Below are 65,719 nucleotides of genomic sequence, written 5' to 3' on the forward strand. Positions count from 1 at the left end.
TTTTAGACTCTCCATGGCATCACGGTTGCTAACGGCAACACCCTCAAGCCCCCACTTGATTCTCCACTCCCAGCTGGCATAACCAACCTTGGTTATGCCCTTCGATTCCTATGGTTCGGTTCTACCCCCTTACTTCTTGCTTTTGGCTTCACACATTTCCTTTGGTCATTCTCCTCCAGACCAGGAGGATAGCTTTGCACTTTCTATCATTCCTTAGCAAGTATTCTTAGGGATGAACCTACCCGATAGCCTAGGGAGTGGTTCCTCAATCCAGGTATGCTCACCCTATAATCCCACACACCAAGATTACGTTGTTGCTTATGGGCCTTTACATGCCTATTGCTAGCCTTGCCAAAATTCCATTTTTGGCTTTGTCCAATTCGAGTAGACAGTCTTCTTCTGTCTCCGCCACCTTGGGCATTTGGATAGCACCTTCTATCCATCATTTGCTAGGGACTTAGTCCCTTGGGCCTTATCTATTGCCCTCGCGGCATCAAACACCACCTCCTAGTGTTCTAGAGTGTTCGGGTGTCCCAATGATGGCTTCCTTGACAATGAGTATTTCCTTTCATGACATTGACTTACTATATCGCAACATAAGCAACTTATCCCCCGTAAGGGTATATTCAACTTCCTTATGCCATTAAGAAGGCTTGGGTAGCTACTTTCTACCCGTTTAACCAATTATTTTGCACCTCTTGCTTAGTTGCCTCATAGTTGTCAAGTCCTACAACTCATTGCTGGTGCTTCCACACCTCCATCATTATCTGGGTCACCACACTCCAATTGCATGCTCTGCAACTTAGGCTATGCCATTCCCATTTCCATTGGGATTCCTTTGGCAGGGGGTTCTCATGAACTCACCAACATAGCCTCAAGGTATCACACCTTGGCACATTTGGTGTCTCCACACCATCAGCTCCACGAGCCTACCTCTATGACACTTCTTCTTTGTGTCTAAGTCTTTGCCAAGACCAATACCACTCTTTCTCATGCCAACCATCCGTTAGCACTGCACCATAGAGGTCACACACAACTTTGTTTCAAAGTTGTTTTCTTTTGGGAACACCCTTCCCACGACTTTAGCATGGCACATTTTGCCATCGATGAGATACCCTTTGTTCTCATCCTTGGATCCTATGATCCCCCCCATCCTTTGTGGGGTACCACACACCTCAGTCCAAATGCTTCCATCAATCCTTTAGGATTATTCCTTGACTCTATTGGAGTCATCCAGCTTTTTGGACTTTGTCATCTGACGACCCATGAGGTCCTACCTTTGAGGTGCCAGCTCACTTGAATACAACTTCTTGTATTCAGGTCCTACTCACAAGGACCATCTTTGCAAGTGTTACTCCGACACTTGATTTGTTCTCTTGGGGCAACCTTTTGCCTCTTAGGACCACTTGTCCATGTGATGAGAATACCAACTCATCCTCTAAGTACATCCCCAACTCTTTGGGTTGTTCTAGCATTTATCAAGGGTAACCTCAGCTACCATTTCGAGGACTTGTGTCCTCTCCTATATTTGACCTCCCATGGTCATCAATTCCGGTCTCAAAGTTATGAGCACCGGCCTCAACTATATGAGGGTAATCTTGTGACTCCTTTATTATTTTGGAGTTTACATCTTTCCTGTGATCCCAATTATAGTTGTTTACCACAACTACGTTAGCCCGTTTGCTGCATCAAATGCTCATCTGGATCACATCCTCAGCTCTCTGAGGAAACCTTATACTGTTCCCAAGATCCCAAAGTCGTTCCCTTACTGGCCCCTTTTCTATCCACCACATCGCGCCCAAGTTCATGCATGAACTCGAGTGGAGAGCCATGTCCTCTCGACATGCTACTCCTCAAGGATAGGCCCCCTCCTAGGACCTTCCAATGCCAACATTAATGGTGATATACTTGAGCACCAATAAAAGTCGGACTAAGGAACAGCTCCGATACCAAGTTGTAAGTGACTAACTTTTCCATTCTACTTTAGTCACTTAACCACACCTCCGACCACTTGGAGGAGTCTCATTCACAACCTCCATAAGTCCCATTCAGGACTTGGGGCTTGCTAGCCCCGAGAATGGCATCCATGCCACTCAACCTTTGCACTTGGTCCAAGTGCTCCACGTGTCCAATCCCATGACCGACACCCAAAGGTACCACTGACATCTCGGCCCGTTACACTAAGGCCATGCCCATTCACCTTTGCTGCACTAGTGGTCCAATACCACTTGCATCACCATCCCGTCTCTCCAAGACTGGGCCATCTGTCCACGAGGAGTCATCCTAGATCCACTCCTTAGCAGCCTTAGGATGCCCATAGACCTGGGGAGTCGCCTTCCCCAAAGTCCCTTTGTCAGTTCCTACCAAGTCCCTTTCTGCCCCTGGCCGTGTTTGACAACACTGCCACTGGATCGAGGCCCACAGGCCCGACCACTAAGTCCCACGGTCCTCTGGGACTTCCTCACCACACGGCTGTGTCCTTGGTCACTACCCCAGAGGACTGCTCCTCTTCCTTTCCACAGTCTGGGCCTTTGGGACGACATTTCGGAACACCGTGGCCTTACGCGAGCCACCTGGGTACTCTCCCCACTTATCGCCTTTAGGTGCTCTAGCCATGGGCTTAGAGCGAGGTTCCGTTGAGCCACGCCTGGTATCCAAGTAAGTAGTGCCACCCACACTTGGACTGGGAGCATCGGCCAGTCGATCTCCCGGGGGAACTAGAGCCGGCTCTTGAACACTTCACCAAGCTACCCCGCTTGTCGGTCCGTATTCACTCTAGTCTTGGACTTCCCAATGGTCAGTTCATCACCCAACACTGGGTCTGGCCTTCCTGGGCCAAACTGGCCTTTCCTGGCCAAACTGGCTCTACTGCAGTCCTCCCCCACTCAGACTCGGGCTCGGGCTTGGTCTTAGCCTTGGCCACGGTCTTAGCCTTGGCCTCGGTCTTGGTCCCGGTCCCGGTCCCGGTCTCGGTCTCGGTCTTGGTCTCGGTCTCAGTCTCGGTCCTGGTCTCGGTCTCGGTCTCGGTCTCGGTCCCGGTCTCGGTCCCGGTCTCGATCTCGGTCTCGGTCCCGGTCTCGATCTCGGTCCCGGTCTTGGTCTCGACCTCGGACTCCATCTCGGGTCCATCTCGGACTCCATCTCGGGTCCATCTTGGACTCCACTTCGGGTCCATCTCGGACACTTCCACGTGTCATGCGTTGGTCCTTTTTGGGTCCCTTTTTGGAGCCTTGCTTATTGTTCACTTCGTGCTCGCTCCTTGAGCACTTTGTTGGGAGTTCCACTCCCGCTCTTGACCTCTCAAGTCGGAGCTTTTAGTCCAAACGTGCTATGCTTGTTTGGCTTTCGCTTCGGCCACTACCACGTGGCACCCTTCTGGCTCCACTTTGGGGCCTAGGGATTTTGTGTCTCACATAATCAATCGGAATCGAACCCGTGCCATTTGCTCCGATACCAACTATAGCGCACCTTATCTCTCTCCCTTTAAGCCAACTGGAAAAGGGGCAATTGCTTGATGAGAGAGCCCTTAGTGGCTATTTTATCCCCATTTATTCCCCAAGGTTCCAAGGATCCATGGTAGCAGTATATCCAAATCTCATCCCATAATCACATGCACTACACCGCCTATGGTACCAGCTCCTACTTGGTCCTACTTGGTTTCAGCGACTCACTGCACGAGCAACAGAGCGTTAGCCATCCATCCACGGATTCCCAAATCTCTCCCAATCCCCCTCCCCGGGTTAGACTAGACTTAAGGATCAGCTACACTCCTCGCAGGTACAAGCAGCCAAGCACACCAAACCTCTAGGTTCTTAACACCCTTTGGTACCATAAGACTTGATTATGGGACCCTCTAAATCCTAAGTCTTGGGTGCAACACTTGCTTCGGGACGCCAGGGCAAAACACCATGGCCTAACGGCCCAGTATAGGTACCTCTAACCCCCCCCCCCCCTTCCATCCCGAAGGAAGGCCCAAGCCCCTAGGAAGGGCGAGGACCAATGAGCTGCATAGTACTCAAGTGGGGCACCACTCCACATGAGCTAGGAGCACCACAGTCGGTTTCCCTTTTGGGAGTGGGAACTGCTCTTGAGCACTTCCTGGGGTGGCCCCTCCGGCACCACCCAAGTCCCTGCTCACTCCCACCCAAGGCCCCTCGGCCCCAGTCTCAACCTCAAGTCAGTTTGGAAGCACCATTGGAGAGTTCCTTCAAGACTAGTTCCTGGACCTCACTATCCCTACTATACTTTTGGAACCCCCTACAGCCCCCCCCCCGGGACACGCACGCTTTGGGCTTTCACCCCTTGACCTATACTAGTACTCGGACTCGGTCTCGGACTCGATCTCGGACCCGACTTCAGATTCGGTCTCGGACTCGATTTCGGACTCGGTCTAGGACTCGATTTCGGACTCGATCTCGGACCCGACTTCGGATTCGGTCTTGGACTCGATTTCGAACTCGATCTCGGACCCGATCTTGGACTCAACTTCGGACTCGACCTCGGACTCGGTCTTGGACCCGATTTGGATCTCGGACTCTGTCTCGAACTCGGTCTCAAACTCGGTCTCTGATTCGGCCTCGAACTCGATCCCGGACTCTATCTCGAACTCGGTCTCAGAGTCGGTCTTAGACTCGATCTTCGACTTGGTGCCATCCGATGAACTCTTTGTCATTTTGGTCATACTTTCGGGGATCCTTTAGCCTACGACACCTTGGCGAGTTGGTTCTGTACATTTTGGTGAAGATGTAATTGGCATTGCATCCTAAATGGTGGTAAGGTGGTACAATTGTACCATTCAAATCCTGGAAATAGTTGAAAGTGTGTTTTAATCCACATGGCATTAGGGTAAGGATAAAAAATCCACTAGGATATTCCTTTGCAATTTAAGGAGACAAAGCACAAATAAAGATTTGCAATCTGATTTTAGGAGATTTGGCTAGGACTAAGAGATATAAAGAGGATGGTAAAGGTTAACCTAGGCTGAAACATTTAAAAGGGTTTAACAGTGTTTAATAGCGTTCTTACAGAAGTTAGAATGGAGTGTGTTTTCTAGAGAGGTGAGATTTCTTGTGAGGAATCCACTCTTTGTCGAGGAGAACAAACTAGATAACTTAAGGGCAAGAAGAGAAAATTCTTTGCCTACCAGCCATGAGAGCAAGTGGGAAGAAGAAGACAAGTGGCAAGATTTCCAATCTTCACCACCTTCTAGTCCACCACAGCAAGTGCAAGAACCAATTCCAGTGATGGCAACAACCAAGATGAAGTACACTACTTTCAATAGGAAAGGAGATCCTGAATGCACATGTGACGGCATTTCAAGATACACCCACAGCAAATGATGAAGTGGCAGCAGCGGACCAGTGCAAGCTTTTTCCAACAACACTCTAGGGAGTAGCGACTGAGTGGATGGCACAAGTGCCAGCAGGAACGGATTGGGCAGCACTGCACACATCATTCCTAATCAGGAAAATCCCACAAGCCAGAAAGCTACTAAAAATTATGTGTGCAATGCTGCCCAATCTGTTTTTGCCAGGACTTGTGTCATCCATTAAGCTGCTACTCCCTGGAAAAAGATTGCAGCAGTCTACTTCTGCTGCTTCATCATTTGCCATGGATGTATTATCAAATGCCATCACATGTTGGAAGTAGTGTACTTCATCTTGGTTGTCACCATTGTTGGAATTGGTACATCTTCCCACACTGGAACAAAGATGGCCTTCAACTTGGAAAAAGTTGAGTAGGATGTGTAACACTCACTTTTCTCCCACTCTTCATGCTCACTTTTTGATTCATGGGCTGTGCACCAAAAGATCTGGAGCAGACAAAGAACCACTGCTGCCATGCCTCCTCACTCTAATGGTAATTGTTGCAAGTTCATCCTTCTATGCACTAACATCATTAGTAACATTAATATGACTCTCTATCACACCACTCATTTACTCACTTAATCTTTGCTTCTTCATCCCCACTAATTAATCACGCTTAGTCAACTCGATACCTCGCTTTATTTTAACCGCCTTTTTATAAAAAACTGTCACGTGCCCGGGAGTGGACTACCAATCTGGAGGAAGTGGTACGTTTTGCCATCCCGCAATCTTGCATACTTTGTCCACGAGCTCTGGCCCTGCAGCTTCTATCGTGCAATTGGAGTAGCAGCTCTCGGGACGAAAGACTTGGTGTGGATTTCTGGCCTCCCACTGCGCTCCACCTAGAAAGACATCCCCGCTTGAGCAGACGCAGCCACACTCAGCTTCGTTTTTGTCGAGAGCCTGCAAAGAAACTGTTGTAAACGCTGTGAATTCCTTGCGGTAAATGCTTGCCTTCTCTGTGTAGTACTCAAATACTTTTTTCTTTGATCCTGCTTGGTATACATTGCCCTGCGAGCATATCTACAGACAGAGAGACACGTCAAAGGAAAGGATGAAAAAGAAGCAAGCTTGGAAGTACCTGAGACTCAACGCTAGCGCACACAGCGTAGATACCCCAGTTCCTCGTGTAATTGTTGTAAAGGTGGACTTTGGCGAACCTTACCCGGGGATGCCTCTGCCTTGTGCCGTCAAAGAAGCAATGGTGGATCGTGATTCGCATGTTTCGATCTTCTATGTGCTTTGCGTCGGCGCTGATGAGCATCGTCTTGTCGTGGTGGTGGAAGTGGCACCTGGAACGAGAGACAAGTAAGAGAACTCTTCAGTCAAACTGTGTACCTGGAGACCGTGATGTCGGTGCTCTGCCTTGTGATGTCAATCAGCCCATCGTCGTAGTCGGAGAGCGAGCATCGATCGATCCACACCTTCTCGGTGTTTGGCTTGATCTGGATTCCATCCACATCGTGGCCGCGGCCCCCCTGGAACTCCAAGTTACAGATGATGATGTGCTCGCATTTCTTGAGCTGGATGCCGTGCCCGGTGATCTTGATCCTCTGGCCTCGGCCATCGAGAGTCTTGCGCGACGCTACGCGGATCGCCGACGACACCGAAATATTTCCAGACAGATCAAACACGATCCAGAGAGGCTGTTCTTGGCGGCAGCCATAGCGGAGGCTCCCAGGCCCATCGTCTTGGAGAGAAATAAAGACCTTAGCTCATAATCGCTGCCTAGAACACAGGATCCTCACCGGCAAGGGTCGTGACATGGTAGACCGCTCCTTCCAGGCCGCCGATGGATGCGCTCCCAAATCCCTGCGCGGCCCTAGCGAGCGCTCGCAGCCTGGAATCCACATTCGCGTAGGGACCAGGCGCCGATGGAGCTGGATCGGGCGTGCCGTGATGGATTTCGATTCCCGGGCAGCAGCATTTGCGCAGCCGATTCATCATCTGGGAAGAACACCCAAAGGGTAAAGCAAAGGGGGTTTAAAAGGCACGACAAGGCCAGATACCTAGATTGAGATGGCGAGATCGACAGAGGTGGCGGAATGGTGGGCGGACAAAGAGTGATCGATGTCAGGGAAGTTTGCGATGCGTTCTATACAACGTGTGCTCGAGGCACTCGAGTTCGTCCGGCTGTCCCATTTGAACGGGACTTCCGGCGTGGGCAAGACCGGGTTTCTGTGGTACTTCATTATCCGGACTGGAATTGAACGGCCGCAGTCGGGAGTTTTGTGGCAGGGCTCTTCGGCTGGTGCCAAAGATGGAGTATCCTCTCCACAAGATCGAATCACTGGAAGTTACCTTCCATCTGATCGATCAAAAGATCTCTCCTGACGGAGCCATTGGCAAGCGAGCTCTAGTTGCTGCCTTGGCGGACGAGGACAACACCAAAGCCCAATACCAAGCTCAAGAATGTGTCTGTCATCCTACTCTGCTGGTAAAGGGAACGTCTCGTACGCGACGCCCGGCAGCCGTTTCATGCGTGGCAAATCTTTACTTCTTCCGGACTCTTATCCCGACTTCAAGTTCCAGCCATATCGTTCGTCTCTGAAGGTTTCTCAGAAAGCTGTCAAAGGTGAGCGATTTCATATGAGCAATTGACACTTTCTCTCTTTACCAGGGATTGTGCAGTGTAAGGTCTGCCAGTATTACCCACGACATGGATATTGTTTCTCTAGATCCGAACTTCGAAGCTTGCCCAGAGGATACTGTTGAGCAACCGGAGAAGTCACTCGACCATGCTGATTTTGAAGAGTGGGGCAAACATTTCTAGACATGTGTTCATTCCTGTTCTTGGCAATTCCAGTTCAATATGTAGGGGCGGGATGGGACAGTAACAAAGCACCCACGGTGATGAGGACTTCGTGAAGAAGTTGCAAGGCCTTTGTGTATGAGATGGCGGCAGAGGTATCTCAATGCCACGAACTATGCAAATTGATAAACACACCCAATCACTCGCAAAAGTGATCAATTTCTCTATTGGAGGTTTGGAGGCTACTTCACAGTAAAATTTTGTAGCAATTGGCATGGATATAAACTAAGAAGTTCAAATTTGCTTTCTGTTCTTCAATTTGTTTAGGTACCTTCCCTTTAGTACACCTGCATTGCATACTAAAAGTAATGAGTTTCTTCTGGAAAAGTTCTTCATATTTCTTCCTTCTTCTGCCAATTGAACTTGCCCTCGTAGCAATCATATATATCCTAGCACGTTGTCCAGTTCAACATCTTCTATGGCCATGATAAGCATGACATGTCCATCCTTACACATCCTCTATAACTTTTTCACCACTTCGAAGAGAGTGACTTTGTATTCTCTTGATATCCAGCATGTCCCAAGACTGGCAACACACACATTACCACTTTTTGAGCTGGCCTTCACTACCACCTCTGAACTGGCCTTCACTTGCACATTATCACTTTTGAACTGGCCTTCACTTGCACAAAGAACCTGATTACCCTGTCACCTACATGCTTGAAGAAATTGATATCTGGCCCAAACAAGTTAAAGCCTTCAGTAACTAGAAACACTGAGAAATCTCCACTTCCGCCTTTAACTCCCCTCTCAACTGCATCAAGATGCTTGGACATGTCCTCAATGGTACAAGCAATGCGAACATAATGACTAAGATGAGTAGACAGCAATTAATATCATGGAGCTTAGGGCAAAGTTAATCACTGCTTGTTGCTGTCTTGGAGTTACTACTACATCAAGTTTGTATCCCTCCTCTGAATGCTCAATTGCATGAAACAAAGTTGTGAGGTCCTTTTGGTAGTGATTGAAAAGACACTATCACACTATAGACTCCCAGATAATCATCATGGTGTAATTTTAACATTCATCCTTCTTCATAAAATCAAGGCCTTTGAAATAAATTGTCCCCTCATCAATGTCAAAGCAGCAATTTCCAAAGGCCATACTCCATCACTTTCATATTGTCAATTGCCAAGTGAACTAGCCTATCAATTTTTTAAAAACTGGCCAGCTTTGATACCATATTCATGCAAAGGAAGAAATGAATAAACTAAGCTATGTAATCTATGAATGACTCACTTGATCTCAACTTTGTCCGAAGCTCTACAAGTGGTGGTGGAGGACTAAGTAATTTGGCAAAACTCTAAAAAATGAGCCATTAAGTCAGGGCTTTCAGTTTGTAAAAGTTAATTGTTCAGAATTATTTGCAGTGGCATGCTATAAAATTGAAACCTGCCTTTGAAATAATCATAAAGCTTTTTAAACTCATCATGGAAATTTGCCTCATATATTCTGCAAAGGCAAAACCTCAAAATCAATAACAAGAACACAACAGCCACCAATTTATTTAGGGCTTTGAAATCCAACAAACTTTGCAAAAATTGTGACTCCACCAAGATCTACATCATATGTCATTCTTATTCCTAATACGATGATTGCAAAATCTTGCACTTCTAAAAGTTTATGGCTGTATTGAAGTCTTTAGAGACCAAAAAGGATTAATGATTGTAATATATATGCTTTTTTTGGTGGTCTATAATGAGGCCTGCTATCATAGTAAAATTTGATGAATCCCATCTCTAAAAGGGTTATCATCATATCCAAAATAATCCTACTTGGGAATCAAACCTCAATTCATGTATAGAAATGACATGTTGTCATCTCCAACCCTTGATCCTCCCATTGATTTTTCCTCATTCATTGATAGTGAGGAGGAGGAGGAGAGAGGAGGATGTTCTTGAGTTATGCTCTTACTCTGCTTGGATGAGCTTCTGTACCACATCCAAAAGTATATGATCAATTAAACTTTGACATGACTGAAAAAGGATGTGATGAATCTGATAGAAGTTTGCGTGCTTGAGCCCCTCAAGTTCCACAATCTTTTCGAGTCTCAAAACTTCATTCATATAAAGAAGCCATCATCAATTTGCCATGGATGAAGAGATGAAATCTCAAAAGGGAGTTGGAATCTCTAAAGTTGTTTTTAAAACTTGAAGGAAGAAGAAATATAGATAGAAAATGGGTATATAAAGTTTATAGTATTGATGGGAGTGTGAAGAGATATAAAGCACGATTGGTGGCTCAAGGGTTCACACAGATTCTTAGTCTGAGCCATTTTCACCCATGGTTAAGATGGCTAGCATTTGCACACTTCTTGCTTGCTTTTGCAGATGAATTTGACTTGTAAGTCCATTATATAGACATGAAATGGCTTTTATGAATAAAAACTTCAAGGAGATTTCCATGAGAGAACTAGTTCACAACTCTGGGAAAAGTTTGGTATAGAAATTAAAGAAGTTGTTAACAATCATCTAGACAATTGTATGAATGCATTGATAAGTCTTTGATAGAAAAAGGATTTACTAAGCTTGCTTCAAATGGTAAAACTCATTGGAGTTTCTGAAAAAGACCAAGGACTTATCTTGGTCAAGTGACAAAACCTTTGGGAATGGAAGTTAAGAAGGATGTATATACTGGTTTTATAGTTATAACTCAACATAGCTATATTCAAAAGTTGTTGCATTAATTTGGTTTATAGGATTGAAAGCCAATGCTAACTCCCATGATAGTTCTTTGCTGCAACTAATGGAACTATACTACAATTATCAAAGTGTGGTTGGCAATTTATTATATGCTGCAACATGCTTTCGTCCTAATATCTCATTTGTAGTTGGAATTTAATTCGGTACATCTTTGCACCAACTCACATCCATTTACAAGCTGCAAAGAGAGTTTCATGGGAACACAAAACAAAATACATCGAGATCCAATGTCACTTCATTCGTGGACAGATTGAAAAGCGGGAAGTGATCATGCACTATGTTCCCACCAAGCCGTAGACAGTCGACATTTTCACTAAGGCCCTTGGTAAAAGTCAGTTTATCTTTCTTCAAAAGAAGCTTGGAGTAAGCAGACTCCTGCTGGGAGCTGAATGAAGGAATTTGGGACTCAGAGCTTTTTAGCTTGTATATATAAGGTGGGATCTTCTAAAACAACATATGATTTTTCCTATTCCTTTTCCCTGAGGATGGTGTCAAAGCTCTCGTGGAGTCACGCAAAGCACAGGCAGACAGACAAGTTGAGCAAGTGATGGAGAGAACCCAGCGCTACTTTACTTGGGGTGCTGGGTAACTTCTGTTAGTTTCAAAACGCCATGATTATGATAAACTAAAGCAACAACAGAATTCCAGCTTGCAATTTGTAGTGAGCCCAAGAAGATTGCTTTGCTACCATGGCAATGAGCAGTTATACTACAGATATGCATGCTACTCATCGAATGCCGCATTTCTTATCAGGCGATCCAAACACCCTCCAGAAGCACAGTGTCTCGTCCACGGCCGCAGTTAGTTTCCTCCGGGCTCTACATGCAAAACAGGAAAAGCCACAAAAAACTGGAGAAGAAGAAAACAATGTGTGTATTGTTTGGTGATAAACGTATGCCAAATGGATCACTCGAGCAGTGTGGCCCCGGAGCTTGGCAATCCTGATCATGGACGGATACACACACAGCTGGTTGAGCTGTAGCCATGGCTGCTGAGAATCTTCTTTTGATGCCGGCTCCACTCACACCTGCGTGAACATGTCAAGAGCAGCGAAGGAAAGATCGAGAGGAGCAAAGACAGTGGAGAAGAAGAGAAGATCACCTCGATGCTATTGAGACACTTCCTGGTTTTGGGATCTAACAGTTTCCTTTGAGCTTACAAGTACTTCCTCAATAACAATTGCTTAGTTTTGATATTATTCCAACTTAATTTTCAATATAAACAATCAAAACAAGGTAGGACACAAATTTGGATGCATGCACAGATCAAGGAGAAACATATGCAAGGAAATAAAGAGTCTCTTTACCAGACTGCAACATAGGAAACGTGTAAGATTATTGAAACCGAACAAAGCACAGGCTTACCCACCAGGAGCGCAACAAGGGCAAGCCAAAGGTTTCATCTCGGTCTTTTCCCAGATGCTCAAGAATCCCGACGAAGACCTCAGCAGCGACGACCTTCCAGACCGCCGATGGATGCGCTCACATGTCCAGCCCAAACGACGTGCACGAGAACCAGTTTGAGCAAAGCTAGACCCTAGATTGAGATGGCGAGCACGGCGATGACGATGCCGCCGCGGTGCGCCATTGTGACGGGCGTCGCTCGCCGGCGTGGCATCGGGAGGAGCATCGTCGACTGCTTCCTCAACGAGGTGGGGAATCGCTCGATGGGTAACACTCAGGTTAATCACATAACAACAGGGCTACTGCGTTGTTGGGAGTGACATCCAAGCGCTGGAAGAACAAGGGAGCTGCGTCACCAACAGCAGGTTTCACTTTGTTCGGGCCGATGTGAGCGACGCAGCGCAAGCCAAATCGATTGTCCAGGCCAGCTTGGAGCGATTTGGACACCACATTCACGCCCTCGTCAACAACGCAGGCAAGAGAGCGAGAGCGAGACTCTGATTATGACTGTCATGGGATTTTGTTTGCCTGATCACACACAGCCTTGACTCGTGGAGAGGAAGGACAAGATGCCATTCAAGCTTTCGACGCCATGCTCCGTGTCAACCTGAACGGCCCCTTCTATCTCTCGCACTACGCCATCCCACACATGCCCCGCGGCTGCTCCAGCATCATTCATGTGTCGAGCACCCGAGCCCTCCAGAGCGAGGCTGACACCGTCGGCTACACCGCCTCCAAGGCTGGCCTCTGTGGATTGACGCACTCGCAGGCAAGCTCTCTCGGCCACTTTCTTCTCATTCACAAGCGATGTGTCTGTCTTCACAGGCTATAACTTATGCGGGACACGCCCGGGTGAATGCCATCCTCCCCGGGTGGATCAACACCAGCGACGAGCACGAGCACGAGGTGGCGATCCGCGAGGTGGACAAGCAGTGGCATCCCGTGGGCCGCGTCGGCGAACCCGTGGATGTGGCGCAGCTTTGCCTGTTTTTGTGTGACGAGAGCAAGTCGGGCTTCATCACGGGCCAGCAGTTTGTGGTGGACGGGGGCACCACCGTCAAGATGGTCTACCCGAGCTGAGAATGTTCACACCACTTTGTTTACTTTTCCATCTCAAGGGGATGCACTGGTCGACGACGTGATTATTCTCTCACACTCACTTTCATAACATGATATCGGAGCGCACAGATCTGAAGGAGGTAATCTCCCAGAAAAGTCTGTACAGTCCGTGAGTGCTTGGCTTACTCTACTCCAACATGGCAGGGAGCTGCAACAAGATGGGGAATTTGGGACGGTTTCAGCAGGGAGCTTCCCAGATGTTGTTCCAAGGTATGATCTGGAACGTAGAGGACGTGGACATGAGGCTGTCTTTCCACAACAGATTCCTTCAAGCCTTCTTCAGCCTGGAGCGCTGAGTGGCATTTCATCGTCAATGGAAGTATATATCAGGTAATCGTTACAAAGAAGCGCGCCTTGGTACTCGGGCAGGCACTGGACTTCCTGCGAGTTTACCACGGCAAAGGGGAACAAGTCGAGTTCTGCATACTAGTACCTCACTTCAATCTCGATACCGTCAATCTGGCTGAAAAGGGAAAGCGAAGTTCATGCAAGGACAAAACAAATAGAATCAAGAAGCTGAACATCAAGGTGAAGGTAGTCTCGTTGGACATTGGGTGACGTTTGCTGCCCGGTTTTAGGGTTTGCAGGGACAGGCATCATTGCCAACGATATCAGTTTGCATTACAAACACGGATCTAACATCTAATCTTTGGGGACGTCGATACACTACCACGGACATCTCAGATAGTGGAAAAGCAATGTCATCGAGTTCCATGGCTCATTCCATCACCATCTTCGCTCACGTGGCCTTGTTGGTTCAGAAGCAAGTCCACACCTGTAGCTACCATGGAGGCAATACTCGAACTGTTCAAAGCTCAAACAGTTTCGTGTGTTGACATAGTGACTTTAACTTTTGCATAAATTTCATAAACATCTTTCTGCGGAGGTTGCCCAGTGTGATGTTCTTGAGCTCAAGTGGAAGTTTGTGCCTGCCTTTGTCGCAGAAGTGGACTTGGCTAGCACGCTGTCGTGCGGTCTCACGCACAGGAAATAGCATTTGGGAGACGTCTCCCAGTTGCGAATCCCTGGCATAGTCGTCTTGACATGCAGAGACGGCCAGGCCTTGTCCACCACTTGAACAAACTCGGACCACACGCAAGGCTCACGTCCCGTCTTACAGATGTTCTGCAGAGAAATATCCCCGTGGTGCTTGCAGCACCTCAGACACTTGGTTGCTTATATCGTAGACTTGCGAGTGTGTTATCGGCCTGGAGGCCTTTCCAACGGCGATTACCTGAAAGAGCATCGTAGAGCATGTCCCTCTCAGTCTGAAACCACCTCTCCCAAGCCCAGTCCTGTTCTACTCTCTCCAATGCCTCCTGCTGGTGGCAGTCGCCAACATCCGGCTGGATCAACACCACCGACAAGCACGAGCACGAGCACAAGGTGGTGATCACGCATCCCGTGGGCCGCGTGTATGACGGGCTTCATCACGGGCATGACTGTCAACCCGAGCTGAGAATATTCACATGCTCGTCTCACTTTGTTTTCTTTTCTGTCTCTAGACTGTCCAAGGGATACACCCGTCGACGACCACGACGTGAATATTCTCTTCCCACTGCGCTTTCCTCTTTCCTGGCCTGGGCTTTCATCCTCTATACTATAGGAGCAAGGACTGTCTCTAGCTAACTTGGGCTCTCCTCACCCAATAGCTTCCAGTCACTCGAACCCAAGAGAGATCAGGAGGCAAGTGGCAGTGGCATGTGGAGATCGTGCATGGGGCTCCCAAGTCTGGGTGAGAGCTAGCTAGTTACATTGCTCATGAAATCTCTCCTCATTCCAGATTCTTTGTGTGCTAGGATGGCTTGCTCCCTCGTACCAAGCAACCGGCCGCAATTGGAGGAGCTGAGGAGAAGGCTAGGGAAGAAGAAGAGGGTTGGTTCCTTCCTCCTCAACTTGCGGAGAGGAGAGGGATCCAGCAGCCGACATGGAGCTCGAGGTGAGCGGCAGTACTAGCAGCGCGAGGAAGAGGCGCAGCACACGGTTGAGGAAGGCGGCAGACGAGCAAGGCGAGGAGCAAGGAGGAGGAGGAGCGCTGAGCGTACGAATGCCCGTCTATCTCAATGTCTACGATCTCTCGCCCATCAATGGCTACATGTACTGGGTCGGCCTCGGGATGTTCCACTCGGGCATTGAAGGTAAGCAAGGGATTGATTGGGTTGAGGAGCACCGATAGATTCGTGTGTCATCCCCCGCAGTTCACGGAGTGGAGTACTCGTTCGGTGCCCACGACTTCTCCAGCAGCGGCGTGTTTGAGGTGATCCCGCGCAGCTGCCCGGGCTACACGTTTCGAAAGGCCATGGTGCTGGGCAGCACCGAGCTGAGCGCTGGCGACGTCCGCGAGCTGATCGAGAGGATGTCCATCGCCTACACGGGCGACTCGTACCATCTCATCCTGCGCAACTGCAACCACTTCACCAACGAGGTGAGCCTGCGCTTGACGGGCTGCGCCATCCCGGGATGGGTCAATCGCCTCGCAAACATTGGCATGTGCTCCTTCGGCTCCTGCATCATGTGCTACAGGCTCCGCGTCCACCACCAAAACTTCTCCTCCCCGCCGCCCATGCTAGCTCTCAAGGATTGCTGATCCAGAGAAAGCCCACTTGGCCAAGTGTATAAGATCCATCCACGCTTGTCTCTTTGATCTGGATCACCGCCTGCCTTCACAGACAAAGGAGAGACAACACTCCAAAGAGCGCCTTCCTTGCGGGATGGCCGACGACAAGCTCTACAAACTACTGTTGTTTAGCCAGGCCGGAGTCGTCACATTATGTGGGTGATCCACGACAGTGTCTGCTTGGAGCAGGGCGAGGGAGGCAGGCACTCCACCTCGCCCTCGCCATCGCTGGAGCCACGGTACGACTTACAGCCGGCGGGGACCATGAGGCTGGCGACTGGAAGCGAGAAGTCGCTGCAAAACTCCTTGAACACCTGTTCCACTATCTCCCTGTAGGCCGGACATGTGAGGAGGTGGTAGTAGCCGAAAAACTCCTCCAGATCGACCAAGTTGTCCAGGTCCTTGGACAGCACCATGGACACAACCTCGTGCCAGTTATCAGCCAGAGGACGCCACGCCGGCGACGATGATGCTGCTGCTGGCGGAGCGTGACGGGCGCTTCGGGGCCGAGGAGCGACGAGTTTTGATGCTGCTCTTGACGACGACGAAGGAACCACCAGCTGACCACTCCGGGGGATGAAGACTTCGTGCTTGGTCAACCGCGGGGATTGGGAATGCAGGTTGAGTGGCCCGCTGAAAGGAACCCACGGCTGCTCGTCATCCTCGTCTCCGCCACCCGTGGTGAGCCGCGCCAACTTTGTCGACCTTCCCGTCGACCTTGGAAGCAATCTTAATCTCCTGAGGAACCCGGCGGCCGGCGAGCGTGGTGGAGCTTTGGAAACATCACCCTCGCATCTTAGCACCATCTTGTGCGCCGGCCCCTGCATCAAGCTCCAGTAGACTAGCTTTCTCTTTCGCCGCCTCCTCTTTGGCCTGTAACTTTGGCTACTGAAACACCAGGACAGGGATATAAGCTCTGGCGGGGCGGCCATGCGAGAGGGAGCTTACCACTGGCGCGTGCCTAATAAGCAAAGGACCCACAGAAGGAGATGAGACGTGAAGGAATGATGGAATTCCCACACGTTCCATGATATGCCAGACTAGCTAGTCGTCGTGTCCTGTGGCCGAGCAAAACAAGCGCTTTAAACGCAGAAAAACAAGCCTCTCAAAGTCTTACCCAGGGAATGTATGTCAGCTGATCATTGCTGTTAGATTCTGTGCGCTCTTGGAGCGACTCCAGTATTCGTGCACGAGGCCGGCAAACAAAGAGTCGCGACGTCTCAGCAGCGTGGAAGGAGAGGCAAACTCTTTCGATGTTCCTGCACCAACAAACAAACAAAAAAACAATCGCCACACGCATTTACAGCGAAATGGAAGTGGAGGGAGGCCTACCATTGTCCAGGACAAGGACTTTATCGCTGTCCATGACGCTGGGAATCCTGTGCGCAATGCTGATGACCGTGCTTCCCAAAAACTCCTCTTTGATTATCTTTTGGAGTATCCAGTCAGTGTGAGTGTCAATGGATGCTGTTGCCTCGTCAAGAACCAGAATTCTGCTCCTCTTGAGCAGCACCCTCCCCAGGCAAAACAGTTGCCGCTGTCCCATGCTCCAATTCTCACCATTTTCAGCGACTGGAAATGGTACTGTCACCTCAAGAAGAAAAGAAAACGGAAAGCATAACAGACCTTGAGCCCCCAGCTTCAACTCGGATTGCTTCACGGTCTCGGCAAGCTGGCATTTCTCCAGAGCCTGGAAAACACGATCACGACGAGTGAGCGTATTGAAAAGAAGATGCCCACCTCCCATATCTCCTCGTCTTGATACATACCAAGCGGATCAATGTTGCTTCTCACCGTGCCTTCAAACAGTGTCGGGTCTTGAGGGATGATACTCAGCCTCGACCGTAAATCGTTTAGAGAAATGCTCCTGATATCGATACCATCTATGAAAATGGTGCCTTGGACTGGCTCCACCAGCCTGAAGAGAGCTTGTATGAAGGACGACTTTCCGCTGCCAGTTCTTCCAACAACACCGAGCTTCTCGCCCCCTTGGACGACGAAAGTTACATCCTTCAAGACGAGGGGCAACCCTGGTCTGTAGCGAAGCTGGCAGAACAAAAGCCATACAAACCATGTCCTTTCTTTCCCAAGCGAACTAGATATTCTACCTGCAAGCTTTGAACAGCAACGTTGCCACTTTGAGGCCAGCTGACGCCTGGACCAGCGTCCTTTCCAGCACCTTGTTCCTCCGCTTCGATAGAGCTAAACTGCAAAATCCTTTCCACGGCTACCATGTTCTGTTCAATCTGGCATATGTTGAAGATCATGTAGTTAAGGCACCCGCTCAGTGCTAGCCCGTAGGAGAGTGAAAGGCCAACAAATTCTGCAAAGAACGAAGTGTAAGTGTCATAAACAAAAGAGAAAGCAAAAAAGAAAGAAAACAAAGGATGGGACATGGGAAAAGAATCACGACGAACCGGGATTAACAAAGCTTTTAGGAAGGAGCACCAGGAAGAGAGCGGAGAAGCAAAGTATTACAATGCCAATGGTCTCAAGTCGGAAACTGAGCCAGTCGTTGGCAGCGCCATTGTGAAAGCTCATACGCACGTTGGTATCGATACGATCCATATTGACCCTGGCAAAGCGCTCTTGATGGCCAAAAGCACGGATTGACATCAAGCCAGCTATGGTTTCCTTGAAGTGGTGAATAACGGGAGCGTCTGTGATAGATTTCAGCCGCGTCAGCTCTCTAGATGTGGCTATAAAGTATCTCTGCAAACAAAATTCATCTCCTGGAAGGTTATCACATAAACAAAACATGCAGTGGAGTACCTGGTATTTGAAATATATCCATGCCAGAGGAAGAAGCACAAGAAGAAGCTGCCATGTTATCTCGGAAATCACTAAAAACACTCCAATCAGCTGGAAGCCATTCGCGAGGCTACTACCGTAAAGAAAAGGAAGAGTGAAGTCGACTAGAACTTGATCGGTCGAAGACTGCACGACAAAACAATCAGAAGTCCTCATCGATTTTGGTGTGAATTAAGAGTACCCGAGTTAAGATTCGTCCCGTCGGAGTAGCGTCAAAGAATGATATCGGGGCCCGAAAAATGCTCCTGAGCATCGAGAGGTAGAGCTTCTGAGCGGTGACCAGCCCGCAGTAAGAGATAAGTGTGCTACGCATTAGCACAAAGACCCCACTGCCAAGGGCAAGCAGTGAGTAAACAAGGATAAACTTGCGAGGCCCGAAGAAAGGCTTGTTCTTATCCGAGGTTGCGTGAGCCAGCCCGAAGTCACTTGCAATCTGTAGGCCTTGCCAGGCGCTCTGAATCAGCAGAAAGACAATGACGTGAAATCCTCCGAATGCTTGCGTGACATAAGCCCAGTAAACACGCCCGTCCACTCGACCTTTGGCTCTCTCCTCCTCCTCCACATCTTCCGCTTGAGCCGATTCATCAGCATTGAACTCACAATGAGATATCTGGGAGTCGTCACCAGAATCGAAAGCCCGGCCATTCTCTGGCCCGGTCATGCCTTGGCCAACGTCAACAAGTTGCAAAGCTTGGTGGTGAGCTTGCACAAGGTCGGAGAAATGGACACCATGCTCGAGCAGCTCCTCGAATTTACCCGACTGAACAACTCTGCCTTGCTTCATTACCTGGTACAAAACATCCACCATGAACAAGCAGTCTTCACGAGATTTAGCCTTACCAGGATTAAGTCCGCCCCGTGCAGAAACTCTATCTGGTGCGTCACCAAAATCACAGTTTTGCTTGACAAGGCACCCCTCACGCAATCCTGCCACGGTTCACAGTTTTAAACACAGGAAACACACAAAGAAGAACAAGAACGTACCATGAAAAGTGCTGTTCCGGTGTGTGCATCCACGGCACTGAAGATGTCGTCAAGCAGATAGACGTCGGCATCTTGGTACACCGCTCTGGCCAGCTGAATGCGTTGCTTCTGGCCACCACTGAGATTAAATCCTCGCTCGCCAATGACAGTCAAGTCACCAGCCACGAACTGAGCAAGATCAGCTTGCAAGCAGCAAACTTGGAGTGTCTGACGGTACCGCTGCAAATTCATCGCGTTCCCAAACAGAATGTTGTCGCGGATCGTTCCGTTCTGAATCCAAGGACACTGCGAAACATAGGCCGCTCGTCCACTCACCTTCACCTGGCAGAACAATCGATCGCTCAGATGCAAACCATGCAGAAGAAAACCAAAAAACAAACAAAATACCGTTCCAGACACCTTGTCCATCTCCCCGAGAATGCATGCCAAGAAGGACGACTTGCCAGATCCCACAGTTCCAACAACAGTGACCAGGCTCCCAGCCTCGACCCTGACATCCAACTTGTCCAGGACGGGCTTGTCCCCATCAAAACTCCACTTGAAGGTGGCATTTTCCAGCAGCACCGCGACGTTGTCAATGCCGGGTGGCCGCCTCTCAACACCAAGAGCGTCAATCTCGTCGCTCACAAGATAGCGCTTGAGCCGAGTGAGAGAAGTAGCTGCCTGGGAGCCGGCCATTATCACGGACGGGAAAGCTCGCAGTGGATCCTGGAGTATTCTAAACGTTGCAATGGCCGTGAAGACTCGGCCAGCCGTGAGCTCCTTGCCGACGATCACACACATTCCAAACGTCGCCACCGACACTGCTAGCGGTGACAGCCACAGGAAAAAAATGCTGGTGGCACCGATGTACATAATCTTGGACGCCCAAACTTGCTCCTTGTCACGGGCCTTCTCGACGAGCTGGAGAAACCAGTCCTGCCAAGCCTGCATCTTGATGATCTTCATGTTGGTGATGGCCTCGTTGGTCACCTTCATCCGAGCGTCCTTGCAAGCCATGATCTGCTTCCAGTACTTGCGCTGCCGGGACGAGATGAAGAGGCAAAATGCCATCAAGGTGATCATGCTGGCCAGCCCCGCGACTGTGGACACCCCGACCACCCGGAACAAAATGGCCAGAGCTATGGCGATCTGGATGGGCATGATCCACAGGTTGTGGAGGTTGAGCACGAAGTTGGCAATCTCTTCCACGTCCACCGACATGTAGTTGACGATCTGTCCCGTGCCGTGCTCCTGGCGGGCCGAGTTCGAGAGACGCAGGCTCTTGCGAAACACTGCCGCTACCAGCGACGATCTGACTGACAAGCTGAGCTTCCTCGTCCCAAAGTTTCTCTGCCGCTCGGTGAGCTCTTCCACCATCTTTGCAACCAACAGCAACGAAACCAGCCCGACTCCTTGGCTCCAGTGACCACCTGGTTTTGACGCGAAGTCGATGAAGCGCTGGATCATCAGAGGTCCGACGTACATGACCGACACCTTGAGCAAGTAGAGCAGGCCTGTGAAAGCCAGAGGCCAGCGGCGCGAGTGCATGAGAGCCAAGGCAACCGAGCGATCCGCTTGCTTGGCCCAGTTAAGCTCGAAGGCATGGCACAGCGTCTCGGCCCTGTCCTCCACCGCGAGCTCGGGAATGTCGTCCGCCTCAAGCGTCCTCGTGCTACCAGTCTTGAGAAGTGGATCCACCCACAGAAACAAGGCCTTGCTCACGTATCCCGCTCTCGCGTAGCGCGTCACCCTCTCAGGATCTCCAGTGTTACTGCTACCGCCCGCCAACAATGCTTCCTTCGTGTCAATGGCTTCCACCATCCTCAAGCCAGTAGCTCCTCGAGGAGTGACCAGCAGCAATGCCAAGCTCAGCAGCGCGGTCCCGGCCGCCGTGAACAAGTCCAGTCCTGGAATGATCCCGGCGCCTTGATCCGGTAGCACGATCCAAGACACGAGGCCGCAGAGAGCGTGGACGGAACCAGACATGCAGCTGAGCGCCCACCACGCTCGGAGCACAGCCAAGTGATGAGCCAAGCCATGGCTCTCCTCGTAAGCGAGGAGGAGCAAAGACGTAGCCCATGCCACGGCCTGCGTGAGCGGGAAGATGAGCCTGTGGAGGAGGAGGCGATCGCGACCGTGGTGGTAGTAGCGCAGGCAGTTCCAGGCGGTGACGAGTGTGTGAGCAACGCCGAGGAGCATGGTGGCGGCCTGGACAAAGGCAAAGGTGCCCGCCTTCCTCACGCTCTTGTTCTTCCTTTCCTTGGCAGCGGCGACGCGGGCGAGAGCGACGACCAGCCCCGCCCAAGCGATGGAGTGAAGCATCGAGAGCACCATCTCTCTCGCGCATGGGTGAATAACTGTGACATCCAGCCAACCTCCTCCTTGATCGCCGCCGCACAACCACGCCACTGCCATACCTGGTGATGCGCTCGCTAAAAACCTAGGAAGGATCATCGCCCAACAGCCAGGGATGATCCAATGTGGAACCATCTTTCTCTGACAGCTTCCACTCAAGAGAAAGCATCTTGGTGTCATAAGTATTATCAAACTCTTAGAACTCAGACAAAATGCTGACACAGTACCTCTCCCTCTCTCTCTTCCTCACTCTCTTTTTGTAGCGCAGCTTCAAAAGGTCTCTTGGTTTCTTACTTGTCCAACAGGCTTTTCAGCTTGTACTCAATCCACTCCCGGAATCGCCGTGCTCGGCTCAACGGAAATCTGTGATGCTTTGGCGTTTGCTTCTGGCGTCGGAACAAGTCTTCGGTGTCCAGCACGTATGAAACCTGTAATGCCAAGGCAAACGATCAGAGAAGCAGCGACCGGCGACGAAAGCTCTACCTTTGAAGTCTTGCAGGATATCTTGTATTCCAGGCCATTGACAACTTGGACGTTCTTCATTAACTCCCGCTCTACAGTTCTGTGCTTGTTCCTGTAGGCACGACAGAGCGATCAACTAGCAGCCTCAAGCAACAAACGAGAATTATGATGCTTGCCTGCACAGGAAGACATTTTGGCCGTCTTTGACGCCTTGCTCCAGCTGGAGGAAATCGCCGAGGTAGTTCGAGAAAGTAGCTTCCATGGCGCAGGCGGGAGCATCCAGTTTTTCAAGTCCCCAATCCATCAACTGGATTGACAGGTCCGACGAGCTTACTCTCTGAAATCAAGGCACACACGTTACGATTGCATGAACAAACCATTTAAACTAGATATGCTTACAAACTGGTACTTGTACATGGTCTCATCGTGGAGGAGCACGCAGGCGTTGGCATGGTAGAGGTGGTCAATAAATCCAGCGGTCCCACGAGATTTTTCGTAAGCGTATAGGGACAGAAGCTTGTTTGCAGTCTCGTCCGCTACAATTGCTTGAAGCTGCAAAACCGGGGCGTAGGCGTCAGCAAGAGCTCCTAGTGCTACTCGTGCTTACCTGTTTCACGAGCCGAAATATGAGCTTGTCCAACGTAAACAAAACGTAGGATTGCGTTCCAATTATCGATCTGCACTCGTCTTCGTACTTGTTGTTGTCAGCAGACCCATCCAAAAGACTATACAACACCCGCACAAACCTGGAAATCATTCGTGACGATCAGCAAAAAAACAGCATAAGCAAGACACTTACTTTTCATACAAGTTTGGAGGATCGGTTTCTTTAACCAGCTTCCACTTCTGCTCGGCTGCGGCAGCGTTTGTCTTTGCGGACTGTATTCGCTCGTAGAAAGCCTGCAAAAGAATGATAAAAGAAACCAAGAAAATAGCTTGGCAAATAGATACCTGATGCAGTCTAAACAAGATGTAAAACATGTCGTTGCCATAGAACAGGCAGCTGTCCAGCGAATCCATGCAGCAAGTATAATGAGCCGCCAAAGGCTTGCAAAACATGGAGGATCTATCTGGAGCTTCTCCATCGTCTGCGTCAGCCATGCCTTCACCGTCAAAATCACTTTCAGCCTTCTCTTCATGGTCATCATCTCCCTCTTCGTCTTCATCCTCGTGATCTTCGTGCTCCTCGCGCGAAGCATCATCTGGATCGCCTGACTCGCTACCTGAGACCTCGCCAGCCTCCGATCCATTCTCGCTGTCTTCGCTTGACTTGTGAGCACTTTCGTCACCTTCGTCATCTGCTTCTGCATCCTGCTCGGCATCTCCTTCAGCTTCGTCATAATCAGCCCGCTTTGATACCAAGTCCTTTACAAGCCGGTCCTTCGACCCCTGCTCTGCTGTGAAGGTTTGCCTCGCATCCAAGTCTGGAGAAGGTGAAAGTTCGCCTTCCTCCTTCTCGCCCCTCCTGTGGCGATCCTTCCTGGACTCTGGACCCTGCCGAGATTAAATGTTAGTTACGTCAGACACAGCTAAATGAGCAACTTACATCTAGTCTTTGCGTGGTATGAGTTTCGGGCCCTGGAAGGAGAGAGCAGATAAGTCAAAGTAAAGAACAAAGGAAGAAAGTTACCGTCTATCGAAGCATCCTTCTTGGAAAAGCCGGTCTTCGAAAAGCCAAGGTGGTGGTCGGCCTTAGTGTTACTCTCTGTGACGTCCAGAATTCCCCGCTTCTTTTCACCGTGGACAGCTCTGCTGGATGCACTGGTAAATTCATCAGCTTTCAGTGCCTGACTGGGGGCAGTGTCCGGGTTTCCACTACCAGTACTATCGCCGGAACTGGATCTCCGTTCCTTCGAAGGTTGGAGGGTAGCTTCTTCTGCATCTTCTGTACCACGGATCCTTGACGGCACGCCAAACATGGATTCCAGGAAACTTGTCCAAACACGCATAATCTTGTTGGATTGTTCCATCGAGCTGCATACCTCATCAGCCGAGTATTTCATAATCTCAAAGAGATCGTTGTGAATGGAAGGATCGGAGTATTCAAACTTCAAGTGCGGGGTTAAGAGCCTTCGGTTTCCCGTTAGTGTCGCAATAATAGAGTCGTCTTCCTTCCTCTTCCGCGCATGAACATCTTTGATCTCGCCAAAAAGCGCTGCATACACAATTACAAGATATATAGGGAATTCTACCAGGCAACTTTACAGGGTACCTTTTGCGCTTAAGCTCTTTCGATCCTGTTGCTTAAAGTAAAAGCTCCGGTGGTCAAGGGATTTATGATAGTTTTTGGAATAAACTTCGGCCCAGACTTTGTTCATATCAGAGCGGCACTTAGACCATTCCTCCTGCTTTTGCTTTAGTCGGCTGTGGACGACAGGCAGCACAACGGATGGACTTTTACGCATCAAATCAATGATATCGAGGCCATGGTCACCATAAATCCTTTCAATACAACGAAGATCGATAACTGGACGACAAAATAAAAAAAATGGTCAGAACTTATTTCGTTAGAATAGAGGATTATTACCAGACAAGTGATCATCGATGCGAGTTTGAGATTCCATGCTGGCATCCTGAAGCTTTTCAACAATCTCTTCAACATGCTTTGCCGTGGCTACCGTTGATTCCAGCAACATATCCAGCTCAAACCTGGCACCTGCTAGTTAAAGAGTATGCACTATAAAAGTCTGAGTTTACCTGTCATCCTCACAGCGAAATAAGCTTTCTTCATACTGGTTTCTTCGCATATGTTTGAAAGAATAATCCTCGCTGCCAGATGTAACAGAGACCCAGCTATCATTGAGAACAGATTTCGCCAGCTCAGTACGGTGACTTGACAAGAGACGAGGATACTGTAAAGGTTAAGGAATGTCAAGTGTTAGCATCCACGACCACAAGTAACTTACATTCTTTGGGAGTAAACGATAGCTCGGAGTGCACCGCTCACAGCTTGATAGATCGAGTTCCGATATAGGCTTGGTCATGTATTTCTCCTTGTTGGCATGTAGGGACGACTTGTGATCTTTGGCTCGTTCCTTTTCACGGTCTCGGTCTCTCTCCCTGTCCCTGTCTCTATCCCTATCCTTCTCCTTTTCCCTTTCCTTGTCTTTGTCTTTCTCCCGCTCCTTTCCTCTATCATGATCCCTGTCTTTGTCTCTTTCGGGTTTGCTAGCCTTCAATTGGCCATCAGAGTCCATTTCTACGCGAAAGTGGTAAGAAAAAACACCACAAAAAAAATGATAACATGCACTCACCGGCATTTGCACATCGAATAACCAGTTCGTTGAAGCCGTCCAGTAGCTCCGGATACTTGCCCAAAATGTCCGAAACCTGGAGACTCGGGGGTCAGGACCAGAATGCAAACCGTCATTCAGATTCATACCAGTGACTGCAATTCCGCTCGGCTGATAATGTGTTCGTTATAAAGGTTGAGAACCTTGAGCAATCCTTGGTACGAGTCGCGATTACGGAGTTTTCCTTTCACCTTCTCAAAGAAAGCGTAATCTCTTTGCAAGCTTGCACCTGCAGAAACGAGGCAGTCAGAGGATGCAGAAACGAACCTCCAAGCCGCATGCATATATACGCCTAAAACCCATGCAACTTCCCTCGGACAGAACGCTTTTTGGCACTTTCCAATCCGCTAAAAAGACCAAAACTTACTTATGATGTCCTCCATGAAAGTAGAAGCAGTAGGCCAGAACAATCCATCCCCACCTTCTCCATTTTGAGACTGTTTGCGGATAAGTTCGTCTGCCCGACGTGCTGATTTGCGCTTGTGACGGGCTCCGTCCATGTCCGCCTCTCGATCATATTCTTCTCTCTCCTTTTCCTTGTCCCGCTCCTTTTCGGCTTTCCTGCGTTCTTTATCCGATCTTGCTGCACGATCTTGATCGCGATCCAGCAGCTTCTCTTTCTGCACAAGAATTTTCTTCTGCATGAGCCAAATAAGCTTTAACAAAGTACCTTAAACATCCTTTCAGATTGAGAAGGTTTCGCCGATGCTCCAGATTTCTCATCTTTACGAAGATGTGAGCTCGACTTTAAACTCGAGTTTGCAGATTCCGGAAGAAAGCAGGTGAATTCGTCAAGCAGATCAGGGTGATGGCCAAACAAGGAAGCAACCTGCACGTGTTGAAAATCTCGAATGTTTCAAGAATAAAAGAGGGAAAAAAAAAACACAAACCTCTTGATAAACCTCAGTGATAGATTTAGATCCCTTTCGAAATTTGTTAAGAATCTCTAAAAACGCTTTGTACACTTGTTCGTTGTCTTGGAAACGATTCTGTGATCAAGCACAAAATGAACAAGAATTAAAACAAAAAGCCGCTGGAATTTAAAAAAGAAAGCAAAATGCAAAAACCTTGATTTTGTTGACAAAATTGATAGCCTGGTTGAACTCCACAGGCTGTTTTTTGGGAGCTTCCCTTGGCGATTCATCGAGAACGATTTCATAGCCTCTCGGCAAGAATGCATTGAAGCCAATAATCAGTTTGTTGTGGCCCTTGAAAAGCTCTTTCACTTTCCCAATGACCCCGTTAGTATCGATCCTGAAAAGCAACAAAAAAAAAAATTGAAAAAAAAAAAAAAAACCACAAGCAAAGAGAATTGAGCATTCCATTCTATATAATCTAATCTCACGTACCTCTGAGCTTTGAAGTCCTTCATAACTTCTAAAAACTCGGAGTACTTATCGTTATCGTCTTTGAATCTTTCCTTCACCGCTTTGAGGTATTGCAACGCATCGTCTGGTGTTAAACGAGGATGTTGATCCGAGCTGCGACCACCCAAACAAGAACATCGATCCAAGAAGAAAAAGGAAGGAAGGAAAAAAGAAAAGAAAAAGAAAAAACCAAAGAAGAACAGTAAGAAACTCACGGTTCTCCTCCTCCTGATGGGCGCTTGAGCTGCGGCCCCATGTTGCTCTCCTCTCGGGCACGCTTCATGCTGGATTGCTAGCGAGGAGGAGCAAATACCTGCGCTTGCGGAGCATGTTCTATGGGGCAGTTAGGGAGCGTGAGCTAGAGCGCAATGGCAGGAGAAAGAATTAATCCGCCGAGATTTGGAATGCATCCGGCCGATGCCGGCGACGCATCAAGCCCGGAAATCGATCAATCTGTGGGGGAAATGGGGGAAAGAAGCAAGGGAAAAGCGCAAGAAAAGGATCGGGGAAGCGAAGAATTGCGGCGGCGCCTCCGGAGCTGCGCGTCGCCACTGCTCCAGCGCCAGATCCAAGCCCCCGCACGACCTAAATCCCAAGACGGACAAGAACCATCCCCCTCTTCTCTCTGCGTGTGGTGTGTGTTTTGGGAGTTTAGCGAGAAAGAGAGAGACGAGAGACCCAAAAATTCGTACTTGACAATGCCGTACTATAGTGTTACCTAGGGTTCCTTGCTCCCTCCAGGTTGTGACGTGACGAGGGAGACGATCTCGGTGGCGATGGCAATGGCGTTTCTTCTTCTCGCCCTGGCGCTGCTCGGCATATCGATCGTCACGCGAGGTGAGAGCTCTTGGAAGTAGCTGCATTCTCTCATCTCTTGTTCTTAGGCAATGGCGCGCTAGAATCGGTGCCCGACCTGGAGAGAGCTATGTACAGAGTCATACAAGGCTCACCGTGTGTGCGTTTGTTGAGCATGCAGGGAGAATCCGGCTGTGCCAGTGAGGTTTTTTTCGAGCTCTTTTGTTCTTGTCACCAATCTGGCTGTGCTTTGAAGATCCGGGAAGAGATAAAATCGTTGCTCCATTACAGCGGCTCACGAAGCTCGAGTTCAAAACCAAAGGAGCAGTGGCGGTGCTCTTGCCATACTCTCTCTTTCACTCGTTTCTAGACAAGTAAGTAGAGATGCATATGATGCGGAAGGAGAAATAAGTGTCTTTCTGTTTGTTCTAGGACGTTACACGATCCTTCTTTTGCAGCGCAAGTAGCAGGTGTTTTAGTAGAGTTTGCGGACAATGCGAATCGGAGTGTGAACTCAAACCCCGGTACTGTGTCAAATTCTCTACTCTTCTATGCTTGTTCTTACGCTTTCTTTCTTTTTTCTTTTTCTCACAAACTAGACTCAAAGTTCCCGCTGGCAGAATTCGCTCCTTACAGTAACAAGACATACCAATGGAATCCATTGGTAAGTTTTTTGCTATGAAACCACGCAACTGCAAATATCTCACTCTTCTGTTTTAGGGGACAGATGTTCTCCAAAAACGTTACAACTTTCCAGTATATCTTCTTTCCCCAGAAAGCACCAGAGGTTTACGAGAGGTACGTTTTAACGGAAAATTTTTGAACGACAACTACATTACGAGGTTCATGGTGCTGATTTAGATTGCAGCCGAGAACGAAGCAAGGAATGCCAAATACCCCCTCCAAGTGGCTGAATTCGATGTGGTCATGCAGGTCTGCCATAATCACTCACGGATGTTGCTTACAGTACATGAGACATACAGACCACCAAATCGGGAACGCACACGTCGGAGTCATGTCTAAAAGAAGGTTCTTGTTTGCCTCTTGGAGGGTACAGGTATCGTGTGCTTCAATTGTTTGCCGTCAAGCATCTGTTTGGTGATTTATCTGCAGCATCTTGTCGTCATTCTCTTCAATAACCTCGAAGCCAACTCTGCTCGTATTGGCAGCCATGGACTCCATTTCTTTCTTTCGGGACTTCACACCAGGAGCTGATTCTCCTCTTTCTGTGCGTTTCCTTTTCTCTCGTTTCTCATTTCCTGACACTGTTGTTTGCAGGGCTTGATCTCTCTTCTTGTGGCTGTCGATGCTCTGTCAAAGGCCGACGGGATTCACAATGCCACCAAACAGGTGATAAGTTTTTTACGAGATTCGTTTTTGTTTTCTATCTTCTGCTCCGTAATAGGTGGTTTTTCTAGTATGTAATGGTGAGGCCTGGGGCTATCTTGGCAGTCGGAGATTTCTCTTTGAGCTTGAATATGGAGGGGGCTCAGCTTTCGGTTTCAACATGTCACATATTGATCAGGTCCATTTTTTTTTTCTGGTTCGTGGCAAAAGATTAGTTTATTTATTTAAACAGATTTTAGAGATCGGATCTGTGGGGCAAGCGGTGGAGAATACATTTTACGGCCACGTTCAAGATAAGCACGTAGGTCCGCACTCAACTTCTCCTGCTTCTTTGATCTTATCCAGTAAAATTTACAGGCCTCTGCTTCGACCAAGGAGATTGTAGCTAGTCTTAAACGCTCGGCTGAAAGTGTTAACGCTCAAATCACAACTGCAAGCAGTGAAAACCCCGGGATACCTCCCTCGTCTATGATGTCATTTGTACAGAAGGTGGGCCAATTGCTTGTTTGTGCCAGCGTCTAAACAATGTTCTCCAGAGTGACTCCCTCACTGGAGTGCTTCTCGAGGAGTTCGATACTAGCTTCAAGAACAAGTTTTATCATAGTCTTTTTGATAATGCTGGTGAGTATAATGGAGCTGTACATTTAATTGTGATCGTCAACAACCTGTGTTGTCCCTCTGCAGACAATTTGAATCCCGAGTCTATTGTAGCTGCATCCTCCATCGTGGCTCGAGCTATATATCAGCTCGCGATGGGTGATAGCTCCGCTAAACTTGACTCCGTTGCTGTCAACAGTTCGCTGGTCAAGGATCTCATCAGCTGCCTTTTGACGCCAGATCCAGGAATGAATTGTCCGCTGGTGACGGGCTTCATCACGCCAGCTCAACCGGTTCCAAACCACTACGTGGGTGTTGTCACCGGAGCTCCATCTCCTACGCCTTCCGATGATCTCCTTGACGACACCACCAGATTCATCTGGAACTTTTTAGCTGATCGCACAAGGAGGCTCGACGCCGGTGAGTGTTCGAAGGACTGTAAGGGGCAGGACCAAGTCTGCGTTGGTGCGACTGGACAAGGCAGAGGTTCCTGCGTGGTCTCTACAACCAGGTCAAGTTTCTCCCGCTAAATCTATTTTGCCAAACTCGGAACTTCAAACTTGCAGGTACGTACCGGCATACTCGACTCGTTTGCGCTACAAATCTGGCAACTGGGAGCTCCTTCCCGTGGGAAGCGGCGACTTTATGGACAGCATCGATCCTGTGTGGACGGAGAGCTTTTGGAAGAGCTTGACACTGCGAGTGTACCAGCAAGAGAGGCCCTCCCTCAATGGAATGCTCCTGCTGGCTGGCTGCAGCGTCACTGTAGCGTCGGCAGTCTCCATTTTGGCAACTCGGGCGCTCTTCCGGAAGCGACTCAAGAGCGCATGAGCTGTACGTGAGCCGAGAAGGTCAAAGCTCTCCGTCCGTGGTTTAGTCCAGTGAGCTAAGCAAATTTCCTTCGTTTCCGCTGACTGACAAAGCGTGAGAGAGGTCTTTCTCGTCCCAGGTATTATGAGCAGTAGCAGCAGCAGCAGCATCAGCGGCAGCAGCAGCAGCAGCGATGAGACGGTGGTGCCGCTGCTGAGCGGCGGTGCTGGAGCTCGTCTCTACAGCTGCGCGAATTGCCGCTCCAACGTTGCGGATCACAGCGACGTCATCTCCACTGCCTTCCAGGTTCGCTTCTACAGCTCTTCGCTTGGAGAATTGGGATTTCTCTCCAATTCTCTCACGCTCCACTGTTCCGGCAGGGACGAAATGGCCGAGCATACCTACTGGGGGGCGTGGATAATGTAGTGGTCGGCCCAAGAGAGGACAGGCACCTCATGACTGGATTGCATGCGGTGGCGGATATCTCCTGCGCGCACTGCCACGAGCTGCTGGGATGGAAATACGAGCGGGCCTACGAGCACTCGCAAAAATACAAGGAAGGCAAGTTCGTGCTGGAAAGATCAAAGATCATGAAGGACTGCTGGTAGAATAATTTAAATCATACACTGTCAATTACGAGAGATACCACCGCAATAAATCGAAACCGATCTTCCTCAGCTCCTCCTGCTGTTTGATTCCGAGAGACGAACCGGGTAAAAGTACGCGTGCGCCTGGAAACAAAACCAAAAGACGAAGGTTACTACTCCACGAAACCCAATCATCACTCACCATAGCCTCTCTGGCGGTCAGTCGCTCTTGGTGATCGTATCGTAGCAGCTTGTCGAGAAAATCCAGAGCCTGCGTGCGTACACAAAACACTCAATCGTCACGCTCACCGACTGGAACACTCGCTCACCTCAGGATTCACCAGGTGTTGGTTGTCGTTGTTTATGAACTTCGACCAGGGTTTTCTGCTGTGTCTGCGAGGACAGCATGTTAGGATAAACATGACAAAATTGGCAGGGAAAGAAAGAGAACAGACCTGCCGACCATGCTTTCGAAGTGAGCATCAAGCTCCAGGTGGTATTTGTTCAGATACGCATTCAGCTCGTCTGTCCCCAACACCTAAACACCACAAGCCAACGTCAAAAACAGCAAGAAACAGACATTCTGCGTTTAAAACCTTGGCAATCTTCACCAGCTGATCGTGATTGTCATGGCCATAAAAGAATGGTTCTTTGCGAAATATCTGTGAAGCTTGGGGCGTTAGCAAGTACGAATGATCAGACAAAAGACTCACCATTCCAGCGAACATGCAGCCTAGGCTCCACATGTCGAGAGAGTAATCGTAGTCCTGCAGGTCCACAAGCAGCTCCGGACCTTTGAAGTATCTGACGTGAGAAGCGACAGCACACAAATTATTGGAATTGAGATCACATTCAAGCAACGCCTTTTCCACACCTTGAAGCAACGCGAACGTTGTACTCCTTTCCGGGGTGGTAGAATTCTGCCAGGCCCCAGTCGATGAGCCGCAGCTTGCGCTGCTCGTGATCAATCATCACATTGTGCGGCTTCACGTCCCTGTGCATAATTCCTTGCGAGTGGCAGTGATCGAGTGCCTGCAAAAACAAGCAAGATCAAAATCCTCCCAAGTCCAATCCACATGGGGTTAAAAAACCTCACCTTGAGAAGCTCATACAGGTAGTAGCGAATATCGTAGTCCGTCAGCGTCGGGTACAAGGTCTTGAAGTCCGTGTTATTGACATACTCAAAGATTAAGCTGGGCGTCTTCGATTGTTGGTCCCGGACGATATCCAAAAGCTTGACAATATTTGGCCCACCACAGAGATTCTGGAGAATTTTGATCTCACGCTTTATCTGCAAGAGAAGGAGATAAAAGAATCTAGCCATAGCCAGCACAACAGGCTAGAGCTCAGTGGCAGTACCTTTTTCTTCTTCACGGGCTTGAGGATTTTTATGATACAATGCTCGTTGTTCACGCAATTGATGCCCTCAAACACCTCGCTGTACTTGCCTCGACCCACCTTTCGCACAACCTCATATTCTTCTTGGTCACTGCCACCCAAAGAAGAAGAAGAGATCTAGATCCAACAAAAAAACGAAACAAAAGCCTCACCCCCACTCCACCGAGAGAGACTCGTAGTCCCAGTACTCCTTTGGGCGCAGCACGTTCACATCGGCGTATATCCGGGCCTTGGACATGGCGCCGGGGCCACGGATCGACTTGCCAATCTTCTGCGCCAGGGTTGCTACCGCCGACAACGAACCTCTTGACGATGCCGCTGCTACTGGCGCCGCCGCGGATCCAATGCCGCTTCTCCGGGCCAAGATGATGGCGGCGGCAGCGGCGGAGGAGACGCAGGAGGCGGCGGCGAATCGACAGGCGCTGGCGCTGGAGCTGGACAAGCTACAAAACCCTAGGCGCGCTGAGAACATCCGACCACTAAAACCCTGATTGGAAGAGAGGATGAACTGGGGCGGAGACCTTCCGTACGGCCGTACCGCCACTAGGACCGCTCTAGATGCCCGTCTTGCCCGAGCGGCTCGAGGCGATTGCTCGATCGCTCCGGAGCTGCGGGGGCGCGCGCGATGTGGCCGAGGGCAAGCGGATCCACGCCGCCATCGCCGACGAGGGCCTCGCGCGCAATCGCTACCTCGCCAATCACCTCGTCGGGATGTACGCCAAGTGCGGGAGCCTGGATCTCGCGCAGCGCGTCTTCGACTCGATCGAGCAGCCGGACGTCTTCTCCTGGAACGTCCTCATCACCGCCGTCGCGCGGCTGCACAGCGACGGCATCCGCGCCGCCGCCCACCTCTTCTTCGGCGACAGGATGACAAACAGGAACGTTGTGTCGTGGAATTCCATGCTCACCGCAAATGCCCAAACTGGGCAAATCTACCCCACGCTGGAGTTCTTCCACCGGATGCCGCAGTGGGACGTGGTCTCCTGGAACACCATCGTCGTCACTTTCTCCGAGGCTGAGCTAGTCGACGAATCCAAGCGGATGTTCGATCGAATGCCCGCGCGCGACGAGGTGAGCTGGAACGGGATGCTCCAGTGCTATGCCCGGATAGGGCATCTGGAGATGGCAGCGCGGGTATTTGCCGTGATGCCGCACGTAAGCGTCATCGCGTCCACCGCCATGGCGCACGCCTATGCATCGCAGGGCGATTTGGATCGCGCCCAAGCCGTGTTCCACGACATGCCCGACAAGAGCGTGGTGTCATGGACGATGATGATCCACGCGCTGGCCGTCCGGGGCGAGCTCTACCGCGCTCTCGCCCTCTTCCACGACATGCCGCACAGGAACATCGTCTCCTGGGCGACCATGGTCCAGGCGATGGTGGACAGTGGCTACACCACCCAGGCTCTGGCGTGCTTCGCGCGGATGCCGCAGCTCAATGTGGTGGCGTGCACCGCGGTGATCGCCGCTCACGCCCAGCACGGCGACATCCACAGCGCCAAGCAGCTCTTCGATTCCCTGCCCGAGAGGGATGGCGTGGCGGTAGTCACCATGCTCGCCTCCTTCTCCCTCCATGGCTATGTCGACCAGGCAAAGGAGATGTTCGATGGCATGGCGAAGAGAAACATCATTGCCTGGACTGCCATGCTCGCCGCCAGCTCCCGCCGCGGCGATCCGCGCCAGGCCGAGCTCGTCTTTCATCTCATGCCGCAGTGGAACATGGTCTCCTGGAATGCGCTCGTCGCCGCCTTCGCACACAACGGCCATCTCGACGCCGCCAAGGCCATGTTTGACAAGCTCCCCGATCGAAACCTCATGTCGTGGAACGCCATGATCGCCGCCTACTCGCAGTATGGACGCTGCCGCGACGCGCTGCTCTTCTTCCGCTGCATGAACTGCGACGGCGGCGGCCAGCCCAACGCCATCACCTTCAGCAGCGTCTTGACGGCGTGCAGCCATGCCGGGCTTCTCCGCGAGAGCTGGCGGCACTTCACGTCCATGGTGGGCGACTTTGGGATCCAGCCGGTGAGGGAGCACTACTGCTGCATCGTGGACGTGCTCGGGCGATCCGGGGAGCTCAGCGATGCCGAGGACTTGATCCATAACATGCCGTTTCTCCCCACCGACATCACCTGGAGGACGTTCCTCAGCGCGTGCCGGACTCACCGCCAGGCCAGCGACGTCAAGGTGGCGGCCGAGAACATCGTGGAGATCGATCCCAGCAACGACGCCGCCTATCTCACGCTCGCAAACAGCTATGCCGCTGGTGCTACCGCTACCACTTCCACGGAAGAACCCGAAGAACAAGACAAGGAAACCAACTTAGATACTCGATTGAAACCAAAGAAGAATACAGACAACACGATTCATCTCCATGGCTAGCATGGAAGCTAGCCACGAATCTCTCCGAGAAGCTTGCGAGCAAGCTTATTCAACGCGCTGGTTTCACGCGTTGGTCTTGTTGTGGAGGTAGCCACTGACGTTGGATCCAACCTCGCGGGCCTTCTCGGTGACTTGCGACGCCGTGTCCACAATGCGGTTCTTGGCAGCGTCCACCTGGTTAGCACCCACGGGGCGGCGTCCCTTGACATACTTGTACAGCCACGCCACCATCGCCACCACCGCGAGGAAGGAGACGAGACACCCAAGCACTACTGCGGCGGCGATGGCCAGCGGCACCAGCACCGGGCTAAACAAGATGAGCAGCGGCGACGCCACCAACAGCGCCACCATGGTTCCTCCCACCGCCGTCGTCCCCGCCACCATCACCGTCACGATCCCAGCAAGAACTCCGCCGATTCGAAGCACGCGGCTCGACTCGGGAGACTTCTGCTTCAAGCGCTGAGCCACATTGGTGTTGGACGCTCCATCGATCATCCTGCTCGCCATGGCCGACTCGAAAAGCTAATCACCCACGATCGATCGAACCGATGGAAGAAACTCCTCCCTCCCAAACTTCAAACACTCGGACGAAGGAGAGAGACGAAGACCAACACCACGATCGCTGATTGATTGCCGAGCTTGCTCTTTTTATAAAGCCATGTCGAGTGCCACGTGGTAGAAAACTGCCAGGCTGGAGATTCCCCTGCGTGGCAGATCCCCTGATACGTCCAGATTCGCCCAAATTCAAAGAGATTCTTTACTCTCTTCTTTACTTGGCGCCACCGTCCGAGTAAATGTTGGAGAGGAGCATGGCGTGCGAGTGTGATTCCTCCACCACTCTCGGAGCTGCGCGCTTGGCCACAGCCAAATCGGCATGAATTCGGCAAGCGCCCAACAAAATCCGCCAAGGCGCTTGATCATCCATCGCAGCGGCCAAGCTCTCCGCGTCTTTCAATCGCCCAGCTCGTCCCAGCAGATCGACCACGCAATCGTAGTGCTCGCAGCTCGCCTGGATCCCATACTCGCCACCCGCCAGGCGAAAGCAGCAGCGCCCAGCGTCGATCAAGCCGCCGTGGTTGCATCCATGGAGGATCGTTGTCACGGTTGCCTGGTCCGCGCAAAAGCCTTCCATGCTCATCCGGCGGAGCCACCACACCGCTTGCTCGCCTCGTCCGTGGCGAGCAAGCCCCGCGACGAGCGTCGTCCACGTCTGGACGTTCCGCTCCAGCATTCCATCGAAGACGAGCTTGGCAGCGTCGATGTTTCCACACTTGGCAAACATATCAATCAGGGACGTGCCAAGGACAGCGTCTCGCTCGAATCCCAGGCACGCCAGCATTTGCGAGTGGACTCGCCGGCCCTCCTCGGCAGCTCCCAGCTCCGCGCACACTCCAAGAATCGTGGAAAACGTAAACTTGTCCGGCAACACCTCACTCTCCAAGATCATCTCCTCGTAGAGCTGCAAAGCTCGCCAGTTCTTTCCCTGTTGCGCGTAGCCGGTCATGAGCGAGCTCCACGCCACCACGCTTTTCTCACGGATCTTCTCGAAAGCTGTCCACGCCTCGTCCAGTCTCCCGGACCTCGAGTACATGGCGATCAATGCTGCACCCACGGCGTTCTCCCGATCCAGCCCGGCGTCGCGAGCGAACGAATGGAGTGACTTGCCTCGATCGACGTGGTTTGTGCACACTCCAAGCGCGGCAGCAAAAGTCACGCCATCCGCCTTGGTGCCTTCGAGCGCCATCTCTCCAAACAGCTCGAGCACGTCGGCAGCAGCACTTGAATCAGCCTGCGCGATCGAGGCGATGACAAAGTTCCATGCCGCTACGCTCGCCACACATGTCTCCTTGAGCGCCACCATTGCTTCCTCGGGGCTCCCACACCGGATAAACATGTTGACGATCCCACCTCCAAGCTCCGCCGAGTTTGCTGCCAGCTTTCTCGACTTGATCCGCGAGTAGAGAGCTCTCCCCTGCTCTAGCGCTCCAACTATCGAGCAAGCCTCCGCCACGGCGGTGAAGGTGCATACGTTTGGTTGCAATGACGACAGTGATCTCCTCGCAGACTCCTCCATGAGCTCGTAGATGGCGATGGCCTCCCTGCTTTCGTCGTTGTGGACGTAAGATGCGATCAAGCATGTCCAGCTGATCACGTCCCTCTCGACCATCTCGTCAAAAACCATCTTTGCATCTCGCAAGCTCCCACACTTCCCATAGCAATCCATGAGAGAGTTTTGCACGGCGAGCATTGCCTGGAAGCCACTCGCCTGGATCCTTGCGTGGAACTCTCTACACTCGCGGACACTAGAGCAGGCCGAGAGAATGGTGGTGAGGCTGAATTGGTCGGGTTTGGTGCCTTCGTTGTCCATTCTCCACAAGAGCCGCAGAGCTTGATCTTTCTCTCCACCCCGAATCGCTCCTGAGATGACAGCATTCCACGAAACGACGCTCCTGGAAGCCATACCATCAAAGACCGCCTTGGCATCAATCCAGCAGCCGTCGCAGCGAGAGAACATTGCGACCATGGCAGTCGCTACAAACTCATCGCTCCCAAATCCAGCGCCAACGATCCGGGAATGAATGGCGCGCGCCTGCAACGGATCCTCGAGGCCGGAGCAGGCCGCGACAACGCTGCTGAGAGTGAAGGAATTGGGCTGCATGCCTTCCAAATCCATGGCCTGGAAGAGTTGCAATGCCTCTCGAAAATGCCCATTCTGCGCATATGCCGAGATGATGATGCTCCAGCTGAAAACATTCTTGCGCCATCCCAAAGCATCAAAAACCTGCCGCGCTTCCACCACGCTCCGGCATTTCCCATACATCTCCACCACCAAATTCTCCAGCAGTACCACGCCGCCGGCATCGACATCGGCCCCGCCAAGCTCTTGCAGGATTTGCGCATGAACCATCCTGCCCTCCGCCAGCGCCCTGCGGTCCGAGCATTCTCGCAGCCGAGACGTGTAGTGACTGACGCAGCTCGATCGTGCTGCTGCTGCCATCGCCTCCAATCATCTCTCCAAATCTGGATAACAATAAACTTGGTCTCAAAAGGAAGGCCTTATATCGTTCCGGGTCGCCAAGAACCGTAAAACACGCCTGTCAACGGTCAAAGACATCAAAGTGTATGGCAATCTCTTTGGTGGTTCTTCTGATAACATTTTGTATGAATTTGTCCTACTAAACCGTAATTTAAACAATTATTACTTGAACAAAATACAAAATATACAAAATACAAAATGTCTATGAACAAGGTATCCATGTCTTAGCTTGATGTTCAAGAGCTTGCTGAGGGTAATGGTCGCCAGCAAGAATTCTCCAAGCCAGACATGCTGTGCCGGAACTCCTATAATATACTCTAAAGGGAGTAGAGCATTCTTTTCCAGTAGCGCTGAATCATCGATCCAGCTCTCTATATGTTGATCACCTCCCGGCTCAAGCTTTAAACGCCACCCCAGAACGCTCGGCAACTTATCACTCCACCCCCCAAAGCTTCTTTCCCTCGTCGACAACCGCCGGCAGTTCTAAACTCTGGCAAGGTCTGCTGGCGAAACAATTCCGTAGGGTTCTTGCGCTGGAGAGGTAGGGCTCCTAGAGGCGAAGAAGAATGAGGGATTCTCAACGAATGGCACTGAAACGCAGTGACCGCGTCCGAATCAATGTTGGCGGCACCCCATTCATCACCAGCAGCACTACAATTGCCAATGCCGGCGCCGATTCGATGCTGTGCAGCCTCCTGAACGAGAATTGGGAGCCCGCCACAAGAGATCCACAGCGACACGAGCAGGACGAGATCTTCATCGACCGGGATCCGGCACTCTTCGCCGTGCTGCTCGATCTCCTGCGAACAGGGGAGCTCCGTACACCGCACGGCATACCGCACGGTATGCTCGTCCGCGAGGCGGTCTTCTACGGCATTGACCGCCACGTCAAGGCCGCGTCGTGGGGCAGCCCGCTCGACGGCAACCGCGTCCGGTGCCGCGCGTCGGTACGGGGCCGTGCAACCACGGACGCCGTGGCGATCCGCGCGTCACCTGGCGGTGGCTGCGGCGTGGCGCACGGACCCATGATCCATGTCTACGACTGGTCTCTCGAGGAGCTCCCTCCAGTGACGCTGGATTTCATGAGCGTCAACGATTTCGGGTTCCTCCCCAGGAATCCCTTGCGGATGGTGGTGTGCGCGGCGGACAGGGGCGACATCGGGGGCCTGGGCTGCGTGAATGCCGCCACTGGCAAGCTGATCCAGCGGATGAAGCTGGAGCTGGACGATTCTAGCCGGAGTTTCATGGCGCTGGCGTGCGCCAGCAGCGATTGCGAGGTGTTTGCCAGCAGCAGGATGCGTGGCGTGGGGATCTGGGACCAGGAGTCCGGCAGGAATGTAGGGTTCGTGACGTCGGGAGAGGGCGGCGGTGGATCCAAGCTCCAGTGGCTGCCATCCAGCAATCTCCTGCTGGTGGCGTCCATGTTTCCTCACAGCGATCACTGCTTCCTCACGCTGCTGGATCGCCGGCAGAGGACCAAGGCGTGGGAGTGGAGCGATTGCGAGATGCGAAGCCAGCCCCTCATCATGGACGCGGTGGCGATCCAGAACAGGAACATGATTTGCGTGGTGGATCAATCGGACGAGCTGGGCTTCATCGATACGAGGATGGGCGGTGGTGGCGGGGGTGGTAGCGGCGCCGCTTTCGCCCCGGCGTGCTGGAGCCACATGTTCCAGCGGCTCAAGCGGTCCGAGATGGAAGAGCATCTGTATTCCAAGCTCCGGATCAACGCCAGCGATCCCAGCTCAGAGAATTTGCAGCTCTTTTCGACACGGGAGGAGGCGGTGCTGGTGCATTCGTGCTCGGCGGTAGCGCTGTCGTCCGCCGCCTCCGCGAGCTGCTCGCTGCTGCCCGCCACCGCCAGGCTCAGTGTCAGTGGCGGAGGAGGAGGCGGCGGCAGTGGCGGCATCGCGGACATTGACGTTGGTGGCGACAGATTGTTTGTGCTCCACAGCGACGAGAATTTGTTCGATGTGTGGGAGAGCCCTCCGTTGCTCTCCTCCTCCTCATCCAAAATTCTTCTCTAGCATTGCTCTATTCACAGAAGATAACTCCACCCATTCGCGTTGGAGTGTTAGAATGACTTCTCGTAGGAAGCTAGCGAACTTTCTGGAGTCATTCCTCGAGCATCGGTAAGATGCCCATTTCGAGCGTAAAGTGCCAACATACTTGTCCAAGACACGGCGTTCCTCTCTATGGTAGAGTCGAAAATTCCCCTAGCCTCTGGCAGATGCCCTTGCGTGGAATATATTCGATGAGATTATCCTCAAGAGTTCTTCTGGCATCAACTGGATTCTCTGATGCGGAAAGCAGCGTCTGAGTGACGCTCCTTCATATAATCAAAGAGAGATTTTGCCTTGTGGTAGGCCGGCACTCCATGGGCAAGACAGGGAAATGGAGGAGATTCGGGCGATACAAGACATGGACTAACTTGAAAGTTGGGCTTACAGAAGCTTCTCACTGTGATTGATGACTGGCAATCCGAAGACACTGATACAGAGCACACAAAAGATGAAAAGATGGATACATGACAAGAAGGTATGAAAGGAACTTGTTTGTTTTCTTCTAAAACACGGTTTGAACTGCGATTGTTCAAGGACAGGTTTGTGGTGGACGGACCATCAACGGGCAGAGCTTGCGACGTGGATGGGAATGTCGACACTGCCCAAAGCTGTGACCGGCTGGAAGCAGTACAAGGGAATAAAGCGGAATATAGGACGAGCATTGCTGAAACAAGCTCTGGAGTGAGTTTCTCACGGAGAAGCTGCGGAGAATGAGCCGCCCCCTGATCTTCAACGGGGAAGTTATAGTGTGCTTTTATACGGACGATAAAGGTACCGTCGTATTTGGAGGGAGGCAAGAAATCTATGGGATCACCGTTGGAAGGAGGTTGTAGACAATCTCAGCCACATCAACGTCTTTCTTAACGATGACTGCAGGGCTCACAGCTTAACTTGGCACGCATCGCTTGTGATCGACCTGATGAAACGGGTAGATTCAAAGGCTGAACCTTTACTGTTAGAACGCCAAGCTATTTCTGAAGTGATGGACTCTTACTTTGAGGGGACGAGGAATTCCAAGCCGCTCCTGAATTCTTCCTTGGCTCCTCTTCAGTGGGAGCTGTGAGCGGGTCGTCATCTTCGGTGGGAGCTCTCCCGGTGTCTCCCCTCGTTCCCCCACCGGTGATTCAGCCTCCAGCTCGACCTGAACCAAGGAATCTCGTCCCTTCTTTCTCACTTGGACAAACATGCAGAAAAGCAGTTTCCAGTAAATAGTTCTCGCCCGTGGATTCTTAGCTCTGAGAACCGGAGAAACTATTTCCGACACGTCCAAGAACTTCCATGCTGTTGAGAAGCGAGACTCGATGCGTTTTTAAACGGTCCAAGTCTTCTTTGGCTTTGTGACTCGAGAAACGTACTTTCGTCCGTGTTGGATCGGCAAGCCAAGGATCATTGATGACAGAGCCGCTCGGGCTCGTAGTTTCACGAGGAAAAATAAAAAATCTGAGTCAATACAAACCAGAACCAGAGCCGTGCAAGTCCTGTACTTGCTTCCTCGAACTTCATTCTCTCTTCTTCTTGTCAAGCTTCTTTCAGTCGAGCTTCTTCTTCTTTCCTTTCTAACTCCTCAGCTTCAGCCAGCCAGAACTGGAGAGTGGTCCTGCTCCTCATAATCGTCTGAACGAGTTATTTTCCCCGTGGACGTTTTCTCAGCTACCATGCTGTGAGCGCCCACATCTCCACTTTAAGCGGCCATAACCTGTGTCTCGGGGCTTTGCGATTAAAACTAGCGTTTCTCCGGGCATTTCTTCTTCCACCATTTCCATTGGAGCTTCTTGCACAGCGTTGAATGAAACATACTCCGTCATATCCGTTTGTACTTCCGGATTCTGAGCAGTAAACCGAGGAGCTTCTCTAAACCGAGGCTCGTATATCCTCGATTCCGGGATTATCAGCAAAATTGAATGGAAATTCCGCAGGTTCGTACATAGTTTTTGGCTATACTTTCTTACAAAATTCTGCTCTTATCCAGGACAACCACGAAGGCATCTTTTGACGAAGGATGGAGTGTGTTTGTAAGCCAGAAGAAGGTTGTGGCTGGCGATACCGTTCTTTTGTCAGGTGAGCTACTGATTTTTTCTGTTTTTCATACCGTATTACAATATTACATAACACGTAGGGGAGATAATGGTGAGTTGAGAATCGGGAGTAGGTGTGCTGTGTGCACGCAGGGCAGTCTCACTTCGTCTGCGCTACTGTCTAGCCACAGTATGCAAATTGGAGTCCTGGCTGCTGCTGCTCATGCTGTATTCACGAAGACCATGTTCACCGTGTTCTATAATCCTCGGTTTGACATTCTTTGGATTTAACACGGCAAAGTGGTGTTCTTCAGGGCTAGTCCAGCTGAATTTGTCATTCCATCCCACAAGTACTGAAATCATTCAAGATGAACATTTTGATTGGTATGCGCTTTCAAAATGAGATTTGAGACTGAGGATTCGTCGGAAAGAAGGTAAATCGTTTTGAAGTGAATTTCTTGTTTTGTCTACAGTGCTCGGTAGTGTCAGATATATGGGAACTATTACTGAAATTGGCGATAACCATCCCAGACTCTAACTGGCGCTTCCTAAGTTCCTAAAGGTAAAGAGTCTCGTCTTCAAGTGACGCATTTTTCAGCTTCTTCCTTTCTTATATAAGGTCGGTTGGGACGAGCACGCGGCTAGTGAAAGACAGGAGAGGTTGTCACGAAAGCCATTTGTTGCTCCCAATGTGACTCCCACAGACATAAGTACATCTCGATGCACTTTTAATTCAATCAGGTGCCAGTCGAAAGTCATACGACAATCTTCTTACAGGCCAGCTGTAATTTGCAAACCTCTCACAAGTACGAAGCTGACGATTCTCCTGAAGTTTCCTACAGCTCTCTATTCCGAGGCTAAGATAACTCCAAGTGCTACTGAGGGTCATAGTGCTCCCGGTTTTCCTTCTGGATTGCCAAGCCCCGGAAAGGAGGGGCTACCATCTCATAGTAAAGTCGATTTATGGCAGCTTACGCTTTGGGGTCAGCAGTTTCGAGAGCAGAAGGTTCCTCCACAGTTCGAGAGACCGCAGCAGCCTTCTCCAACCAGCAACTTCGCTTATTGGCAAGTAGCATTAAGTTGCCCAGTATACTTGCAGCAACATACAACAGACAAGTCTTTTCTTAAGCTTCTCATGTCGCCTATGCTGTCCTCGCCGTAACACGCAGTAAGTAAATCACTTCTTACTACTCTTTTGTGTTCTTTCAGAAGTTGAGGAGCCCCTTGCGAGAGGTAATGCAAACGATTTTGACTGCGAGTGCAAACTATTTGGTTTCTCGTTGAAACCAAAGACAGCTTTGGCCAGCACCGCCAAAGACGACGTCGATAAAGATCTCGAGTTGGAAGCTTCCGGCTTCAGGTACTGGCCAGAACAGCAGCAACAACAGCAACCAAGCAGGACGTGCACCAAAGTAAGATCTCATTCTTTATCTGAAGCGCCAGACTCAGAATCTCTTCTACTTTTCAAAGGTTCGAGCTTTGGAATTGTCCAAGTTTCTGGGACACACGCAACTCCTGGAGGGCTGCAGCATCTGTTTGCATTGACGAGAACCTGAACGGGTCCGAGTGGCAAGCTGTGTACATAGGTAACGAAGGCGACAACCTGGGAGTAAGATCTCGTATGTGCATTTCATGGTGTGTTTGTTAAGAGTTTTTACATTTCAGGGAGTTTTCACGATGATACGGATCCTATCGCCAGCTGAGATCCAGAAGCTTACTGTGCAGGCACGCAACAGCAGCACAGAAGAGCCATCCAGCAGGCTGTCCGATCAGCGACGAGTAATTAAGTAGCTCGTGGACTAAACATAGTGGTACTTAGCCCAAGTTTAGGGTTCATCGTTGATGAAGAGACAGAGATTTGCTGGGGACAAGAAACGAGCTAAGAGGTATAATCAACGATAAAAGAAAGGCTAGAGGCGATCAAGAATTCGTGTTAAAACTCTCAACGTTTGAAGACACCACGCTCTTTCTTTTCGATTGCAAAAGGGAACCAGTGACACAGTCAAGCTAAGATGATATGCTCAAACAACTCAAACAAGCAAAGTGCAAAACAACGGGCCAAGGAATTCTCAACGCGAAAGGAAACCACCGACGTGGACAACGCTGTGTGAATACTAACAAAACTAATGATCATTGGAAGTTGAGTTTCACGTTGCCAGGTTTGCGTGTGTTTCGATTTGTTCTAATTTCTTGTCATGAAGAAGCCAAGTGACATGCTGGTGCTGTCAACGACGATAAGAAAAACGCCATGTCACAGCGTGTGCCAAGAAGAAAAATGCTACTAGATTGGAGAGATTTTGTGTCAACGTTTTGGAGAGATTGTCAGCGCTTTGAGTTATATTCTTGCTGCGCTCAACGCAAAGACCTGGGAGCTGAGAAACAACATCATGATCCTTGACCGGCCCGGTCCACTCTCGCCACCTCGCAAGGTAAGTTCGTTTAGGGCTTTTCTTTGAAACAGGAAGACAAGAAAGCGAAGCTGCTTGCAACGAGTTAAAAGAGGTATGCTCTAGAATGATCAACGATAAAAGATAGGCTAGAGGCGATCAAGGATTTGTGTTGAAATACTCAACGTTTGAAAACACCAGCACTGCTCTTTCTTTTCTATTGCAGGGTAAAGAAGATGCTATGCTCAACTCAAAAAGGAGCCAGTGAAAGTTGATATGCTCAATCAAACAACTCAAATGAGCTAAGTGCAAAACAACGGTTCAAGGAACTGTCAAGAATACAAACAAAACCAACGATTATTGAAAGTTGTTGTCAGGTTTGTGTGTGTTTCAAATTGTTCTAATTTCTTGTCATGAAAACACAAGTGACGTGGTGGTGGTGCTCGACCACGATAAAAACTGCAACATAGGATCGCTACCTCCATTCTTAAGGTATCTTTTCGGTTCCATAGCAAAGACTTTGCTTTACTAAGTTTAGAGGGTGTTCACCCTTAGTACATCTCTTTAGCATTTTTTACTGTGGGTTTTATCCACGGCCCAACTTTGTGACCTTCCCATGGGTCTCTTATAGAGACTACTTTCTTTGGACTCACTATATCATCGCATTGACATAGTTCATTTCCTTTATGTGTTCTTCCCACTTGGTCACCTTGACCAAGCCATACTATCATCAATAGTTCAAATCAACACTTTGAATTAAGAACTTTATTCCTTAACCTCACAAGGACTTTGTCCTTGTTTTAGGCATAAGATCACATAGTGATCTAACCTTGGCACCTTAACAGTTTGGCTAATAGGTATTAGGTCTTCCAGACCTTTAAGTTGTTCACCATGAACCTGGGGGCATCCCCCAACTTGGTGGTGCACCCAAGCTAACCCTTCTGGCCAAGGGTCCATAGCAACTGAGACTGGGTATCCCCATCTCATTCACCACATCCTTGGTGCCACTTGCACCAAAGTGTTTAAGTTAGATATGTTGAGCTTTCACACTAAGCAATCTAACTGTGCATCATGACTTTGGGGCATCCCCCGCTTGGCAGTGTGCCCAAGCTAGTCTCCTTACTAAAAGTCCATAACCACCGAAAAATGAGTGTCCTTATATTCCAAACCATCACCTCGCCCTAGTGAGTTGGGACTTGAACCCAAGCACTAGAGGGTTGGGACTTGAACCCAACCTCTGTATATACATCTATGGATGGCATCACACAGGATGCATGGCGTGGTTCCCCATGCTAGTGCACCAACTTATATTTAAAGCACGTTATAAATCACAACTTAAGAACCTAGTTCCTCCGCATTGCCAAGTCTTCTCACTTGACAAGTTTATGATTATGCATGGACTCCTCCATGCTTGGCCCCATGGGCCACCCCTTTTGAAGTTGGCACCTTTAACTAGGGGATTTGTTCCCTTAACTTGCCAATCTCACTTAACAAGTCATCTTACCAATGTAACATGGTTTCATGCATAAGCGTGAAAGTCCTTGACCATCGAGTTTCGTTCAAAGCCATCCTTTTGAATACTCGGGAACTACTTCCCCAACCTTGATAGCATTGCCTTATGGCAAGCTTCAAGATCACGCTTTTGTTGCGCTATTCTGATTTCGCGCATTCTATGAACCATTTACACTTGGCTTTCTAGGTACTAAGCTACCTAGAATTGTCTTTGGGAACCTTGAAGAAACTCTATCCCTTAGCTTGCTAAAGCCTCTCATTTCGCAAGCTTTCTAATTGTTATATAGTCTAATATGGACAATTCTATGCTTTAAACTCTCTATAGCACCACAGTTGCTAGTAATAGCATGCTCGAGCACCCATTTGATTCTCCACTCTTAACTGACATAACCACTCTTGGTTATGCCCTTCAAATCCTATAGTTTGGTTCTATCCCTTTACTACTTGTTTTTTGCCTCACACATTTCCTTTGCTTATTCGCCTCCAAACTAAGAGGATAGTTTTGCACTTTCTACCATGCATTAGCAAGTATTCTTAGGGATGAACCTACCTGATAGCCTACGAAGTGGTTCCTCAATCTAGGTATGTTCACCTTATAATCCCATACACCAGGATTAACATTGCTTCTTATAGGCTTTTATATGCCCATCATTAGCCTTGCCAAAATTTTATTTTTGGCTTTATTCAATTCGGGTAGACGGTGTTCTCTCGTTTCCGCAACCTTGGACGTTTGGATAGCACCTTCTATTTATCATTCTTAGTCCCATGGGCCTTATCTATTGCCTTCACAACACCAAACACCACCTTTTGGTGTTCGGGTGTCCCAATGATGGCCTCTTTAATGATGAGCATTCCCTTTTACAACATACTTACTATATCGCAACATAAGTAATTTATCCCCCATAAAGGTATATTTAACTTTTTTATGCCATTAAGAAGTTTTGGGTAGTTATCTTCTATCAATTTAACCAATTATTTTGCACCTTTTGCTTAATTGCCTCATAGTTGTCAAGTTTTACAACTCATTGTTAGTGCTTCCACACCTCCATCATTATCTGGGCCACCATACTTTAACTATATCCCATTCCCATTTCCATTAGGATTCCTTTGGGAAGGGGTTCTCGTGAACCGCCAACTTGACCTCAAGGCATCATGCCTTAGCACATTCGGTGTTTCCACACCATTGGCTCCACGAGCCTACCTTTATAACACTTCTTACTTGTGTTTAGGTCCTTGCCAAGACCAATAAAATTCTTTCTCATACCAATTATCTGTTAGCACTGCACCATAGAGTTTACACACAACTTTATGTCAAAGTTATTTTCTTTTGGGAACACATTTCCCATGACTTTAGTATAGCACATTCTGCCATCAATGAGATACCTATTATTCTCATACTTGGATCTTATGATCCTCCCCATCCTCCGTGGGGCACCACACACCTCAGTCCAAATGTTTTTACCAATCCCTTAAGACCATTCCTTAACTCTACTTGAGTCATCTAGCATTTTTTTACTTTACTAATTCAATGACTCATAAGGTCCTATTTTTTAGGTGCCAACTCGCTAGAATACAACTTCGTGTATTCATGTCCTACTCATAAGAACCATCTTTGCAAATGTTACTCCAACACTTGGTTGTTTTCCATTCTCTGTGGGCTACCTTTTACCCCTTAGGACTATCCGTCCATATGATGAGAATACCCCCTCATCCTCTGAGCACACCTTGGGTTTGTTCTAGCATTTATAAAAGATAGCGCCGGCTACCATTTTAAGGACTCGTGTCCTCATCCATATTTGACCTCTCACGATCATTAATTCCAGTCTCAAATTCATGAGCGCCAACCTCACTATATGAGGATAATCTTGTGACTCCTTTATTGTTTTTGGAGTCCCTATCTTTCCCATGATCCCAACTATAGTTGTTTACCACAACTACATTAGCTAGTTTGCTAAGTCAAATACTCATCTGGATCACATCCTCAACTCTCTAAAGAAAACCTTATACTATTCCTAAAATCCCAAAGTCGTTCCATTATTGGCCCTTTTCTATCCACCACCTCGCCTACAAGTTCACACATAAACTGTAGTGGAGAGCCATGTCTTCCCAACCTACTACTCCTCAAAGATAGGCCCACTCCAAGGACCTTCCAATGCCAACACTAGTAGTGATATACTTGAGCACTAATAAAAGTCGGACTAAGGAACAATTCTAATACCAAATTGTAAGCGACTAAATTTTCCATTCTACTTTAGTCAATTATCCACACCTTTGATCACTTGAAGGAGTCTCACTCACAACCTTCATAAGTCCTATTCCGGATTTGGGACTTGCTAGCCCCAAGAATGACATCCTTGCGACTCAACCTTTGCACTTGGTCCAAGTGCTCCACGTGTCCAGTCCCATGACCAACACCCCAAGGTACCATTAACATATCAGCCCATTACACTAAGGCCATACCCCTTCACCTTGGTCACACCGGTGGCTAACACCATCTATATCACAGTCCCGTCTCTCAAAGACTAAACCATCCGTCCACAAGTGATTATCCTAGATCCACTCCTTAGCATCCTTAGAATGCCTACAGACATTAGGAATAACCTTCCCCAATATCCCTTTTTCGGTCCCCACCAAGTCCCTTTCTGTCCATGGTTGTGTTTGCCAACACTACCTCTGGATCAAGGCCCACAGGCCCGACCACTGAGTCTTACTGTCCTCTGGGACTTCCTCACCACATGGCTATATCCTTGGTCACTACACTCGAGGACTACTCCTCTTCCTTTCCACAGTCTGGGACTTTGGAACAATATTTCGGAACACCATGGCCCTACACAAGCCTTGTGGGTACTCTCCCTACCTTCTGCCTTTGGGTGCTCTAGCCATGGGCCTAAGTGAGGTTCCGTTGAGCCATGTTAGATATCCAAGTAGGTAGTGCCACCCATGCTTGGATTGGGAGCATTGACCATTCGATCTCCCGGGGGAACTAGAGTCGGCTCTTGAACACTTCACCAAGCTACCCCACTTGTCAGTCTATATTCACTCTAGCCTTGGACTTCCCAATGGTTATCCCATCACCTAACAGCTGTGTACAACCTTCCTCGGCCAAACTGGCCTTTCCTAGCCAAACTGGCTCCATTGGGGTCCAACCCCCACACTCTCCCTACTATACTTTTGGAACCCCCTACAGCCCGCCCCCCCCTGGGGGACGATTGCTTTGAGGTTTCACCCAATAGCCTGTATTAGTATTCGAACTCGAACTCGAACTCAGACTCAGACTCGGACTCGGACTCAATCTCAATCTCGGTCTCAGTCTCGGTTCCATCTCGAACTCCATCTTGGGTTCATCGGACTCCATCTCAGGTCCATCTCAGACTCCATCTCATGCTCCATCTCGAACTCCATCTCGAACTCCATCTCAGACTCCATCTCGAGTCCATCTTGGACTCCATCTCGGGTGTATCTCGAACTCCATCTCAAGTCCATCTCGGACTCCATCTCAAGTCTATCTCAAACTCCATCTCGGGTCCATCTTGGGTCCATTTTGGACTCCGTCTCAAACTCCTTCTCGGACACTTCCACGTGTCATATGTTGGTCCTCTTGTGTTTCTTTTTTAGAGACTCACTTATTGCTCACTTTGTGCTTGTTTCTCAAGCACATTGTTAAGAGTTCCACTTTTACTCTTGACCTTTCAAGTTGGAGTTTTTAATCTAAACGTGTTATGCTCATTTGGCTTTCGCTTCAGCCACTACCACGTGACACCCTTTTGGCTCCATTTTGAGGCTTAAGGATTTGTGTCTCACAACCTTATTTCCACCAATGTGAGTGTATGGAATGGAATACAAAAAATGTGCATATCAATTAGCCTAAAAACCCTAGTTTATATACAAGAGTGAGCAGTCCAGATTCAAACCAATCCTACGGCTACCAAAATCCCACTACGCTAATATTAGTATATGGCATCATAGCTGTACACTTGGCTCTTACAATTTTAAGTTTGCTATCAATTTTAGAACTAGTATAAATTTTGGTGTGTAATGGATTTAGTTAATGTATGTAGTATTTTTATCATTGAAAAAATTAGTAGGAGGTTATATAATCTATAGTTTTGTTGATGGATATGAAATCCTTTTTTAAATGAAGCTAATAATTAATAATATCTTCAAAAATTACTCAATACTATTATACCTAATACTTAAATTTTATATATATATATATATATATATATATATATATATATATATATATATATATATGTATGTATGTATGTATGTATGTATGTATGTATGTATATGTTAAAAATAGATAAATTCAATAGAAGATATATTAACTTAATTAAAAAATAAAATTCAGTTTTTTAGATATATTAATGTGTCTAAATAAATTAGCTTCTATGATACTTTGGACTTCCACAATAATAAAAATAAGCAAAATTTCATTCTATCTATAGCCACACATTTTATGTAATTTTTATTTAAAATATTTTTTCATTCATTATTAAGTTTCTATACATATTTTTATATACATATTTATATAGAACTTTAACTCTAAATTGGGACGAAAGATTATAGATGCTTTCCAGGTGAGGTTGAAAGACGAAAGTTTCATCATATCTGTGAGAAAAACGTGAGCCCATCCACTGCGCACAGATCCGCATAGGCAACGCAATATCTCCTACATCCAATGTCAAAACTGACCAATTTTTGGTGATCTGAAAACACAACCTATAGAGTGATATTCAAAAAGTTGCACCGCTGCCGAAAAATCTTAACGGAGATTGGCTCAAGGGCAAAGGCAGATTCGAGCTGTGGCATGCAAAACAGATGGGGAGTACCTCCATGATGAAAAGGCACACAAACTTGAGCAGATCTAGAAAGACTGTAGTCTGCAAACCATGAAAAGCCGAACCATGATTCATTCCATCGCCAGATCTCTTCAAAGCAGCCATCATCATCGAATAGCTCCTAATTGAGACAAGGAGGCTAGTGAGTCCCCAACTCCCACCTTGAAACTCAAGAGCAGCCACCTTCCTCCCAGCTCTCCAACCAAAACCCTGCCCTGCCCTGTGCCCTTGAACAACAATATTGAAGCAGTCTCTCAAACAATCACTCTGCATCAGATTCACACAACACTATCAAAACTTTGAGTACTATGTGGTCCTAATGTCTTTTAAACTTGGGAATTTTTTTTGAACCAAGATAATCATTCCATTGCATCATAGCTTTAATTGCATGATATCTTGAATTTGCCACACACAGGTTTTTAGCTGTAAGATCTGGCTTATTAATACAATTAAAGAATAGTTAAAAGTTAAATATAAACTATGTGCATATTATATTTTTCTCCTTTCGTTCATTTGAGATTTTGGTTGAGTGTCATGATGTGCCAAGTGCTGTGCATCCAGGGATATTGAGAATGTATATGTTGGTGAAGAAGCATTTTTTTTTGCTTGGGATGAAGTCAGATATTGAGAAGTACATACGCGTGGTTGTTTAACCTGCCAGGAGGTCAAAGTTGATCATCAAAAACTTGCTAGCCTCTATCATATTTTATATATACCTGAGAATAAGTGGGATAGCATCTCGATAGACTTTATCACTGGTTTGCCCAAAATCTTTCGAAGAAATGATGTTATTTGGGTTGTTGTGGATCGTTTGATGAAGATGGCTCACTTCTTCCCTATGAAGACAATAATAAAAACTTCTAAACTTGCTTAGTTATTTGTAAACTAATTATTCAGTCTCTATGGTTTGCCGGATAACATTATGAGTGATCGGGATCTCAAGTTCACGTCCAAGTTTTGGCAATAGTTTTTGAGAAGCTAAAAACTAAGTTGAGCATGAGTAGTGGTGAGCATCCACAATCTGATGGGCAGACAGAGCTTATGAATCAGCTATTAAAAGATATACTAAATTCTTTTATGGGAAATTTGACTCAATAGAGAGTATGGGAGAAATACTTATTTTTGCTTCAGTTTGTTCACAATAGCGTTCATCAATCAGCTATTGGCATATCTCCCTTTATAGAGATGTATGGCTATGAGCATAGGTCTCCTGTTAGTTTGAATTTAGCTTTGGTTCAAGTACTTTATGTTTGTGATTTCTTAGAAGATATACAAGACAAACTTGAGTTAGCAAAATTGAACATGAAACAAACTCAAGAGTGAGACAAAAGATTAGCTGATGAGCATTGTCATCATCAATAACCATGATAACCTCAATGGACTCATGAGGACCAACTTTTCAAACTGTACATAAGGACTAGCTTTTTCAGACTGTAGCATCTCTGTTCTGACCACACACACGTTGAAGCCATGAGAGCCATTAAAAAAGCTATGAACAATGAATGAATAAGTTGAATTATCATATTTATATGAGTGTGTAGTGTCATTTTTATTTCACTTTTAAGGTTCACAAATTACACACTTTTAATTTCTATTCATATCTATAGTGCTTAAGGAAACTGTTTGAAGGCAGCTAGGAAAAGCTCTTTGCAATACATTGACTCACTAGAATGAACAAACCAAGCTTGGGGATCCGGGAAGCGCTACTTTGGAAGGATGCCATCGAGAATTTCCCTAATCTCTCCCTTCTCTCTAATCTCGTGAGAGGCTAGCTTCGGTGTCGAGCGAAACTGATGCTGTCCAAGTCCGAGTGTGTGGATCTCATCACTTCCGCAACCAATTCCTCGCAGGTGATCGATGCCCATTCCCGGATCGAGATCGCCCAGAAGCAAATGCTGCCTGGCGATTGCTGCGACCTCTCCAATCTCGTCATCCTTCAGTATGGCAAGCTGGGCAAGATCCAGCGCACGCGAGCAGTGTTTGACTCCATGGAGCGACGCGATTGCCACTTGTGGGCATCTCGCCACTACCAAGGATCGAGGCAAGTTTACTGCTGCATGGTGGATTGCTTGGGGCGAGCTGGGTGTATGGAAGAGGTCGAGGAATTTGTGAGGAGCATGCCTTACAAGCCAGTTTCAGTGGATTGGATGTGCCTGCTGGGAGCAAAGTCTAGAAATTGAGGACAAAGATCTCATGGTGTTGTGCTAGAACAAGCTTTAAGTGTAGATTCTAGGAATTCTTTTGCCTATTTGCCTATGTTCTACTAGCAAATAGTAGCAATTTTGTTTGAAACTAGAGTGAGTGTAGATTCTGTGTCCTCGTGATTAAAGAGGGTATTCCATCATGTATGATTAAAGAGAAAATTCTTTGCTCATTTCCAATGGTCGCTTGGTAAAGTACAAGAGCCAGCTTTTGAACTACATAAATTTAGGGTTCTTGGAGGTCAGTGGTGCCCATCCATGGAGGAAGAGGGGCGAGCGGGAGGAGCGGTGGATTCTCCAGTGATGGCACAGGGCTGCGCGGAAATCTCCAGGGCAGGCGGCCATGGCAGGAGCTCAGCGGCTCGCTGGGCGACCTGGGCACATTCCTCTCGTCAATGGCATGGATCTTGGTACGTCTCTCATCGCCACGGGCATCTACAGCATTCTCACCAGCGTGCTCTTTGGCGTGCCGATGCCTGTCCAGCCCATGAAATCCATCGCGGCTGTGGCCTTCACCGAATCCAAGCATCTCAGTGTGGATGAGATCATGGCCGCGGGGATCACTGTGTCTGCGATCGTGTTTGTGCTTGGAATCACGGGCTTGATCACGGGTCGTGGCTTGGATCGTGCCATTGCCGGTGGTTCGTGGCATCCAGCTTGCGCATGGGCTCTCTTTCGCGGTCAAGGCTGTCAAGTACGTGATGAAGGATCAAAATCTCTCTAGGGACAAGGCAATGGGTGATCGACCATGGCTGGGCTTGGATGGAATTCTCCTCGCAGTGGTTTGCTTCGCATTCATCGTGCTGGTGAATGGATCCGGCGAGGGCTACGAGTACTTCACCGTGAAAAACATCAAGCGAGATTGTCAAAGCTCGTGAAGTTTTTCCAGAGGATCCCGACTGCCTTGGCAGTGTTCGTGCTCGGGATCCTCCTGGCGTTCGTGAGGAGGCCACACATTCTCAAGGAGCTCCAGTTTGGCCCGGCCACGCCACGGATCGCTCGAAGCTCTTCTCACGACTGGAAGACGGGGTTTGTGAGAGCCGCCATCCCGCAGCTCCCTCTCACCATCCTCAACTCGGTGGTGGCGGTTTGCAAGCTCTCGAGCGATCTCTTCCCAGCCAAGAAGGACGCCGTGACTCCGACCAAAGTCTCGGGGGCTGCTGGTTTGGAGCTCTCCTGGTTTGCCATGGCGCTGGAGGACCTGGCCGGGCAGTATCGTTTCGGAGCCACGAGTGGGGTGGCGGTGGCAAGCTTGTGCTGGGGCTGGGGGGCTCACTGGTGAGAATTCTCCCAGCTTTTCCAGTGGGACTGCTGGGGATCTTGCTGCTCTTCTCCGGGGTGGAGCTGGCGATGGCGTGCCGGGATCAAACTAGTAGGAGGGACTTGTTTGTGATGCTCTGCTGCATTGCCATCTCGCAGGGATCCAATCTCGCAGTGGGATGTGTTTGTGCCATACTCTTGTATGTGCTGCTCCAGGCGAGAGAGATGGATTGTTGGGCGATTGCAAGCTCTTGGTCGCGAGGTTCCTCAATGTAAATAAAGCTTTGAAAAGTTTGGGAGAACACCATGGTAACACACTTGCCTGAAACCACGTCCATGCCATCTTCTTGAAAGCCTGCGAGGCCTGGCTACAACCACCGTTAGCGGCATATGAAGCCAGGGATGTCATCCGCAACAAAGACGGTGCAGAGTAAATGGGGCTTCATCGAGGTATTCATGTCAAAATTGATCCGGGACTACTTGAGGGGTTTGAAAAACTTAGTGTAAATTTAAAAACTATGTACTTTTCACTTAAGAGTTCCATTCCTCACCGTGCGGAGTGAGAGCAATTCGGCCCGGCCTAGCAAACGAGAGAGTGAAACATTGGAGGGATGTGCGCTTCTACATCCCAACCTTTGCCACGAGTCCCGCTTGGTCGTAGCACTTGGCTTGGCTCAGGCCTGTATAGCAGGTATAATCTTCCGCTATGCTCTTTGAACTTCGGGTAACGCTTCGTCGCATTGGACAATGGGCGGCACTCTAGGCACGCCAGTCACCTGCAAGGGATCCGAGCGGCGAGTACCTCTGCCACATGGACCACCACAGACCTCCAAAACACTCTTGTTTCCACGGATCGCTATTCTGACGAAATAAACTTTAGACTTGCAGCAGAGGAAAGCAACCATCAGCTTCCGGCAAGAAGAACCTTGTCTGTCCCTGAGTACGTGATCCAGACTATGTAGTTTGCAAACATGCCCAACACTTCCCCAGCATTTCAACAATCACCTGATCCTCGAGGCGCAAACCCATCCACAACTCCAGCAGGCAGGGAAGCAGCTTGTGACAATAGGATGCAGCTGCTTCCTTCTTGTCACTGTACAAGTGCTCTATGTCTACCCAATATGCAAACTTAAGGTCAATCAGTATGAACTGATTTTCAGCCACGAGGACAATCACAGGTGACCACGGTTTTTGTTAGAAAAACCATGTCTAAAAACCAGTTGCACGCTATGGACATGGTTTACAATGTTTTTTTGTGGGAGTTCCTACCCAGCACTAAAATCTAAGTTCAAACCATTAATGGCTTTAAATATAAATTGTCTAAATTTATAAATTTGCTTTCTTCTTGCATGAAATTTTGAATGTCCTGTTTGGAAAAAGGAAAAAAACAGGATTTAAAACTTGGACCCAGATCATAACTTTCACTAAATTTCTTCTTTTGTACTTACCATCTCTCAATAAAGATATAAGAGCACAGCAGAGTGAGTGAAAAAGAGGGTGTTCTTATCTCTTAGAATTGAGATTGGGTATTGGACCTTTAGCTAAAGGTAAAGAAGAAGATAGTAAATAAAAGCATGAAGGTTGTTTCCAATAACGTCAGGAGAATTAGGTCACAGGCGCGGGAGGCCGAGGAGGGAGAGGAAAGTGAGGAGCACCAAGACGAAGACAAGGGCGCGTGACTTGCCCAAGGTGGACATCGCCGCAAAAGTGCGTGCTCTTGCTCACAAGCCCAACCTGGACAGCCTTGGGAACCCTGCGGAAGTGGGCCCTTGCTGGCCTGGTACCCAAGATGAGGAACTGGTTGCTGCAGTGTCCAACACGCTCCTCCCTCGTCATTACACCCTTTGGGCCCCATCTGCAGCCTCCGCGATGACTGGTGCTTCTGCGCGACGGTGTGCAACCCGGTCACTGGACTGCAGCGCATCCTCCCCACCATGCCGGTGCTCGAGGATGACACCGAGCAGGACTTTTCATACCGACACGGCCAGACAAGGTTGCAAGTGCGCTGGTTCTGGGTCCACATCCTCCACACAAATGTTGGTGAGCGTGGCCGCCACCACCTTCACACCTTCGACTCAAGCACCAACACTTGGGAGGTGATGGCGTGGGTAGCGAGAGACGTGCCTCCCACGGGAGGCCACGCCAGTGAGTTTGTTTTCTGGGATGGCGGGCTCAAGGCCTATGACTAGAGCAGCGGCAAGTGGAGTGGGGTGGACATCTCTGAGCAAGGTAAACGAGCCTTGCCAGTGTTTCCAAAGCCGGAGGAGCTGGCCGGCTTCACTTACTGCCATGCGTTTCCTTTCCGCTCTGGGCTGAGGATCATGGTGGTCGCGCTATGCTGCATTGACAACACCGCACTTCCAAGCGGGCGGATGGATGATTTGGGACTGGTGCTACTGGAGGTTAACCACGAGAGTGGGCTCTTGAAGGCGATAAGTGGTATGGTGGTGAAGCAGATTGATGGCATTCGTGGGAGCAATCCTGACTACCACCCGCAATGGGTTGTCGTGGGTGGCAACCTGCTTGTTTTCTTGGACGACTTTTACTTCTTACGGCCTGTGGCTTTCGACATGAGGCGTCGTGTGTGGCCGGAATTCCCAAGAAGCTATGGCTGCGTCCAACCATGTTGCCTTTCACAATAGCAAAGCTACTGTACTGTACAGAAACTGAAGTAGCTACCTGCTTAGCGAGTTTGTAGGTGCAAATGGTACGCCATATAGAACAAGACACTTTGAAAATCTTAGAGTCTGTAAGCCTCGAACTTGGCCTCAGGCCTCCTCCTTGTTGGTGGGCATTCCATGGAGCCTCATGTGCCGCAAGCAGGGCCGTGGGGTGCGGGACCATTTGACGGCTGTTGTTAGGGTTTTGGATTGAGAGGCAAGATCTTCCAGAAGTGGCAGTAGCAGCAGTAGTGGAGGAGCTTGGTCAGGTGTTCAAGAACCAAATCAGGCCTAATGGAGATGGAAATGTGATTTGAGGTGGATTATATTATTACTTTGAGAGTCTTAAATTAATTTGTGAGTATCAAATAATTTTATTTATAGATTGAAAGAATATAGACTTGATAGCAATGGGTAATCTCTTGTATGTGGTTATATGCAATTATGTTTCACTTGCTCACAAACATTTACCATCTCTTCATCAACATTTATCTAAGCATGGTAAGTTGATATTTTTCTAGTTTTGGGAGTAGCCTTCTATACGCATTCATCTAGGACTGTATCTCTGTTAAAGTGTTAGGAAGCTCTCTTTGGTCTAATGCTCTCAAATCTTATACATCTATTCTAATAAGGTTCATCATTTGGGGTATATTGCCTCACATCAACAACTTTGCTCATATTGGAGAGTTTATCTTTGTTTTGTCTCACTAGAAGCAACATTTGAGTTCAAGGTATATTTACCTTCTTATTATTTTCTTCTAATTTTCCCAAATCTCTTAGAAATCATCATTCTTTTCATCATTTGTATCATAAATCCTTGTAAAAATTTGTTTGAGAGAAAGCTTAAATTGGTATAAAGAGTATTTTGGATGGTGATGGTAGAATGTATTATGCTCATCATGTTTATATTAATGACTACTCTTGGGCAACATACAATCAAAATTTGAAGTGACAACATTTTTAAAACATTTAATTTATGATATTAGTGTATACTTTATTTAAAGAAACATTTTCTAGATTAATATTAATTAGCTATCTAATTAAACATGATTAATCTAATATAAATATAAAATTTTGAAAAGTGATTAAAATACTAAATGAGACCTCCAAATGGTCTCACTTTAACAAAAATGGTCTTTCCCAGAAGTGGTTTTGTATCTCTATAATACATGCAAAGGTAATTCTTAATCTAATATTGTCATTTAGTATTTGAAAAATGTCATTGATGTATGGCTCCAAGCTTCATTGGAATTGTGCTATACTCATGTGTTGGTTGCTTAAAGACTAAGGCCATTAAATGGAGAACAATGCTCTAATTGATATTTTTGCAAGATTAATAGCAATCATGAGTGATATTAGATCTATGTGAAATCTATATTATTATGGAGGCTTAGCCAAAATTGTTCCTTAAAAACTATATCATCCCATGATATATTAATAGCAATCATCTCAAACTCAAATGCATAGGCAGATGTAGATTTGAAGCTTTGGCATAGTTGTTGCAACTTATTGTTAGGAGTTTGTCATTGAAAGGAGAGGAAATAAACTATTGAGATAAAGATGAAAACAATAGAGAAGAAAAGACAAACAATGGAGAAAAAATAATTTATGTTAAACACTTTGAATACAAAATCCTAGAAACCCTCATTATATAATGTTTCAAGAAATTAATCTGGGTATAGGTCCATACTAATCCTGAATGCCCATCTATTATAGTTGATCATATACTCTAGGCCAATTAAAATTTATAAGCCTATTTTCCTTATGGCTAGGTATAATTCTGATGGTTATCTTACCTTTTAATGCGTGGGTATTCACGTTTAGTACTTCGATTATCATTGTAATCGTTCCTCTTATGATAATTATATTGTTAAATGGATAGTTTTGCTTATATATTGTTTTATCAACTTAGATTGTTTGTTGGCCTCTTGGTTATTTAAACAAGGTTCTACACTCTTTAATTAAATGTCCCTCTTTCTTCATAAATTTGGCACTTGATTAATTAGAGTTTGCATTCTTCCTTGCTATAGTTTTCATTTTTACATCTGATATACCAAATCCCTTGTTTGAGATTGATTTGCAATTTGAAGTTTCTTAGATGATTAGTTTCCTTATCAATAAGAATTTTTTTTCATTTGACTTCACTATATTTACTCATATTGTTTTATGAAATCTTAGTAGGCAATCATGGCTTTTTTCAAGTCATTAAAATCTACATGAACTTTCTTTATCGCATGTTTGCAATAAATTTTATTAAAACCTTGTATGTATAATCGTAAGTGCATTTTGTTTAACATTATATCTTTATAATGTTTATAACACTTGTTGAATCAAGTTGTATATTTGTCAATTGTCCCAAACTTTCCTTGATGAAACTTTTATAATTCATTATAATTTTTTTCCTAGGTTTGTTTCCATGGAGAAAGCTTTAAGGAAAAACTTTGTTTGCTTATAAAATATGCCAAGTTTTTTGACATTATTATTATAGTATTAGTTTTTTACTTTTTTTTTAAGCATATAAAGGAAAAAATTCTTTTCCTGCCCATTTGCTTAATTGAGCTTAATTGTTTTTGTGTATTACTCAATATGCAGTTGTGGGTCCTGTCCTTTAATTCCAAAAAAGGATGGATATGTGATGATGGTGCCTATTGCTATTCTTGCAATTGTCATCGTGCTCATCGCAATTTGATAAAAAACATTACATTTTGCAATTAATATAGGAAAAACAAATGTTTAATTTATAAAGGAACCTAGATTATTGTCAAAGGGTAAGGGTTGTAAATTTAGTTCTTCTTTATCTTATGGGGAATCACTCCAGTTATTTTATATTTCACTACTCTCATATGGATTCATATATTTTGGATAACTATTAAAGTCATATTGGGATTTCTGATCTCCTCTTCATTGAGCTGTACCCAATATGCTTTCAGCTCACTTTCTTTTAAGTTTTTCTTTAGTTTGATTGAATAATGATTTAGTTTATTTTGAAGGGAGGTTAAGATTAAGGATATCATAAGTAAGTGCTCTGTAATCTTGTTCTAGATCTTGTGAATACTTTTTTCAAATTATCCTCTGCTCATCAAATTATAAGGGAAATATTATATATCATTATTGTTTTTGGACTGGGAAGCAAGTTAGCTTAAGACATCTATGAGTTTTCAGTCCTTATGCATAAAATTGTCACTATGTATACCAAATAAAATAATGATATATAATATATAGAAAATGACAATTTTATGCATAAGGACTGAAAACTCATAGATGTCTCGAGCTAACTTGCTTCCCAGTCCAAAGACGATAAGGAATATCTGAAAGAGGCTAGGTAGGTACTCTGATTACAAATATATATGGCTGTATTAATCGCCTCAACCCAAAATGATAGTGGCATTCCTATGTGAATAAGCATGCTATGTGCACTCTCCATAAGAGTCCAGTTCATTCTTTCAGCAACTCCATTTTGAGCAGGACTATCTAGAGCTGTAAACTGCTGCTCACTCTCATTGCACAGCTTCATAAAATTTCGTGACTTGTACTCGCCTGTAAACTTGAATTCTTGTGCATGTGCTTGATCTCTGGACACTACTTTGAGGGTGCCTTCATGCCCATGGCCTAGACGCTCATGTCACAACTAGAGATTACTCACTTGAGTTGAGAGCACTCGATTTGGCTGCTTATCTGGAACAACCATGGTGGCATTGAGTTTATAAAGTCCAGAATATCATTGTCCATAAGCCACTGCTTGATCTGTCTTCTCTTCTCACATAATAGCCTGCTTGGCATTTAGAAACCAAGCCTGGAACAAAATACATGTTCCTGATATGTCATAGCTCTCCTGAGGCCAGCTTTACTTGAACTGTGCCCACTACTACAACTGAAAAGAAGACTCTGGTTTCCTAAACCAACCTGTCTGCCTGTAGAAATTTTCCTGAGATTCAGGAAAGCTTCTCGTCTGCCTGTCATGTGCATATTTGCTGCTGTGTCCAGCCACATTATGTCTTGATCCTGCTATTGAACAAACACAGGTTCTGGAATAGCTCTTACCATGAGAGCTCTTGATTGGTTTGTATAGCCAGTCTTGGCGTTCTTTCTCCCCAATCCTTGAGGACGCCCTGCTAACCTGTCTCAGCATTCTCTGGCATAGTGTTCAACCCACTTACAATAATTGCACTCACCTTTACACTCGCATGAGTTGCTGTCTCCAACATTGCTAGCCCTGAAACTGCTTGTAGTGTTTCTCACACCAGCCTTGAAACTGCTAGTGTGACCTCCTCTACCTGGAGAATTCTTTGTTTGCTTTGAGTTGACAAACAAAGCTATGGTTGTGGTTGTATCTATGCTTCGGCTGATTCTTCTTCATTGATAAGAGCTGCTTGCATTTCAATGAAGGTTTTCATTGAGTTCTTGAGCATAGTCTTCAATGATTTGAATTCTGGGCAAACCAAAGCATTGAGAAGAACTGCTCGCTTATCATTCTCAGTGACTGCTTCACCTAGACTTGACAGCTGGGAGAGCACCGACTTCAGCCTTCCTAGAAAAGCTAAGGCAAAATGTTTAGACTTTAACTCAGCCTTTGAAGTCTTTGTGTTGCTTGGTTCCCGAATACATTCTTCAAGGCTGTCCAATTCTCTTCTGCAGTCTTCATGGTATCCAGGTGGTGGTGGTGCAATTTTCCCAAGCCAATCCCCATGGTGGAGATTGCTTATCATTTCTGACCTACCATTTGTCTTAGTTGCTTGCTGCTGACTTAAGCTCTGTCCCCTAGACAACTCGAAGACAATTGTCCTAGAGAAAGATGAACGAAATCACCTCCCCTTAAACACCATCCTGATTCACTCTCTCTCTGCTTACCTGACTTAGGCCTTCTTTTTGGTTTTTCTCTAGCACACTCCCTCTCTCGTCTATCACCGTTGCGCACTCCCACCCGTGGCTATCACCCACCCACAGCTCCTGCCCACCCGCTCGCCCTCATGGCTCCAAGCCGCACTCTTACCCACCTTAAAGCAAGAAATATTAATGACTTTCAAGTAAAATTTGATAAGGACAACACTCATAAATCCTATGTACAATCCTCTTCAGATCCAGCTACATGGTATCTTATTGTCGAAGGTGAAGAACACAATGATTAGGCTTTTTTGATTTGGTGTAATTATCCATGAGTAACCAAAGAAAACTTTTGCAAGCATCAAGCAAAAGCTATTAAATTAAAATAAGGAGAGAAAACTGATTGGACTACAACTAGTTATGAAGTTCAACTATCATAATCACATGCAATCTTAAAACATGGGTTAGATGATTTATTTTATTATCATCAAGATTTTAAAGCACTTTACTTTGAAGCTATAATAGAGGTAATTCACTTATTAATTAAAATTTTGAAATATCCATCAAAATGTTTATCATGAGCAAGAAATTTAGTTAGAGACTACATTAGAGGTAAATTAGCATATTTTATATACTAATATATATATGAATATTGAGCAAGAAGATATCCATCAAAATATATAGCATCAACAAGAAATTCAACTAAGGACTACTATAGAGGTAATTTACACTAAAGAAATTTTAAATATTGATATGAACTTTGAGCAAGAAGATATCACTCCATCAAAAGTTACAAAAACAATATTATAGTAAAAGATGATGGATATCTTATAAAATCTTCCTGATGAAGAAACTTTTTTATCTATGGTTGACAACAATTTAGAAATGATATAACAAAAGGTTGCAACCTTTAAAGTTAGGCCAGACGATTTTATTATGAGACACAAATCCCTAAGCCCCAAAGTGGAGCCGAAAAGGTGCCACATGGTAGTGGCCGAAGCAAAAGCCAAATGAGTGTAACACGTTTGGAGTAAATGCTTCAACTTGAAGAGTCGAGAGTAGGAGTGGAACTCCCGACAGAGTGTTCAAGGAAAGAGCATGAAGTAAAGAATAAGAGAGTCTCTAGAAAAAGGACACAAGAGGATTTGAGATGGAGTCTGAGATGGACGCGAGATGGACCCCAAATGGAGTCTAAGATGGATCCGAGGTGGAGTCCGAGATGGAGTCCAAGATGGACCCAAGATGGAGTCCGAGATGGACCCGAGATGGAGTCCGAGATGGACCCAAGATGGAATCCGAGATGGAGTTTGAGATGGACCCGAGATTGAGTCCGAGATGGACTGAGATGGAGTCTGAGATGGAACCGAGATGGAGTTTGAGATGGACCTGAGATGGAGTCCAAGATGGACCCGAGATGGAATCCAAAATGGAGTCAGAGAAGGACCCGAGATGGAGTCCGAGGTCGAGATCGAGACCGGGACCGGGACTGAGACTGAGACCGAGACCGAGGCCAAGGCCAAGTCCGAGTCCAAGTCCGAGTTCGAGTTCAAGTCCGAGTTTGAGTTTGAGTCCAAGTCCAAGTCCAAGTCCGAGTTCGAGTCTGAGGGTAAAAGCCCAAAGCATTCGTCTCCCAAACCCTAGGGGGTTTGGTGAGCTCCAAAAGTATAGTAGGGGGAGGACTCCAGTGGAGCTAATTTGGCCAGAAAAGGCTAGTTTAGCCTAGGAAAGCCATACCTAGGTGTTAAGTGATGGGATAACCATTAGGAAGTCCAAGGCTAGAGTGAATACAGACCGACAAGTGGGGTAGCTTGGTGAAGTGTTCAAGAGCTGGCTCTAGCTCCCCCTGAAAGATCAAATGGTCAATGCTCCCAGTCTAAGAGTGGGTGGCACTACCTATTTGGATACCTGGCATGGCTCAATGGAACCTCACTCTAAGCCTATAGCTAGAGCACCAAAAGGTGAAAGGTGGGAAGAGTACCCATAAGGCTTGTGTAGGGCCATGGTGTTCCAAAATGTTGTCCCAAAGTCCCAGATTGTAGAAAGGAAGAGGAGCAGTCCTTGGGTGTAGTGACTAAGGATATGGTCATGTGGTGAAGAAGTCCAAGAGGACTGTAGGACTCAGTGGTCAGGCCTGTAGGCCTTGATCCAGAGGCAATGTTGGCAAACACGGCTATGGACAGAAAGGAACTTAGTGGGGACAGAAAAAAGGATATTAAGGAAGGCTGTTCCCCATGTCTGTGGGCATTTTAAGGATGCTAAGAAGTCGATCTAAAATGGTCACTCATGGATGAATGGCCCAATCTTTGAGAGACGGGACTGTGATGTAAGTGGTGTTGGACCACCAGTGTGACCAAGGTGAATGAGTATGGCCTTAGCATAACGGGTTGGTATGTTAGTGGTACCTTGGGGTGTCGGTCATGGGATCGGACACGTGGAACACTTGGACCAAGTGCAATGGTTGAGTGGCATGGATGCCATTCTTGGAGTTAGCAAGTCCCTAAGTCTAGAATGGGATTTATGGAGGTTATGAGTGAAACTCCTCCAAATAGTTGGAGGTGTGGTTAAGTGACTAAAATAGAATGGAAAATTTAGTTGCTTACACTTATTCATTTTGTAGCAGAATTTCAACAAAGCATTGATAATTATGGTACATTATTGAAATAGGCAAAACTTTTGGTAGAAAGAATTATAGGTAAAAGAAAAGCTTCTAGTAGTCCAAAAGCAACTCCTTCTACTAAGTAGAGGAAGACAAGAAAGAAAAACTCTTTAAATGAAAAACTCAATCTTTGTAAAGAATAAATAAAAAAACAAACCCTTTATATACTTATATTGCATATATTTAAATTTTTGAGAAAATTTCATGGAATGACCACTCCTAATGGTCATCCATGACATGTAAAGCATGTAGAAAGGCATCCACGTGTGTGCTGATTAAAATTTGGCTGTGTTGGGGCTGTGGCCACGTGGAAGTAATTAGGGCGCATGCTGGGCGCATGCGGACGTGCGGTGTAGGCGGGAGCCGTGAGGGCAGGCGGGTGGGCAGGAGCCACGGGCGGGTGATAGCCGCAGATGGGAGTGCGCAGCGGCGACGGATAGGAGAGGGAGTGCGCTGAAGAAAAAACAAAAAGAAGGCCTAATGCCACATCATTGCTATGTAAGCGGAGAGAGAGTGAATTAAGATGGTGTTTAACGGGAGGCGGCAATATTGATCCCTCTCTTTGCAGGCACAGATTTTGAGAATTGGGATTTCATTGCCTCCCATTAAACACCATTCTCAAAATCTATGCATGTAAAGAGAGGGATTGGAATTGCCTTAGTTGTGGTAATTTCTTCTACAATTTCCAGCACGCTCTAGCCGTGATCTTGATTTCCCCTAACTACCACTTTTTCATTTTCTCCATGTAAATATATACAAGTCTTGTGTCTGCTCATTTCAGCATCCACATGAATCTCTTGCCACCTTGGATTAGACTCCAGGCTGGCTATCTACACTGATGCGTCTCAACAGCGAGCCTCTCCCGACGGTTTATCTCTTGCATGAGATGCAGAGACGAGGTAGGGGACTTCGAAAATAGTCTCAGATTTGCGTCTCCCATGTCGACCCAGGAAATATTTGTGAGTTTGTGGAGAGATACAACACACAGCACACCAAGGAGACCGACACTGCAACTTCAAAGCCAGAGGACGTTATGCTCAGGCACGAGCTCGAGTCCCGAAGGCCAGGGACGAAGAA

At 47.8% G+C, this 65,719-nt stretch overlaps 12 protein-coding genes, 1 long non-coding RNA gene and 1 pseudogene across 15 annotated transcripts; 7 read left to right on the forward strand and 7 right to left on the reverse strand.

The window, feature by feature from the left end:
- Positions 1-5,880: 5,880 nt before the first annotated feature.
- On the reverse strand, positions 5,881-7,354 carry LOC9653414 (probable pectate lyase 13). The gene is made up of 5 exons (XM_024683429.1): positions 7,115-7,354; positions 6,705-7,056; positions 6,448-6,658; positions 6,321-6,389; positions 5,881-6,269 (listed from the first exon to the last, which is right to left on the reverse strand). The coding sequence occupies exons 1-5, from the start codon at positions 7,311-7,313 to the stop codon at positions 6,054-6,056; spliced, it is 1,047 nt and encodes a 348-aa protein (XP_024539197.1). The 5' UTR covers positions 7,314-7,354; the 3' UTR covers positions 5,881-6,053.
- Positions 7,355-12,045: 4,691 nt separating this feature from the next.
- Positions 12,046-12,318, reverse strand: LOC112349281. The gene is made up of 2 exons (XR_002993336.1): positions 12,245-12,318; positions 12,046-12,190 (listed from the first exon to the last, which is right to left on the reverse strand). It is a non-coding gene; the product is annotated as an uncharacterized LOC112349281 (long non-coding RNA).
- On the forward strand, positions 12,180-14,285 carry LOC9653643 (uncharacterized oxidoreductase TM_0019). 3 transcript variants are annotated; one of them, XR_002993335.1, is made up of 5 exons: positions 12,180-12,531; positions 12,581-12,758; positions 12,826-13,052; positions 13,109-13,612; positions 13,665-14,285. XR_002993335.1 is itself a non-coding variant. In XM_024683430.1 (4 exons), exons 1-4 carry the CDS (start codon positions 12,427-12,429, stop codon positions 13,361-13,363), a joined length of 765 nt encoding a protein of 254 aa, XP_024539198.1. In that variant the 5' UTR covers positions 12,180-12,426; the 3' UTR covers positions 13,364-14,285. The 3 variants fall into 3 exon arrangements, 1 of the variants encoding a protein (XP_024539198.1); XR_002993334.1 differs by having other exon boundaries at positions 13,109-13,482; positions 13,547-14,285; XM_024683430.1 differs by having other exon boundaries at positions 13,109-14,285.
- A 591-nt stretch (positions 14,286-14,876) lies between these two features.
- LOC9653415 (deSI-like protein At4g17486) lies at positions 14,877-16,041 on the forward strand. Its single transcript, XM_002978282.2, has 3 exons — positions 14,877-15,137; positions 15,202-15,540; positions 15,601-16,041. The coding sequence occupies exons 2-3, from the start codon at positions 15,330-15,332 to the stop codon at positions 15,987-15,989; spliced, it is 600 nt and encodes a 199-aa protein (XP_002978328.2). The 5' UTR covers positions 14,877-15,137; positions 15,202-15,329; the 3' UTR covers positions 15,990-16,041.
- Positions 16,042-16,968: 927 nt separating this feature from the next.
- On the reverse strand, positions 16,969-22,351 carry LOC9653420 (putative ABC transporter C family member 15). The gene is made up of 12 exons (XM_002978444.2): positions 20,202-22,351; positions 19,815-20,135; positions 19,671-19,757; positions 19,012-19,617; positions 18,792-18,956; positions 18,437-18,731; positions 18,128-18,342; positions 17,760-18,065; positions 17,646-17,709; positions 17,352-17,591; positions 17,137-17,278; positions 16,969-17,077 (listed from the first exon to the last, which is right to left on the reverse strand). The coding sequence occupies exons 1-11, from the start codon at positions 22,329-22,331 to the stop codon at positions 17,151-17,153; spliced, it is 4,557 nt and encodes a 1,518-aa protein (XP_002978490.2). The 5' UTR covers positions 22,332-22,351; the 3' UTR covers positions 16,969-17,077; positions 17,137-17,150.
- Positions 22,307-27,602, reverse strand: LOC9653644 (paired amphipathic helix protein Sin3-like 4). Its single transcript, XM_024683432.1, has 21 exons — positions 27,489-27,602; positions 27,256-27,387; positions 26,974-27,160; positions 26,797-26,895; positions 26,577-26,735; positions 26,274-26,526; positions 25,996-26,135; positions 25,868-25,943; positions 25,520-25,812; positions 25,311-25,465; positions 25,141-25,262; positions 24,826-25,080; positions 24,244-24,768; positions 24,160-24,191; positions 23,565-24,107; positions 23,413-23,513; positions 23,221-23,359; positions 23,013-23,165; positions 22,790-22,950; positions 22,635-22,725; positions 22,307-22,579 (listed from the first exon to the last, which is right to left on the reverse strand). The coding sequence occupies exons 1-21, from the start codon at positions 27,554-27,556 to the stop codon at positions 22,442-22,444; spliced, it is 3,822 nt and encodes a 1,273-aa protein (XP_024539200.1). The 5' UTR covers positions 27,557-27,602; the 3' UTR covers positions 22,307-22,441.
- A 395-nt stretch (positions 27,603-27,997) lies between these two features.
- Positions 27,998-30,924, forward strand: LOC9653645 (nicastrin). The gene is made up of 16 exons (XM_002978283.2): positions 27,998-28,110; positions 28,158-28,268; positions 28,325-28,442; positions 28,501-28,592; positions 28,668-28,732; positions 28,789-28,866; positions 28,930-29,001; positions 29,052-29,125; positions 29,182-29,296; positions 29,347-29,418; positions 29,474-29,593; positions 29,648-29,716; positions 29,773-29,904; positions 29,952-30,036; positions 30,100-30,523; positions 30,579-30,924. Exons 1-16 carry the CDS (start codon positions 28,050-28,052, stop codon positions 30,841-30,843), a joined length of 1,953 nt encoding a protein of 650 aa, XP_002978329.2. The 5' UTR covers positions 27,998-28,049; the 3' UTR covers positions 30,844-30,924.
- Positions 30,925-30,937: 13 nt separating this feature from the next.
- On the forward strand, positions 30,938-31,502 carry LOC112349280 (protein yippee-like At4g27745). Its single transcript, XM_024683431.1, has 2 exons — positions 30,938-31,128; positions 31,203-31,502. Exons 1-2 carry the CDS (start codon positions 30,967-30,969, stop codon positions 31,428-31,430), a joined length of 390 nt encoding a protein of 129 aa, XP_024539199.1. The 5' UTR covers positions 30,938-30,966; the 3' UTR covers positions 31,431-31,502.
- Positions 31,393-33,303, reverse strand: LOC9653421 (casein kinase II subunit alpha-2). The gene is made up of 10 exons (XM_024683427.1): positions 32,960-33,303; positions 32,769-32,898; positions 32,506-32,700; positions 32,284-32,441; positions 32,123-32,213; positions 32,006-32,071; positions 31,865-31,947; positions 31,739-31,802; positions 31,612-31,680; positions 31,393-31,553 (listed from the first exon to the last, which is right to left on the reverse strand). Exons 1-10 carry the CDS (start codon positions 33,277-33,279, stop codon positions 31,497-31,499), a joined length of 1,233 nt encoding a protein of 410 aa, XP_024539195.1. The 5' UTR covers positions 33,280-33,303; the 3' UTR covers positions 31,393-31,496.
- Positions 33,304-33,365: 62 nt separating this feature from the next.
- Positions 33,366-35,189, forward strand: LOC112349241 (pentatricopeptide repeat-containing protein At4g02750-like). The gene has a single exon (XM_024683300.1). It carries the CDS (start codon positions 33,366-33,368, stop codon positions 35,187-35,189), a length of 1,824 nt encoding a protein of 607 aa, XP_024539068.1.
- Positions 35,190-35,252: 63 nt separating this feature from the next.
- On the reverse strand, positions 35,253-35,696 carry LOC9653646 (oleosin 1). Its single transcript, XM_002978447.2, has one exon. It carries the CDS (start codon positions 35,694-35,696, stop codon positions 35,253-35,255), a length of 444 nt encoding a protein of 147 aa, XP_002978493.2.
- Positions 35,697-35,958: 262 nt separating this feature from the next.
- LOC9653647 (pentatricopeptide repeat-containing protein At3g09040, mitochondrial) lies at positions 35,959-38,187 on the reverse strand. Its single transcript, XM_024683301.1, has one exon. The coding sequence runs from the start codon at positions 38,185-38,187 to the stop codon at positions 35,959-35,961; it is 2,229 nt and encodes a 742-aa protein (XP_024539069.1).
- A 224-nt stretch (positions 38,188-38,411) lies between these two features.
- On the forward strand, positions 38,412-40,282 carry LOC9653648 (BTB/POZ domain-containing protein At4g30940). The gene has a single exon (XM_024683555.1). It carries the CDS (start codon positions 38,793-38,795, stop codon positions 40,251-40,253), a length of 1,461 nt encoding a protein of 486 aa, XP_024539323.1. The 5' UTR covers positions 38,412-38,792; the 3' UTR covers positions 40,254-40,282.
- A 2,006-nt stretch (positions 40,283-42,288) lies between these two features.
- On the forward strand, positions 42,289-55,187 carry LOC112349242 (annotated as a pseudogene).
- Positions 55,188-65,719: the final 10,532 nt, after the last annotated feature.

This window comes from Selaginella moellendorffii, unplaced genomic scaffold, assembly GCF_000143415.4.
Source record: "Selaginella moellendorffii unplaced genomic scaffold, v1.0 SELMOscaffold_37, whole genome shotgun sequence".
Taxonomy (NCBI): domain Eukaryota; kingdom Viridiplantae; phylum Streptophyta; class Lycopodiopsida; order Selaginellales; family Selaginellaceae; genus Selaginella; species Selaginella moellendorffii.

What these genes read in the sequence shown, in the direction of transcription:
- LOC9653414 (XM_024683429.1), bottom strand. Translation starts at nt 7,313, where the DNA reads ATGATGAATCGGCTGCGCAAATGCTGCTGCCCGGGAATCGAAATCCAT. An exon ending in ACCGACATCACGGTCTCCAG is followed by an intron (nt 6,659 to 6,704) that starts GTACACAGTTTG and finishes CTCTCGTTCCAG; the next exon opens with GTGCCACTTCCACCACCACG. An exon ending in TTGAGTACTACACAGAGAAG is followed by an intron (nt 6,270 to 6,320) that starts GCAAGCATTTAC and finishes GTTTCTTTGCAG; the next exon opens with GCTCTCGACAAAAACGAAGC.
- LOC9653643 (XM_024683430.1), top strand. Translation starts at nt 12,427, where the DNA reads ATGGCGAGCACGGCGATGACGATGCCGCCGCGGTGCGCCATTGTGACG. An exon ending in CGCCCTCGTCAACAACGCAG is followed by an intron (nt 12,759 to 12,825) that starts GCAAGAGAGCGA and finishes GATCACACACAG; the next exon opens with CCTTGACTCGTGGAGAGGAA. An exon ending in GTGGATTGACGCACTCGCAG is followed by an intron (nt 13,053 to 13,108) that starts GCAAGCTCTCTC and finishes CTGTCTTCACAG; the next exon opens with GCTATAACTTATGCGGGACA.
- LOC9653415 (XM_002978282.2), top strand. Translation starts at nt 15,330, where the DNA reads ATGGAGCTCGAGGTGAGCGGCAGTACTAGCAGCGCGAGGAAGAGGCGC. An exon ending in GTTCCACTCGGGCATTGAAG is followed by an intron (nt 15,541 to 15,600) that starts GTAAGCAAGGGA and finishes CATCCCCCGCAG; the next exon opens with TTCACGGAGTGGAGTACTCG.
- LOC9653420 (XM_002978444.2), bottom strand. Translation starts at nt 22,331, where the DNA reads ATGACACCAAGATGCTTTCTCTTGAGTGGAAGCTGTCAGAGAAAGATG. An exon ending in GGATATATTTCAAATACCAG is followed by an intron (nt 18,732 to 18,791) that starts GTACTCCACTGC and finishes TTTTGTTTGCAG; the next exon opens with AGATACTTTATAGCCACATC. An exon ending in TAAAAGCTTTGTTAATCCCG is followed by an intron (nt 18,343 to 18,436) that starts GTTCGTCGTGAT and finishes CGTTCTTTGCAG; the next exon opens with AATTTGTTGGCCTTTCACTC.
- LOC9653644 (XM_024683432.1), bottom strand. Translation starts at nt 27,556, where the DNA reads ATGAAGCGTGCCCGAGAGGAGAGCAACATGGGGCCGCAGCTCAAGCGC. An exon ending in TTTCGCTGTGAGGATGACAG is followed by an intron (nt 25,263 to 25,310) that starts GTAAACTCAGAC and finishes AGCAGGTGCCAG; the next exon opens with GTTTGAGCTGGATATGTTGC. An exon ending in CAAAATGTCTTCCTGTGCAG is followed by an intron (nt 22,726 to 22,789) that starts GCAAGCATCATA and finishes TCGTGCCTACAG; the next exon opens with GAACAAGCACAGAACTGTAG.
- LOC9653645 (XM_002978283.2), top strand. Translation starts at nt 28,050, where the DNA reads ATGGCAATGGCGTTTCTTCTTCTCGCCCTGGCGCTGCTCGGCATATCG. An exon ending in GCACCAGAGGTTTACGAGAG is followed by an intron (nt 28,867 to 28,929) that starts GTACGTTTTAAC and finishes GTGCTGATTTAG; the next exon opens with ATTGCAGCCGAGAACGAAGC. An exon ending in ACATGTCACATATTGATCAG is followed by an intron (nt 29,594 to 29,647) that starts GTCCATTTTTTT and finishes TTATTTAAACAG; the next exon opens with ATTTTAGAGATCGGATCTGT.
- LOC112349280 (XM_024683431.1), top strand. Translation starts at nt 30,967, where the DNA reads ATGAGCAGTAGCAGCAGCAGCAGCATCAGCGGCAGCAGCAGCAGCAGC. An exon ending in TCATCTCCACTGCCTTCCAG is followed by an intron (nt 31,129 to 31,202) that starts GTTCGCTTCTAC and finishes CTGTTCCGGCAG; the next exon opens with GGACGAAATGGCCGAGCATA.
- LOC9653421 (XM_024683427.1), bottom strand. Translation starts at nt 33,279, where the DNA reads ATGTTCTCAGCGCGCCTAGGGTTTTGTAGCTTGTCCAGCTCCAGCGCC. An exon ending in AGCCCGTGAAGAAGAAAAAG is followed by an intron (nt 32,701 to 32,768) that starts GTACTGCCACTG and finishes CTTCTCTTGCAG; the next exon opens with ATAAAGCGTGAGATCAAAAT. An exon ending in AGCTGGTGAAGATTGCCAAG is followed by an intron (nt 31,948 to 32,005) that starts GTTTTAAACGCA and finishes TGTGGTGTTTAG; the next exon opens with GTGTTGGGGACAGACGAGCT.
- LOC112349241 (XM_024683300.1), top strand. Translation starts at nt 33,366, where the DNA reads ATGCCCGTCTTGCCCGAGCGGCTCGAGGCGATTGCTCGATCGCTCCGG.
- LOC9653646 (XM_002978447.2), bottom strand. Translation starts at nt 35,696, where the DNA reads ATGGCGAGCAGGATGATCGATGGAGCGTCCAACACCAATGTGGCTCAG.
- LOC9653647 (XM_024683301.1), bottom strand. Translation starts at nt 38,187, where the DNA reads ATGGCAGCAGCAGCACGATCGAGCTGCGTCAGTCACTACACGTCTCGG.
- LOC9653648 (XM_024683555.1), top strand. Translation starts at nt 38,793, where the DNA reads ATGAGGGATTCTCAACGAATGGCACTGAAACGCAGTGACCGCGTCCGA.